General features: G+C 46.3%; 3 protein-coding genes across 5 annotated transcripts in view; 2 read left to right on the top strand and 1 right to left on the bottom strand.

Annotated features, from left to right (window-relative positions):
• Positions 1 to 6,914, bottom strand: part of LOC119432523 (uncharacterized) — a 23,527-nt gene extending 16,613 nt beyond the window's left edge. The window contains exons 1-6 of the mRNA XM_037699689.2: positions 6,493 to 6,914; positions 6,266 to 6,377; positions 4,522 to 4,663; positions 3,528 to 3,588; positions 2,644 to 2,756; positions 1 to 280 (exon numbers count right to left, since the gene is read on the bottom strand). The exon at positions 1 to 280 is cut by the window's left edge and continues 837 nt beyond it. Coding sequence (XP_037555617.1) covers positions 1 to 280; positions 2,644 to 2,756; positions 3,528 to 3,588; positions 4,522 to 4,663; positions 6,266 to 6,359 — 690 coding nt within the window. The 5' untranslated portion in view covers positions 6,360 to 6,377; positions 6,493 to 6,914. The remainder of the gene's footprint in view (positions 281 to 2,643; positions 2,757 to 3,527; positions 3,589 to 4,521; positions 4,664 to 6,265; positions 6,378 to 6,492) is intronic.
• Positions 6,892 to 15,204, top strand: LOC119432384 (alpha-ketoglutarate-dependent dioxygenase alkB homolog 7, mitochondrial-like). The gene is made up of 4 exons (XM_037699550.2): positions 6,892 to 7,218; positions 7,724 to 7,897; positions 10,386 to 10,510; positions 15,045 to 15,204. Exons 1-4 carry the CDS (start codon positions 6,898 to 6,900, stop codon positions 15,163 to 15,165), a joined length of 741 nt encoding a protein of 246 aa, XP_037555478.1. The 5' UTR covers positions 6,892 to 6,897; the 3' UTR covers positions 15,166 to 15,204.
• A 21,313-nt stretch (positions 15,205 to 36,517) lies between these two features.
• LOC119434112 (ATPase inhibitor, mitochondrial) lies at positions 36,518 to 54,694 on the top strand. Of its 3 annotated transcripts, none has more exons than XM_037701430.2 (4): positions 36,518 to 36,632; positions 38,267 to 38,321; positions 39,090 to 39,179; positions 54,079 to 54,694. In XM_037701430.2, exons 1-4 carry the CDS (start codon positions 36,571 to 36,573, stop codon positions 54,466 to 54,468), a joined length of 597 nt encoding a protein of 198 aa, XP_037557358.1. In that variant the 5' UTR covers positions 36,518 to 36,570; the 3' UTR covers positions 54,469 to 54,694. The 3 variants fall into 3 exon arrangements, with proteins under 3 accessions (XP_037557358.1, XP_037557359.1, XP_037557360.1); XM_037701431.2 differs by lacking the exon at positions 54,079 to 54,694 and adding an exon at positions 43,334 to 43,636; XM_037701432.2 differs by lacking the exons at positions 36,518 to 36,632; positions 38,267 to 38,321; positions 39,090 to 39,179 and adding an exon at positions 49,137 to 49,282.
• Positions 54,695 to 71,788: the final 17,094 nt, after the last annotated feature.

Raw genomic sequence — 71,788 nt, 5'->3', positions numbered from 1 at the left:
AGATGCAGCAGCAGTAGCTCCAGAATATAGTGGCCCAAGAGAGACTGGCCGAAAAGAGACAGATCCAGCAGGCTCAGCTCCTGAAAGAGCTTGCCCAGAAGAGAGGTGCCTCGGTCCTGCCACAGGAAGTGGAGACTGTGTCGCCTGCATACCAAGCAGCATGTGGCGAGCATCCCTGCTAATCTCCCTCGATGCAATGTCTTCACTGTGATGCGCCAGGCTTGAGAAGGTGGTGCTTGTTGGGGACAGCACAGACTGCACTGACTTGTCGGCCACGGTGCTGCGGAGCAAAAAAGTACAACTGAGCTTCCAAGCTACTTTTGTCTCATGGTCACACATGCACTAATTTCTCAGCAGCTACACGCTACAGATTTCTAAAATAATTATCACTACGTGGCAAAACAAACTGGAAATGCACAACTGTATAATGTTTGGCAGATGACAGAGATGCTGTTCAGCAATTCTATCATCTGCTGCTGTCGTCCTGTTGTCTACACTACTTAGCAGAGGAATTAGATGAACCACTTTTTCATTGTGTAAAACTGTGTAAGACCATTCAGCACTAATGCACTGCAAGCTTTGGGGATACATCTAGACATTCCTTAACTTATGACCAAGCTATACAGCAATGTTTGAGTTATTTTCAACGTATAGGGCTCTTCGAAGAGGAATTAAAGAGAAAAATAATTTGAGCTATATTGTATTGTTAAACTACCTTTCTAAAAAAAGAAAGCACTTTTACCATGCAAAGAGACCTGGTAAGCTAAAGAAAGACAGAAACAAAAGGCGGGTGACCCCATCATCTTGAAGTTACCGCACCAGCTTGAAGTGAGGCAATTGATTTCGACAGCAGCTCATCGGGCCGAGTTACCGTATTTTCCGGTGTATCAGACGCATTTTTTCCCCCAGAAATTTTCGTCGGTGTGTCTTAAAGAACGGTGCGACTTATGCACTTTTTTTTCAAGAAAAACTGCCGTCAAAATCAGATTCGATGTTATGGCCACGCGAAGCGCGCTGGTTGACTTGACTGCTACGAGTTCTGTGCGCGCTATTGAGGTGCTGGGTTCTTCTTGTGATCGAGTTTCCGAGCGCCGTGCAAGAAGGACGGAGCAGCAACTTAAGTGGCGGCAGGCCGACCACGAATCAACCGACCCCGAAGTTGTCGCATCTGCAGATTGCTGTCAAGATACGGCGTGCGCCACTGTGCAAACGATGCAGTTGCTACCAAAGTACAAGCCGCCCCCCCCCTACCTTTCGCGCTGCCTTCCCACTTTCCTCCCTTGTGCGCGATTGGGCTCACCCTCACACGCTTTTACTCGTTCATACAGCATACGGCGAGCAGGGACGATGTTATCGCCCTTGGACTTTATACGGAACATCGCGGCTGCCACAACGGCAGAAATGCGCCTGGAGTGGAAATATATGGCACCCATACGGTTGCGCGTGACCCGCGTTCACGGAGTGAAATGTCACTGTAATTTTTTTTTTATCGCGAACCGAACAAACAGCTGCATCTTATACACCAGTGCGACTTACAGAACCAGAAAATACGATAAATTTTGTATTGGTAGAGGAGAACTACATTGTGTTCCAATAGCACCAATGACTGAATTCATTAGTTTCAAGAATGTTTACAAAGTCTACAAGAAAATAACTTGAAATATGTTACGTCACACAGATGTACCGGCGCTAAGGTTTCCATGCGGAATTGAAACAATACAATAAATTACCATTATTTTTTTCTTCTAATAATCAACCTATGACCGCAGAATTATGTAAATGAAGTTTTGAAATAGTATCTTCTCAACCTAACTGATTCAATGTTTCTCTTCAGTGCCCCTTTAGACTGGTGGTATTGCAGGACTGTTCAGTTTCAGAGGAACATATTGTGAGGGAGTATTACAGCATAAAATGATGTTATGGGGTTCAATGTCCCGAAACAACTCAAACAAGAGACACCGTAGTAAGGGACTCCAGGCCAATTTCGACATCTTGGTGCTCTTTTATCTGCACACAAAAAATGTCACATGAATGTTTTCTCTTTGTGCACTTATCAGGGCCGCCGCAGGTGGGAATTGAACCAGCAACCATTGTGCTCGGCAGCAGAATGCAATAGCTACTGAGTCAGTGCTACAGGCACAGCTTACTAAAAGATTCAACAGTAGTAGCAACACCTTTGGTCTCTCAGAGGAATCAGATTATTTAGAAAGTGGACCTTCATTTCTCTAGACTACTTTCACCTGTTCTACATGGCTACTCCATTGCTAAACCACCTAGCATGAGTCACAACACTCTTATACATTCGATCTGAACAAGCCCTTCGCCTTTTTCGCATTTAAGTTCAGTAGCTAGCCCACAAGAAATACAGAGCAACGGCTGAATCACATTTCAGTTTCAATTTCATTTTACTTTCCCTTGGGGGCTCTCCAGGTGAGAAAATCTATTCGTACTTGCTACTGGACTAGATGGTACATACTTTATGCAATGAAAAAGACGCAATAACAAGTAAGGAAACGACATGACGGGAAAAAACATCACTCGCAACTAACACAAATTCTTCGCCTGTTTCTTGGAATAGGCATGCATTTTGACAATTCAAAGTCTATTGCTATCTGGTCTGTTATCTGTGTGCAAATGGCTTACCTCACAAGATTATCCTGACTTAGGACGTTCTTCAAGATTCTGACCATGTGGTGCTCCCTGTTATGAAAGCCTTGGCCAAAGACGCAGTAGCGGACTTGGTCCAGCTGTGCTTGCTGTACAATGCAGAAGAGAGGAGGTATATAAAGCGGGGGAGCTGCGGATATCAATCAACCAACCAATCAATCAATCAACTGATTGGAGAGAGCCTCACACTTATCTCACAGCATCTTACACACCTTTCCGTTGAGGCGTGGGAAGACTTCCTCTCTGGACCATTCTGAGTGCAATACAAATCGCATGTGCTGCCACTGTTTCTAGTGATTTCAAATAGGTGCTCAGGTGGGCTCACAAAACTGCTGAAGGCATTGTGGCGATTCCCAGAGACCTCTTACAGGAAAGGCCTAGACTGCCATATTTTAGAACTCTTTTTGCCAACTGCATGGCATACGGTAAAGGTGAAGTGTTCAGTCTAAAGGTAAGACATGCTGTGTCATGTTTAAAAAAATAGATACTACAGCATATGAGGTGTAGGATTTGTTCTCCAGTTCTCTCTCCGTCCCAATGTTCACACATAATACCATATATAGCATTAGGAAAAAAAGAAAAAGTAATTGAATTATAGTCAGTGTTTCTGTGCAAAAGAAAAGTACTCGATCAGTTAACCACTATCAGAAAAAGTAACTGATTGCAAGTAATTAATTACATGAAATTCATTACATTCAAGTCTGGTTATGGCAAACTTATAAGGGCAGATTTTCTTGTGCCGAATGAGCACCATTGCCACGGTATTTGAGCAGAAAGTTTATGGACAAAAGGAGTGGCCACGTATTATCAGGTGAAATAGCGCAAACTCTTTCCACATTACTGCACCGATGTCAACTCACCAGGGCTTCCAGGCGAGCTTCACATTTCAGTTTTCTCTGGACCTCCTTTTCAAGCACATCCCTGGGAAAAATAAATCTGAATATCACTGCCATGCCAAGACTGTATGCACACATACATCTGAAGCACAGTAATGACTTGCGATGCTGTAAGCATTAATAACCCCATTCTGCAATAAACTATTTCACTGGGAGCAAAGAGTTTCAGCTACAATGAACTGTGCCTAGTTTAAGATGCACCAAGTGCAGCATGGCTTCAAACACAAAAAAGGAGACTCATCATGTCATGAAAACCTATCGTGGTGGTCTTGGTACCAGATATTACTGATGCATACACACAAATCATGACTGTGCTACCAATAGATTAGTCATCCAGCATTCAACAGGACAAGAGGAGAGAGCATGTCCCCCTGTGAACAATTTGAAGGGCCGCATCTTTGAAGCCACATTTTCATGTAGGCGATCGCTGATCTATATTCCCATTTGCCCAATGCAACTGATTGTGCGTGAGCAAAATGTTGCATAAAACCTGCATGTGACACTCAACAAAATGACAAGCACGCTTCTTAGAACAGGGCTGGTCATGTTTTGTTCTTGGTTTACTCTCCTGCATAATCCATCAAGCTTGTTAGGGGTGCTAAAAAATTCCATTTGCTCCAGGCATCACAGCAAATTTTATTAGGTTGTGGGATATGTGGTGCACATGGGAGATAACAGCAATCCTTGATGGCTGTTTGTTTTTTTACCATTATTAATTACACTCACTAATGCAAGTACACTGCTGCATAGGATGTCGGTCAGATAGCCAGCACGTTTTAGCCTGTCAACTTGCGCTTCATGAAAAGCGTTGTTCCACAAAGCGTTCGAACAAGTGCTTAGAGCAGCTTCTAAACATGCTTTTTTGTGATGCTTCGTGTCCTGTGTTGCACTGTACAATTTCTGCTGTATAACGAAATATGTACCAAACAATTCAAATGAACATGCTGTTTCATTGTACCTTGTGTAATGCAGCTTTGCTTGCAACTCCGAGTTCATCAGAACCAGAGACTCATTGTCTTCCGTGAGTCTGCTGCAACACTTTTCTGCTGCTTCCCATCGCTGCCGGCACACTTCCTGGTTTCTCACAAAATCTAACATTGCTACAGAAAGGGGGGAAAAAAATTAAGCAGTGATGCGAAAGAAGACCTGTATTAGCCGACATAAGATGACCCTGTTATGTTTGACAAACATCAGATAAGTGCTTGACAATGAGATCCTGTCATACATACACCGGATGTGCAACTGAAATTATTATAAAATGATGCGCTAAATCAATGTTTGCCGCACTGAGTGTTTCTGGACAGTTTACAAGTTTCCCCACTGCTCCGTTGATGCATTTTAGCAGAACTTATTTTTGGGCTAGTTGGTCCTTACTTAAAGCAATCACCGTAACAAGACACACAAGCAGGGTTACAGGACAAACTGTTACACATGTGTTCATATTTTTAACACTGCAGTTATTGCTTTAAGATCTTTAAGATGCATTTTACATCCACTACTTGTCGCACTTCACATTCAACCTGCTTCTTTGTTATGTACAGTACGGTCTACTCATAAAGGGAACACCAATTTAGTATTCAATCTTGTATAACTTTGTGAAGTCCTCACATTATTAAATAACTACTGACAAACATTTTTGAAGTAGTAGAGAATCTGCCCTATGTTTCTCACAAGTAAAGGATGATCACTTAGCAAGTATAAACATTTAGAAACACGTATATAAGATATTTTAGTTTGATACTGCAGTTAGCCTCAAAATTCTGGATATGGATCGACATTACTGTGACATCTGGACATTAGAGCAAAGTGTGCTGATGATGGACAGCAATAAAAAATATAGGTATGATGGCATTGCTAAAAGAAAGAGAGAGAGAGAGAGAGAGAGAAAAGAAGAGGGTAATCAAGCTCTACTGCTATACGAGTTTGTGCTAGCTGCACTTCCCAGAAATAATGGTGATCAAGTTATAATTTTCCTTGACGTGGATTGCTGTTTGGGCTTTCTGGCATTAAGGATGCATATGAAATCCTGAAATCTGATTATTTTTTTTTTTTTAGGCTAGCTGTCAGCAGCTTGTGGCAGAAAGTGCAAATCTGGCAAAATTTGTCTAAATGCAGAGCAAAGGTGTTCAGACAGAAGCTGTGGGGACGTGTATAAATGGATAACATGCAACCTTTGAGGCCATGAAACAATTGCGAAGCTGACGAATAAACAGCACTTCGCTGTTACTTTGAAGTCTCACCAGGTCTCCTAAGGAGCTTTCAACACTACAGCTATGAGACAATAATCTTAGAGTTAGAAATTGTGGACATTGCTCGCAGTGATAATAACCCGGCCATACAAGGCACTTACAAAAAAAAAAAAAAAAAAAAAAAAAAAAAAAAAAAAAAAAAGATACAGTCAATTCTACAAATTGACAGTACTCTATAGGCTTGGGCGGCGTATGCTAGTAGCCAGTTTACTCATGTGATGCGTTTTGAAGGCTCATAAGCAAGGAAACAAAACCTGAAGAAACGTTATCATCGCCTGTACCTTCATATACAAGCATATCTAGGCAAGTATTTCGCTTAATTAGCCAATCTAAACAATAAAATAGGAGCTTTTGCCCATGGTATACATACCCACAAGGGGGACTGGCCACACAATACAGAAATTAAATCAAACAAACGTGCACGGTTAGCATAACAAGGCACAGGATACTCACTGCTCAATACTTCGTCGTCATCGCCAGTGAACTTGCGACAGAAATCGTCGAACTGCGCGGTCACGGACAACTTTGGCATGTCCTTGTGATTCATTGTGGTTTCGAAATTCTGCTAAGGGGCAAAAAATGCGAAGGCATCAGTTGTTTCGGCGACCCGGGACATCAAGTGACATGCGGCAAGCACCATGGAAGTTTCGTTTTAGCGCCGAACGCGGAGAGCAACTTACCTAAATTTAATTAAGTTAATCCGAAATTCGGTTGGCCAATACAGCGTATGCAGTACCTCAATCGCAACTTTCACTGGCTTGAGCGTACTGAAGAGTTTGCAGCATGTCCATTCAAATGCCTCCTTTCCGTACCAGGAGAGTCTGCAGACCGTTGGACAAGCACATGTGAAGGCGACGCTGGCGACAAATTATGGACACTGCACCTACTCTACGGTATTTTTTATTTCTCTATGGTACGGTTACCAACATTGCCTACTACGACCTACACTCATGTCAAACACCTCCCGTACGGCAAAAATTTAAATTATTTATCCCCACGTTCAAACAAGCACGTGCGTAGTCTTCAAAACAACGATAACGAAACCGAAAGTAGTGGGTGGGTGCGTGAGAAGACTGCGATTCAAAATGGCCGCCTTCACGGTGACCCGTGTTGCGTTGCCGGCGTCGAAAATACGCTCAAATTATTTAACAGCAGCGTTAAAACTAGCACGGCGACTGTGTTCCGTTCAGGCGGACGTCAGCGATGCGTCGAAACAGCGGGCAGCGCTGACGGAAGAATACGTAAAGGCTCACTTTGAAGGTTCTGACACCGACACACTCGTCGAGGTGACCCAAAGCATGGCAGTCTACGATGATTTTGTGACGCCCGAAGAAGAGACCACGCTGATCGCCGAAATTGAACCGCAGTACAAGAGGCTGCGGTACGAAAGCAGCCACTGGGACGATGTTAGTAGACGAAAAGTCGCAGCTTTCCTCCGGCTTACTTCTTTTCCAGCGGAGCGTAATGACGACGTTCAGTGCGACTCGACGTCCAGTTTGCTCGTCGGATCGTTTTTAGCTAGCAGTGTGAATTAAGGCAAAAACGTGTTTAAATTACTGGCAGTTTACTCTGGAAAGGTGCTGGGATAGTAGGAGCTGCCTCGAAAGTGTTGGCAGGATGATTGGCTGTTCGTTCTCCAAGAAATGGGTGGTGTTTGGGCCAGGATGTTCGCCCACTGTACCATTGTAATGGCTTACTGCAGAACGTCTTGTACAAAAAAGACTATTCAGAACTAGGCGTTACGTAACTAGCGCTGTAGTTTTGGCAATGACAGATTTCGTACGCCCTTGTTTTCGTATGCCCAGCAGAGTAACACGCTTCAGAGCTAAGCGTTGCGCAAATACAAACGTTTGCCGTGACATCTGATATTTGGTGTTGTTCGTTTATTATGCCCCTCTTTATTATTTGCAGGCAATTCACGGTTACCGGGAGATCGAGCGGAACACATGGTCCCCTCCATGTGAAGCCATATTGGGGCGAATTAGGGCGCTTGCGTTCACTCCCGAAGTGAACCAGATTCAGCACGTACACTGTCTCGATCTTCTCGAAGACGGCCACATCAAACCACACGTGGACAGTGTTCGGGTGAGGGCGTTTTGTGGTTGTTTACATTTGTCAGCACAGTTTACTAGGCTTCTAAGCAAGTAAAATATTGGGGGGTATATATGACATATTACTTTTTCTGGCTATTAACAGGCCCAATTCTAGTCTCCTATACTGTTTAACGTGTGTGTGGACTACTCTTCTAGCCTCTTTTAGCTGTTGTCTACTTGTTTCCTCTTGAAGCACTTGGTGTCAGGCGACACGCAAGTTTCATGAGGTTTTAGAAAGTGCACTTTTTCACTACTAATCACAGTGGCCCACAATGTTGTGAAGTGAATTTGCCCTTGATGGCAAGGTAAAAAATGACTAGATGGTTTAGTGTTTGAATCTTGAATTTTCTCAGCGTGTACACTGTACCTATATTACATTTCATACCAGTGGCGCACCGACGGGGGGGGGGATTCGGGGGTTGTAACCCCCCCCCGAGGCCGACTTAACCCCCCCTTTTGTTTAACCCCTTTTCTTTCCTTGCGCATTTGAGTAGCCTACTGCAACTAAGATGTAAGACGCGCAATCGTCTGCACACTCGCAAAAAGCGCATTTTTTTTTTGACAATTTCCCGTGAAGAAATTGAAATTAGTGCTGTTTAGATGGCATTGGCAAACTGTCAACCCCCCCGCCCCTGGAAGAGATCCTGGGTGCGCTACTGTTTCATACTTAGCAGGCAATGCTGTGGAGGCTAAGCTTAAGCAAGTAGTATGGTCATAGGAATCTAACTCTGCACGTTTCATAGAGCAGTTGTTTTCAATCATTGATGCCTTGTATAGAACAACTACTTCATAAATCAGACATGTCTTGTTGACATAAGGTTACATCAAACCACATATTTTTTGTGCACCTTTGTGCTTCCAATATGCGATGGTTCAGTATGCCAGGTTAAAAGCGCAAGCGGTGTACTGTGGCCACTGTGTGCCATTCCGCTCATGTGATAGCAAACACGTTTAGTTCCAAGACGGCTACCTCATAACTATTGCATCGTATTTTGCGACATGAAAGTGCGAAATGTAATGTTATGTACGTCAAAATACATTGCACATACTAATGTATTTCTTTCATGAGTGATGCACTATTTTTCGATTGGGAATGGAGAAGTGAGAGATGTCTCTGGGGTCTTAGATGCATTAGCTATGTATGGAATGAAGCATGGTTATGAAGGTACAACTGTCATGGTCGTGGTTATAGAAATCATTTAGTTGGGAGGACCTGTCGAAAACTTAATTCTTGTATTGGTGCATTCTCCTAAAAAGAGGAGCTACATTGAGATCCCAGACTCGTGCGAAGAGATGAGGAAATGAGAAGTGAGGGATGGTTTTGTGATGTCCGTGAACAGGAGGAACTGCCGCAGATTACTGTAATCAGTAATACTTCATTTTGAGGCCTTGTTGTTTAATGTTTTTGGCCAAATATGGAAAAATAAGTCACTGATACATGGGGAGAGACTCGGCTATGAAATGAAATGAAATGTGATGTTCCTTGTGTGGCTGTCAGCTGGACCGCATATTTGCAGATTGCACAGTTGGCAAAAGTTCATAGATCTGTGGGTATGCAAACAACAGCAAAAAAATACATGAGTAATGTGCAGTTTTCCGTGTGAAGCATAATGCAGTTTTACCTTCGTGTAACGAATATAGGAAAAAGGAAGGTTTTTTTCATATTGGATGCAACTTTCTTATAACGAAAATCAACGGTATTGAGGTCTAGAACTGCAGGCCTAACCTGAAGAAGGATGAGCCAAAAAGTCACCACACTGCACGTGATCAGACATTTTTCATATTTGGTCTCGGCTTCCTCTTAGACCGTGTCTCAGAAAAAGAACAATTCCAAGCTGAGGCCTTGTCAAAGTTTTAGATATAGTGAACCACCATGGTGCAGATGCCCAATTCTTTACTACTTCGTGTATAGAGCCATCTTGTTTTTTGATTTTCACAGCTAAGGCAAAGACTGGTGTGCTCATGTGGTAGAGGAGTACCTAAACTTTGTATTACCACTTTACAGCATATTGAAGTAGATGAAAGTTCTTGGTTGAGAAGGAGTTTTGCAGCGCACCCATCTTACAGATTTTCACAATGGGTTCAAAGAAATGCCATGCTGCCAATAAGGAATTGAGTGACTAGGAGCTATGTCTGTTGCACTGAAGTTTAATGCTGTTGTATCTGTGAACTGAAATAAAGTCACCACCTTGGATTCTGCATTGCGTTACTTGAGTGAGTGACTTTACTAATGTCAGTCGTTAAATCTACTGTGACGTCTTGTGTTACGTGACAACCAATAGTTGCACCCTTGGTTTTCACATCACTGCACATCGCCTGTCACACGGAGTGTCACATCTACTTCCTGCTGTTTGCAGCTTGCTGTTACGTGAAAGACCTGTATGTCTCTTTAGTGAGACATTCTGAGTATTGGGGTAAATAATTTTTGCTTGGTGTTCCATAAAAAAGAAAGTGTAATTATGAATTCTTTTTATTTTCAGTTCTGCGGTGACACAATTGCTGGGCTGTCCCTTCTATCATCGAGCATCATGAAGCTGGTGCACGAGAAAAATCCAGACAAGTGGGTTAAAATACTTCTGAGGAGACGATCACTGTACATAATGAGGTATGTGAAGAGTTATTTTGTTGATCCTTAATACAGTTGAATCTCGATATAATGAACATGGATATAACAAATTATCGGATGTAACGAAGGAAATCTATAAAAATTCTCAACAGTGTTAGCATATAATGAATATATTGTTATGAGGATAGCATATAGTATATACATGTATATGCAAGGTAATAAAAAAATAAGCAGCTTCGACAAATACAAAGCCCTAGTGTGCCTAGGGCTCTTTGGCCACTGCGTCGCTGTCGTCGTAGTCCACCTGATGGTACCAGCCCTTCTGTCCCGCAACATTCCGGCCCTGCGGTGACAGTGCCGGCCATTAGCTCATCAGGATTTAACACAGATAACTTTGAGAAATGGTTTAGGTTTCACGATGTGTATGATAGTGGACAGTGGTCGTGTAAACTGCTCTGGATCGATGACTGGTTCGATTTCGTATATAACATCAGTGACTTTGCGTAATGTGCTGTAGGGACCATTGTAGCTAGATAAAAACTTTTCAAACGGACCGTCATACAGCAGCATAAGGCAACCTGGAAAGTCGCTGGCATCCCTGTGGCAGCAATTATACAGGGCTTTTTTGGGAAGACTGGGACACCATTAGCTGCTTACGAGTGATATGACCATATGCTTATAACAAATCTTGAATATAACAAAGGTATCCTGATGGTATACATTCTTCGGATGATCCGTTGTTCATCTGCACTAATCTGGTGAATGTTCAAACATAGGTCTGTCTAGAGTAAGGAACGTTGTAAGATGCAACAAGGCCTTTAATGATGCCAGGGATAGCTGATTTTAATTTTGTATACTTGAATGAAGTGCACACAAGTAAACATTGTGCATGCACTAACACATAGTATACTTGAGCTAGACATATAGTCTGCAAAAAAATAAAAAGCCGTTGCTAACATTGTGTTTGATTAAACACTGTATAAAGTATGTAGCTGTTAGCACCACAAGATCTAGGAATAGAGACGTTGAATTTCACCAGAAAATGTTTAATAGGTTGTGATCAAGATTCTGTTTTAGCAAAAATGTTGGTAGTTAAATTATGTAATTGCAATAAAATTCTGTATTTATGGTTGAGCTGCTGGCCACTTACTAATTACAGTTCACATAGGTCTGGTTTTCTTTCATCAATTTTGATCACTTATGAATTTGCATTCAAAGAATATGCAATAACTATATCATTTTATCATACGTGTTATTGATATCTGCACTGTCCATGTGGCTCTTAGAGACAGACTGGTCTCAGAGACAGCAAATAATAATAATAATAATAATAATAATAATAATAATTGATTCAGGAACACTCGTTAAATGACAGTTCGATTGCATAGCTAGCTTATTCACTGTTGCATTTATTGATTCATCAACAGGCAGTAAGGCCTGTATTCAAATCTTTTGTGACGTATAATTTGTAGTGGCTAAGGCATCTTTTTCTTTGAGCGCTGCAGGCCTTAACGAACAAGCATGTTGTAGTGTGCCCAATTATAGTTTATTGATTGACCTGCGGAATTAAGTGAATGAGTCAAAAAAATTTTTCAACTGTCTGACCGATTTTAATGAAATTTGAAAATAACATTGCTTAAAAGCTCAAAGAACTGTGTTTCTAATGAGGACATACATTCGGCATCCAGTTTTTCTCGTGATCTGGGGCCACATTTTGACAACAGTGCTCATGGTGCTTTTAACAGCGAGTGCACGCCACCGTCACGTGGAAGCGATCATTTTCCTCTTTCATACAGTACAGATAGCAAGTAAACTTCATGAGAAGCTTCTTTACGTATTAGTCGCCAAATCGGAAACAATACAAATCTAAAAATGTGTCTTATGGTGAAAGTTGTCATTTTAGTCCCACATCCCTCCTTAAAGCATGAATACTGAAAACAGAACCTGCTAGAAGAAGTTGTTGGGGCTTTAAAACGTACACTGAGAAGGAAAGATCTGAGATATAGAAAAAGAGCTTTGGCTTCTTTCATTTAGGGTAATGCCTGCACTATGCATAGGAACAATTGTTATGAACTGGTGAACTATGAGCTTCATATATAGCTGCATGTTTCATATATAGCTGCACGCTTCATATATAGCTGCATGTTTTGGCAGGAAATGTTTGTTGTGCTCTTCATGCCCGAGCATTTGACAGAAAGCTTATGATGTTGGGCAAGCTGTGTGGCTTTCCTTAGATTGGCTATCTGCTTAGTGTGTACTGAGTATCTACTGAGTGTCTTCTGTAACTTCAGTCACATCCACATTTGTGGATGTGACTGAAAAAGAATTGACAGACTGGTAAAATACTGGCGAAAAGAATTCACATCCACATTTGTGGATGTGAATTCTTTTTGCCAGTTCTGTCCAGTAGTGGCAAAAAAACAAAACAAAAAACATGCAAGTGAGCTGCGGGTGAATTGATCCCTCTGCATACCCAATGTTACTTCCGTTCACTTGGGACAGCAGAGTATTATCGCTTATGATCACATATGACCACTTTACTAAAGGCAGTACCATGTTTGTATGGGCTGTTTGACGTCCCGCATTCCATCAGAAATGGTGAAGCAGTAGTTTTTTGTTTCTCCTTGAGGCATGAAGCCAAATCAACTCATACAAATGGTTTGAGTCAATGATTCAAATCTTTTTATGAAAAAAATGGGATGTTATTGACTGTACACTGAATCAAAATTTGATTTCTTTGTAATTGCCAAGACTCACTAGAAAACGTTATATGTTCCTAGTATCTTTGCTTTTTTTTTCCAAGAGAGTCTGCTGTGCCTTGGCATAAAATTATGTAATAAATTATGGTATATTATGAACATTTATTGTAAGCACATTGTAATTCGTAACTGAAGTGGGTATGTTGCGATCAAGCTGTTTTAAGAGCGCACTGTCTGTGAGTTAAAAGAGTCCGTGAGCTGGGACATAGACTTCTGTGGGCCATGTCCTATATGCGCGAGAGTCGAGTTAGGGCATGACACATGTAAATGCAAGTACATTTTTGGGAATTCCCGCATTGGAATCATAAGGTCACGTCTTTTCATCAGCAGAAGGCATATGTATGAGCAAAACTATGTTCTGCACATTTATGCTGCTGCATTCTCATAGGGTTGGGCCTGAACTTATTAACTTATTAAAGGGCAGCATGCTCTGGCAGATCTAACAAAGTATAGAGCAGCTCAATGGCAGTGGTGCAAGTGATCTAATGCTCTTGTCAGGACACTAAATTAAATCGTCATTGTGTCTTTATTTCTACAACATACCTAACACTGTGGGGCACAGTCAAATAGCCAGTACACGGCTCGACGGGGAACTGTGCACGGCACACTTGACAGTTGAAATACAACTTTAGGCGAACACAGTGTAGTTAACTTGCATGAAAAGTAACAAGGTGCCTTAAGCATACAACCTATAAGTCGACACACATAAATACCCGTAACTCTGGAGAGCATACAATTGTTATGCATAAACAGTTTTTAAGTGCCCATAATACTGCTCAAACATAACAAAAACGTACATGTAAGAAAAGTGTGTTGGCAACTCCTCTTCAAGTTTCTTCATGGTCCAGAATTGTGTAAGTTACACAGAACAGAGATGTGTAATTAGGCTGGCAGTGGTGAGAGAAGCATACGTATAATGGAGTGTAGCCGTCTCTCATGCTGCGTGCCAGCCACTCCGTTCATCTTGCCAGTATGCCTCACTATGGGCAGGAGACAGTGCTGCGTTGTGTGCACATGTACTGCGCTGCATCTTGCTTGAAAAGTGATGCTTAGGTGGATTGATTGCTGGCAGTTATTTGCGTGGCTAGGGGCCCACATTCTGATTGCTATGCCTGCGGAGAAAACCGTGCGAAGTACGGCCTGATTGACTAAAGCAGTGCAAGCAGATGTGCTTTTCCAGTTGCAACAAGAAGTGTCATCGGCTCATTACTGCCAATGGCACCAGTGCATCTTATCATGTCCGAAAACTGACTGTGCTTGTGGACCTCACCAACTGTTTCTTATGAGCTAATTAATGCCTGACAATTGCAGTGGGCTGTCCGATATTATGAACAAAACATAAATGAAGAACATACTGGTCTCGAGTGCCCACATTTCTTTAATTTTATAAGCTTTCGCAGCTCAGTGTGGCACAGGAGAGCGATCTCGCTTCCATCGTGCAGGAGCTGCAGCTGTAAATGCGATTATATAATTACTTTGCTTTCTTTCAAGCAATAGTCGTCAGTAAAATTCAGTCTGTTAAGTTATTTTGTTTGATTATGAAGTGTTTTGTGGCCGTGATGAGTGAGATAGCCTCTATCGGCAGAAGGAAGCCGGTGTGGACAAACAATGATAGGTAACCATGGTAGTGTCCCATCTGTATGCCTGCACTTTTTGCTATAACTGAATGAGCCCAGCCGGTTCCTTTGCATCAGCCAATCAGACCTCGCTCATTGGGAATTGTCTGTGTAGGGTAGAAATCAGAAGATGGCTTCATGCCTGTCTGTGTATATAGCTAGTTTTTTTTTTCTTTTTTTTGTTCTTTGCACTGACAGAGGAACAGCAAGGTATGACTACACCCATGAGATACTGGCCAACCAGCATTCAGTCTTCAGGTCCACTCCTGTGCACAAGTCAAGAAGGATATCTGTCATGTGTCGCAATGAGCCCAGCTGACAGTGATGCAAAAGTGTAGTTTCTAATAAATCTGTATTTTACTTGAACACTTTAGAGCACTGTGATACAGTATTCTTCTTCTTTGTGATGTGGTCAGATTGATGTCCTCATAGACAACTTTGGCCTCTGCGCATGTGCAACTGGCTATGTGCTTCTGTGACAAGGGGTTATGTAGAAGCTTTAAATGTATTCTGATATGTGTCATGCTTCTCTGTGCATACACCTTTTTCCAACACACCGACAAGCATCACATATTTCTTTCCTCATGTGACACACACAGACTCGTGTCGTCTGCTACTACTGCTGCATCGCCAACTCAAACAAACTTTGTGTCATTTAGATTACAACTTTGCGGTGGACCTGTAAATTTTCTTAAAATTTAGTCGTGGACTTGTGTTCAAATGAGTGTTGAGACTCACCGGTGTTTTCTGGCTCCACCCATAGATATTCCTGCTGCTATTTTGTGCAGACGGTGGGAATTTGTTGCTGAGTGAGATTGCCAAACGTCCCAAATTTTGCGCGAGTGTTTCAGATCTTATGAAGAAGTCTCGAGTCATTGCTCTATCATTTTGGGACGAAATATTTGTCTTACACTCAGGCCTATGAAACTTAGAGCTGTCTTTCCCCTCACAAGCGTGGATGTCCCACAAGTGTATATTGAATGGCAAATGTCTCGGTATTACTAGATATTGCCGAAAATGACTCCACTTTGCAGGGGATGTTCTTTCTGTCTGCCCTTAAACTATTCCAGGGAAAACTTATTGTGAAGAGCCTGCCAACAGAAGACAAAATCAAATGTGTGTGCCACCTGTACGTTTGGCATAGCTTAAAGGTTGTCTCGGTTGTGATAAACTTCATGATTACGTTTATAAAAGTAGTTTCGGAATGCAGTATTGCAAGCAGGAACTATAGCAAATATGTTTATCCTCTGCCCACTCCCCCACCTTCATTGTGACTTTCCATGAAGGAGAGTTGTCAATGTGACAGCACCATAAACACATGCGCATGCTCTCCGACTGTCGCAAACAACTGGTTGCAGAGAGGCACGTGTTTCTGCTGACTTGTGCTCTCGCGATCTAAACAAACCGTCTGTCATGACACATTCGACAGATGTCAACTGTCATCTCTGTCTTCATTGTATGGTTGCAAGACCACGCAAAACAGACTTTGCTTCTTCAAGTTTTGTCATTATGGTGGTGAACACAGAGCTTGTGTCAATGTACTTCTGAAGGGCAAGGAACTTGAGGTGTCTGACTAAAGAAGAAAGTTAAGGTAGTTGGTGCTGTTGCTACGACATAGTTTCTATCATGAAAAAAAGTTTTCGCTGAAAAAAAGAGAGAGGACAGGACAGAGTGCTTATGCTGTCCTGTCTTGTTAAGGTAGTAGAGGTAAATATATTTTATTTCCTTACGTTGAGGCTTCGATTTATTTGCTGGAGTAGCTGTGTTTGCCACTGTTTTCCTACAAAATGATTTTCCGTGACAGCAACGTCCCAGCACAAGATTTAGTCTGCAAACAGCAATGCAACTTCGAGTAGTAGAAATAAAATGCACGACCAGAAACTTTATAGGTTCTTGAAGAGCACATGTGGCTCACCAAACTCCGCAAAAAAAAAACGCTATTGCAAAAAACAAAAAAATTAAGAGCACAAATCTTCGCAAAAGCACGAACTTATTCACGTAGAAAGCTAACCTGCAGTATACACATGCTTACGACACAAGAAGCACTGTGACTGAAAGAAGTGAAGTGTGCTCTCGTATAATTTAATTTGCACGTGACATACATAATGTGTTATGATATACATTTATGATGGAATAACAGCCTCGGGTTGTAATGCTCTTCTCTCAGCTCACGACTATATTTTCAAATATTAAGGAATAAAAAAAAACACACTAACAATAAAATATAGACATAACGGTGCGTCGTTCATATTTCCGAAGTTTCTGCACTTCCAAATTTTATCATCCAATCCAGCGTTCACATAGCGATAACGTCTCAGTATTTGTAACTAAATTCAGACGTGAAAGAAAGACACAAGCAACCTCATCACCTGCTCTCACATAGCAGGACGCCGAACTTCAAGTTTCGGACAATGTGCGAGGTGAAGTGCTTGGGCAGAAGGTGCTCCTAATGGAAATACTTGCCAACACTGGGCGCGATATGCACAACCCTTTTTCTGACCTCATCTGACATGTGGGGACTCGCCACAGCGGGGCACTGCATACCGTCGAGCGCAGCAGGTTGTGCGGACGGTGTTCGTTGACTAGAGTATTTCTGAGGCAGAGGTGAGTTAGGCCTAGAACGCTGCTACCCATCCATCGCCTGTAAAGTGAGTGGAAGCTCTGGCAAGAGCAGACCGTGGAATCCAGGAACATCGTCACGCTTGTGTCACCGATGTGCATCCGTTCATTGCCGACGACCGGCAAGACATCGTTCAGATTTCTATTGAACGGGTAGCAACCTAAAGGCGCGAAGCGGCGGGAACAAATCTAACGCGGATAGTTTGATGGGGGACATGAGGCCGCAATCGGCTAGGCCCAGCAGCTGGAGCCGTCGCGGCTGCGGCAGGCCAGGTTTGGGAACAGGCGATCCGGGACGAAACTGACGCAGTGACACGTGCGCCGTGGTCGGTGGCAGGTCAGACGTGGTGACGTAGTTCGCACTTGGATGGCTTGCGAGTAAGACGAGTGCGATGAGCACCACCTGAACGCAAATGGGGAAGTGAAGCAGAGCGTTCGCCGAAGTGCTGTATATAAATGTTTTCAGACATGTCTTTAATTTAGAATATTGCTACACGCGTGTTGTATTTGGTGGTTTGAACGAGGCGCGCGGTGCTATCACTCGAGCAAAGAGGAGGAAGAACGAACCGGGCTCGCGCTCTGAATTCAACCGGTCAGCGCTGCAACCACTGCTGTAAATAAAACCTGTACATAGTTTCTCGTAAAAAAAAAAAAAAAAAAAAAAAAAATGTGGGGTTTTACGTGCCAAAACCACCATCTGATTATGAGGCACGCCGTAGTGGGGGACTTCGGATTAATTTGGACCACCTGGGGTTTTTTAACGTACACCTAAATCTAAGTACACGGGTGTTTTTGGCATTTCGCCCCCATCGAAATGCGGCCGCTTTGGCCGGTATTTGATCCCGCGACGTCGTGCTCAGCAGCGCAACACCATAACAACTGAGCAACCACGGCGGGTCGTTTCTCGTTTAATTGACTCGTCCTTTGCGTAACCTTGTGGTGGAGCTAGGTGACAGGAGTCACGGCACGAAGCACTCGGTATGGGCCTGTGTAGCGAGACAGAAGTTTTTTTGACAGGCCGACCTGACGCGACGGAGACCACAGGAGCATCAAAGAACCAGGCGCGAAGTGCACGTCTGGGCGTTGCCGGTCGTGCTCGTTAAAAAGAAAGATGACTCGTGGCGTTTCTGCGTTGATTACCGCCACATAAACCGAATCACTAAAAAGGACGTTTACCGGGCCTCTACCACGAATCGACGACGCTCTTGATTGTATTCACGGTGCCAATTACTTTTCGTCCATAGACCTTCGATCTGGTTATTGGCAGATTTCCGTAGACGAGCAAGAACAAGCAAAGACCGCTTTCGTCACTCCAGATGGCCTCTACCAATTCAAGATTATGCCGTTCGGTCAATGCAATGCCCTCGCCACGTTCGAACGGATGATGGACTCTCTGCTTCAAGGTTTCAAATGGTCAACTTGCCTTTGTTACCTCGACGACGTCCTTGTGTTTTCTCCTACGTTTGAGACGCACCTTGAGCACGTCGCAGCTATTCTTGACATCTTCCGCAAGACTGGGCTCCAATTAAACTAATCGACGTGCCTCTTCGAACGCCGACATATTACAGTGCTAGGCCATCTGGTCGATGCTTCCGGCGTACAACCCGACCCGGAGAACGTTCGCGCAGTAACGCCTTTCCTGTACCTCAGTCTGTCAAAGACGTCCGGAGTTTTGTGGGGCTCTTTTCTTATTTCAGACGGTTCGTGAAAGATTTCGCAGCAATCGCTCGACCGCTCACTGAACTTCTGAAGAAAGACGTGCCTTTTACGTGGGGTTCCCCTCAGGCTGCCGCGTTTTCACGCCTTATCACGATTCACACCAATCCACTTGCCTTGGCCCACTTTGACCTGTCCGCACCTACTGAGGTCCGAACCGACGCCAGTGGTTATGGGATCGGAGCCGTCTTAGCGCAACGCCAACATGTTATAGCCTACGCTATCTGGCTCCTGACAATTAAGTGCAGAGCGCAACTATTCGATTATCGAGCGCGAATGTCTTGCTCTCGTCTGGACTGTTTCAAAGTTCCGCCCATATTTATATGGCAAGCCCTTCTCGTTAATCACAGACCATCCTGCGCTCTGTTGGCTTTCGTCGCTCAAGGATCCTACTGGCCGGCTCGGTCGTTGGGCTCTCTGACTACAAGAATATACCTATACAGTGACTTACTAGTCGAGACGCCAACACCAGGGGGCAGACTGCCTCTGGTCTGCCGCGGTCGGTCGCAGACCAGACCCGACCACTAAGTCTGATAGTGATACCGACGCCTGCGTTCTCTCTGTTTTTCAACTGCCCCATGTCGCCGACGAGCAGCGCCGTGACACGCGTCCTTGCCTATCATCATTGACCGCCTGGAATTGTCACTTGTCAACAGTTCCCTTCGCTTATTCATACTTCCAAGATGGCGTACTCAACCGCCACAACGTTCACTCCGACGGCCCAGCATTACTCCTTGTGATCCCGAAACACCTTCGCTCGGCTGTTCTCCACGAACTTCACGACTGCCGGCCACCTCGGTCTGTCACGTACACTCTAAACATTTTACACTTTTATGGGTGTGCAAAGGGTGTACGGTTGTCCCATGGCTAACACCCTCACCTTTAAGTGGTAAGATCAAATTGTTGGTGGGAACCAATGATGACATCTTGTTTACCGACCTTGCAAGTAACTATGATGACAGCTGTGACAGGTGAAATAAAAAGTGCATTAAATAAAGCTTCAAGTACATCGCAGTCAAATTCTCCTAGCTGTAAGATATTTCTGTGCGCCCAAGTCCGTCAGAATGATTACATAATTTTCAACTACGTCTTTTGTCATCGTACGTCAAGTTAGAGCTCCGTTGTCGTCCTTTATAAGTTCTTAATGCCCTAACGGTAGGGGTGTTACCCGTAGGACATGAAAACACCCTTAAGGCCTCAGTGTAAAGTTGGTTATGGTGCACTCTAAAAAAAGTTTACACCCTTTGGGTCGTATATCGTCCGCAAACAATAATCGTCATCTACCTTGCTTGCGTATCCTTTCTTGAAAACTCGGCGCTCGCTACTTTCCTACCGTGAATGCTGTGTCACGTTGATAACGCGCAATCCTTTCGTGACTAGTCCGGGCTCGCAGCGTTAAAGAAAGGAAATGCGGACAAAACGGATGACTGTTATTGTTTGGGGACAAGATACCACCCAAAGGGTGTAAACTTTTTTTAGAGTGTGTACCTACGACCGGATCCGCCGACGCTTCTTTTGGCCAGGGCTTGCTCGCTCCGTTCTAAGATACGTAGCAGCGCGTGATAAATTCCAGCGATGAAAGACACCATCGACGCTCCCTGCCGGGTACCTTCAGCCACTCGACATTTCCGAGGAGCCATTCTTTCGGGTTGGTTCGTACTTGGTTCTTTTCCTCTATCTACCTCGGAACAGGTGGATCGCTGTGGCCACGGATTACGCCACGCGCTACGCCATCACCCGAGCGCTTCCTAGAAGCTGCGCCAGAGATGTCGCCGATTTTCTTTTACGCGACGTGATTTTATTGCATGGAACTCCACGACAACTTCTCACAGACCGTGGCCGGACATTCCTATCAAAAGTTATCGCAGACATCATGCAGTCCTGTGCAACGAGGCACAAGCTATCCACGTCATACCATCCGCAAACAAGTGGCCTCACGGAGCGTCTAGAATCGCACTCTCACAGACATGCTCGCGAAGTATGTCTCTTCAGACCACACTGACTGGGACCTCGCTCTACAGTTTGTCACGTTTGCGTATAATTCCTCGCGCCACGACACAGCCGGATATTCCACATTTTCCCTTCTGTTCGGCCGAGAACCATCACTGTCCCTCGACACAACCGTCGCTGTTCACACGGCACCGACCAGTGAATATGCACTTGACGCCATCGCCCGCGTTGCCCACGCAAGGGAAATTGCCTGTGACCGCCTTCTGAACTCCCAAGAGAGTCAAAGGCGTTTCTACGACCGACGACGCCGATACGTGCACTCCCCGCCTAGTTCTAAGGTGCTTCTGTGGTCTCCGTCGCGTCAAGTCGGCCTGTTAGAAAAAAAGGCGAAAGCTTGCTCTAGGCCACGCAAAGCTCAAGACACAGCGAAGCTGGCTGATTGATTGCGTCTCTAGGTTGTAGCTAGGCTGAACTTGGCTATGTCGAGGTTTAAACTTGGTTGTAGTTAGGCCTATACTCATGTAGCTATGTTGAACTTGGTGGTATTCAGGTTCGGCCTTGGCTGCGCCTGAGTTCCAATGTCGACACCGCGTTGCACCGCATTGCAATGCTGACAACGCGTTCCAGTAGACCCGCTCCGTGAATGCGTCTATCTCTCTCTCTCGGACTTATGGCCGTCACTGCGCGTTGCATAGCGCAGCTTGCAACACCGACACCGCGTTCCAATGCCGACATCGCGTTCCACCGCATTGCAATGCCGACAACGCATTCCAGCAGACCCGCTCCGTGAATGCGTCGCTATATCGCTCTCATTTTTATATCTCTCGCAAAACCTCTAGCGCGCGAAACCTCTTCTTGACCTCGCAGAGCATTGGCATGAGCGCGTGCGAACGCGCCAGCTGTGGACGAAGACGAATTATGGCTCGAACGCAATCATACGGTTCGCATAAATGCATAGTTTTTTCTTCATTGCTGATGATGATAGTTTCTTGATACGAACCACAAATTACGGCTGGATTAAACTGCTTCGATTTTAAAACTGCTGTCTCACTACACAGGCCCACACCGAGTGCTTCGTGCCGTGACACCCGTCACCTACGAAATCGCCCTTGACGCCCCATCTCCTTCCCAGTCCAGTGATATCATGCACGTTACACGGACTGAAGTACCACCCTCCCAGTGATGACATTTAGACGCTCCGAGACGTCGCTTCTGCCGCCGGGGGATTAGGCTATACGCGTGTTGTATTCGGTGGTTTGAACGAGGCGTGCGGGCGCCATCACTCGAGCAAAGAGGAGGAAGAACGAACTGGGGCTCGCGCTGTGAATCCAACCGGTCAGCGCTGCAACCGCTGCTGTAAATATAACCTGTACATAGTCTCTCGTTTAATTGACTCGTCCTTCGCGTAACAATATGATGGGCACCTGGCGCTAGGCATACGCGACGCTTTGCTTGGACATTATCCGAGGAGGTTATATCCCCTCCTTGGGCATAACCTTTTTGTACGTTTACAAAACCTGCCCGGTCGTCCTGCAATGCATTGAACCCAGTGGTTGGCTGCGGCGACTCGACATTCCCGCTCAATTTATAGCTGATGTTGCTGGAACGTGGACAACTTTTGCTGGGGGCGCTGCTACCGTCTCTCGGCTAAAGTCAACGGAACTTGGATTCCACTGAACACGCCGCGCTACCTAGCGCCGCCGCCGCAATGTACGCGCTTGGCGCGCGTAGGAATGGTGGCGCGCTCTGTCAAGATGGTCTGAGTGTTATGACGTTGCTTCGATTCCGCCCAGCAGTTGAGAAAGTTTTGACTATTTTTGTGTCATTGAAGAGCTTCACGTACCGAGTGGTATGCAAATCATATTGTCATACAAACCGACGTAATCTGCTAAGTTGAAATCAAATTACGGCTCAGCGCCGCCTCTGTAGGCCTATAGCAGCGTCGAACTCCAACAGCTCATCTAAAGAAAAAAAAAATTGAGTCACTTTAGCATACGCCAAAGAGGGTGAAGGCGAAAGCCTGCGCGCTCAAGAGACATTCATTAAATGACTTGACATTCTCATACTTTTCATTACTAGTTTTTTATTCGACCAAAGGTCGCGGATTTGATAGCCTTAATTGCCTCAGTCGACCTTCAACGTCCTTGAGTGAAAACCGTGTCGTCGAAGCGAAATCGTACACGATGACGACTCGGTGCATTAATTCACTTACTACACCGACCTGGCCTATATACAAATGCTCGCGCAACAAATTTGGTGGTGCGCGGGTCACCCTGGTCACCGTGTTAATTAAGATGGAGTTAATTAATCCACTCGAACTCACGACCTTCGGTGGGAGTCCAACCCTCGAGCTTGTGTGGGAGTCGAACCCATCACCTTTGGCGTTCAGGCGAAGGTAATTAAGGTACAGTTAATTAATATAGAGTTAATGAAGGAACTAGAACCCACGGTCGTTGGTGAAAGTCGAACTCATGACCTTTGGGGCTAATTATGGCGAGTTTAATTAAGGCACATTTAATTAAGGTAGCGTCAATTTATGCACACGAACCCGCGACCTTTGGTCGAAAAAAAAAAACAAGTTATAAGAAGTAACAATGCGTTCGAATGAGAATGTCAAGTAATTTAAGATAATTTAAGAATGTATCTTGAGCGCGCAGGCTTTCGCCCTCACCCTCTTTTTTTTTTTGTTGCTGTCAGGGCGGGGTGCAAGTAACAAGCGCAAATACGGATTGAAGCGCGAGGTCTGCATAGGCTGAATGGGCGCTCTCATACTGCTATGCGTATAGTCAGTTACCGGCATCAGGGGGGGGGGGGGCACCACAATAATCCATGGTATAGACCCTTTCATCCGCATGGTTCATGAGCCCAGAAAACTTCCGGTCTCGCATTTTTGACAGTCAACTTAGCAAAAAAAAAAAAGGGGTCTGTGTCATTTCATTTTGTGAAGGTGGATGACCAGCGAAGCTGTATACTATTTAGTGTTAAATTGTATTGATTTAAGTAAAGACACATACCGCATGAATAGCCATTTTCTACCGTCTTTATTATTTTGTCACTAAGGTGACAAAAGCTTTGTGGCCGCTGTGGTAGACGGCCATAGGTTCGGTAATGACGCTGGAAAGGTTCTTCGCGAACGTCAAGTCTATGCAGGACCGATGACGTGTGGTAGGCCCACCGATGTTTGTATAGCACTGAATGCCGCACCTTTCCAACTGAAACGCCAAGAACCACTTTCCGTCTATCCGAGACAGGTCTACGTTGAAATCACTTAACAATCACGATGGTAGTGGAGTCGGTAGGGGTGATCCAACCAAAGGCGTCAATCATAAAGCTCTCCAGGTCTCCCTTGGACGCCCCGGGAAGAACGCAGACTGTTGCGACAACGATTCGTCCTGAATCTGCACGGCCACACACGTCGGCACACTTCGCGGCAATGACCTCGTCTGCAGTCGATAACACATATGGAATAATGACCCCGCAGCCGGTCTTAGCGTATATGGAAACGCCGCCCGCTGGGGAGTCGACACGTCTGTTGCGCACAACGCCTGTGTAGCACATGCAACGTCTATCCAAATGTCAGAGAGACACAAGAGGGGCATGTGCATGTCTAAGCACGGCTTCGTGCGTGATTTCAGCGAAGTGTAGTCGCAGGAAACGCACGTTCAACGAGGCCAGTGTGAGCTATTGGCTATTTTCACTTTTATTGCGATATCAGTTGTATGACACTCCAAGCGGATTTCTGCCGTCGTCGTCGCTGTCGCCGTGAGGTCTCGTATAAAGTCCAAGGGCGATAAAATCGTCCCCGCGCGCTGTATGCTGTATGTGAGCGTGAAAGCACGCGAGGGACGCGCGCTTTCACGAGGAGCGAACGCACTGCGGAGAGCAAACGCAACGTCTTCCGTTGCGCGAAAGGCCGTGGGGGGATGAGAGGGAGGGAGGGGGGGGCGACGTTGTGATGCGGCACCAAATTCGTATCTTGCGACCGGGCGCAAGGGGAACTGGAATCTTGCAGGCGAAAGGAGGAAAGCGGGAAGGCAGCGCGGGAGGGAGGGCTTCTGCTCTGCGAGCAACTGCGTACTTGTATTTAGCGCGGCGGTAGGCGATCGCGCGCACCGTATCTTGAAAGCGAACTGCAACACGGCTCCTACCATGCATGCGCGGTGTGCTTTCGCCGCTCAGTTTCCGTTGAAGCGATAGACCGCACGAACGTTCGCTCGCTGCTGCTGGCGCGCTTGCTCAAGCCAGCGTTTTGACAGCGGTTGCGTGCTGTCATCGAGTGTGATCTATTCATGTTTGCTTGTGCACGCTGATACCATGCTTGTTATATCAGTTAGTAAGAGAATGTGCCCAAGTTTGTACAACCGATAAATCTGCTATCCTTACTTCATATAGTTCTCTACTAATTTGCAATCGCAATTGATGATTCGCCTTCCGGGTGGAACTGCGATGTTTTAAATGCGAAGCATTTCTTGGCGAACATATTTTCACTCTGACAGTATCTATCTATCTATCTATCTATCTATCTATCTATCTATCTATCTATCTATCTATCTATCCTATTATCTATCTATCTATCTATCTATCTATCTATCTATCTATCTATCTATCTATCTATCTATCTATCTATCTATCTATCTATCTATCTATCTATCTGCCTACGTCTTGGTGCTTTCATGGTCGTTTCGCTAACTTGGTATGTACCAAAATTGGCATGATATGGCAAGAGTGTATGACGAACATAAATGATGGGTCATGACATGAATGTCATGACATGCGTGTCATGTAGGTCATGAGACAGCCGCCTAGGTCTTGGTGCTCTCATGGTCGTTTCGTTAACTTGGTAGGTACCAAAATTGACATAGTATGACAAGAGTGTATGACAAAATAAATAATAGGTCATGACATGCGTGTCATGTAGGTCATGAAACAGCCACCAAAAATGATAATGACCCAGCGAAAAAAGATTAACTCTCAAAAATCACTGAAATGGGTTCGGACGTGGGTACTAAGTGAAGGAAACATTAAAGGATCATGGTAGAAGTCATAGTCATAACCATCACTCAGAAAAATGACAATGACTCAGCGAAGAAAGATTAACACTCAAAAAACAGTGGTATGGGTTCGGATGTGGTACTAAGTGAAAGAAAAGGCTAAAGGTTTATGGTCGAAGTCATAGTCATGAGCATGAATAAGGCTTTCGCCTTGAGGTCTCTTGGGCGTAACTAAAAGGACTCCTGAGGACTCATGACACGAATGTCATGACATGCGTGTCATGTAGGTCATGAAACAGCCGCCTGTGCCTTGGTGCTCCCATGGTCGTTTCGTTAACTTGGTAGCTGCTTCGCATAACATCGATTCCCACAGGGCGTGGGATCTGTCGGCTTTTTTTGCACAACGAAGCCAACTGTGCAAAACGACGACGACGAACGCGCGAGCACGTGCGCGTTCGCGCGGTTGCGCCGAAGGGCGCCAACGAGCCAGCTGTGGGAGAAGACAACGCTCGAGCCATTGCTGATGATGATAGTCTTTGGTCTACGCACGCAGCGATCCACTGGAAACTAGCGTATAACAGCTCCGCTGTAAAAAAAGTTGTCGCAGTTTCACGCGAAAGGCGAAGCATCAATTGCGATAGCAAATTAGTAGAGAGCTATACGGAGTAAGGATAGTAGTTTTATCAGCTGTATGAACGTGGACATGTAGCAGCACCAGCAACGCGCAGAAAAACGCCGTCGGCGTTTTTATATAAATACGCATTTGGTGCCGCAGCTAAACGTCGCCTCCCCTCCCTCCCTCCCGTCCCCCCACAGCCTTTCGCGCGACGGGAAAAGTCGCGTTTGCTCTCTATATATGGAAAGGAGGAAAGAGACGCTTAATTCTGCAGCCCTTCAGGGAGCACGGCGCAGAACGCGCATTTGCTCTCCGACGTGCGTTCGCTCCCCGTGAAAGCGCGCGTCCCTCGCGACCTTTCACTCGCACATACAGCGTCCGGAGCGCAGCGATGATTTCATCGCCGTTCTCGTCATACGGAACCTCACGGCGACAACGACGGTGACGCCGACTGCAGAAATCCGCTTTCGAGTGTCCATATAATTGCTATCGCAATAAAATAGAAGTATTTTGTACCATATAGCATAATATAGGCCCATGTTATTGATGTTTTAAGGTATGAAGGACGTACCCCATGCGTCGAGCTCATATATGCAGGTTTCTTGTACTGAGCAGTAACAGTCACTTGGATATTGCCTGTGTACACCTGTTCCCTTCGGCAGTGCTGCAAGTTACTTGTGAGATAGAGTATAACCGAGTCATGAATCTGTGAAAGCGACTGTAGTACAACCAACCCTCAGTGTGCGATACATGCATGCGCAACAAGCGGGACAGCAGGACAACGGTAGCGCCGACGGCGCCTCAAGCTTCCTTATAATTATATTGTTACGAGCGTTATATTCTTATAAACTTCCTTATAATTTATAAAGTGGTAGGCCTTTAAGATCATGGGCCGGTATCACGAGACGAAGAAAAGAGAACCTAGCTGTTACAGCGTTGGAGGTAACCTTCTACGGAGCCGACAAATAAGGACTTTAATGTAGACCTCTTTCGTTTCAACCATAGCAGCTGCACAAGGTCCTTCTGCAACACTTCCAAAAGTGCTCATCTAAGCTACGATCATTTATGTTTAGTAAGAAGCAGTTAGACCATGTTTCGTAAGAAGCACGACATCTTGTTTCAAAGTCTTGAATACACAAACAAACCTGGGTTTAATTTTTATTATGGGAACAGAAGTGCTGCTAACAGTCCTTTGAAGGAGTGGGGATAATAAAACATGGCGCAGAACGCGCGTTTGTTCTCCGCCGTGCGTTCGCTCCCCGTGAAAGCGCGCGTCCCTCGCGCCCTTTCACTCGCACATACAGCGTCCGGCGCGCGGCGACGATTTCATCGCCGTTGACGTCATACGGAAACTCACGGCGACGGCGACGCCGATTGTTGGCGCACTATGATAGTCTCCTCCAGGAGCAACTCAGCACAACAGGTCTTGTGAAAGTCTTTGGTTACGTTGACGATTTTCTGGTGATTCTTTCTGTCCACCCTAATGAAGCCACAGCCCTGTCGACCAAGTTTTTGCAACATTCAGGAGCATCTACCAAGGGTTGACGTTCACAAGGGAATTGCCTGAAAAAGGCCATATCCGCTTCCTTGACCTTGCACTACACCTCCAGGAGGGGCACACGTGTTGGATGTTTGCTCCGTGTCACCCCCCCACCCCCCCCCCCAAAAAAAAAAAAAAAAAAAAAAAAAAAACGCATATCCACGGGGTGAATGATGATGAGTGGGCGAAGCTCCGGAGGGAATCATCGGTAAACCGTGAATCTTCCGTGTAATTCGCCCAGTCTCGCCGCACTAAATCGAACGATTGACTTCCACCAATGACACGCGCCATATGTGACGTCATTACTATTTTATAACAGCGCCCTTCATTATAATTGCACCATCTCCCGCTTAAGGGGACGCTAGCACAAACGCGTTAGAAACGTGCAGTACTCTCTAGTAAGGGGGAGAGGCCACAGCGTCTTACGCAGCCGTTTACACATGCCGGAACGTGCACCGCGTTTGCCGACGCCATCACATGACTGCTGAGAGAGTATAACCCCCGTATTCATAAACGCTCCTCGACTTGAACTTGACTGGCCACCGCCTTCAACGCGTTTCGAACGCGCTGCCCAAGGCGGTGGCAAGTCAAGTTCAAGTCGAGGAGCGTTTATGAATACGGGGGTAAGGCGGAGAGGCCACAGCGTCTTACACCAGCTTCTTACACGGGCCGTAACGCGCTAGCACAAACGCGTTAGAAACGCGCAGTCTTTCGTTAATGTTGGGTATTTATTGTCATCGTGGTGCGTGTGTCCATGTGCGCTTCGTGGCGTAGTGGTTAGCGCCGCGCGTTCGGAAGCGAGGGGTCCCTGGTTCGATTCCGCGCTACGGACGCAACCTTCGGAATTTTTTTTCTCATAAAAGTAGACGTGGACATGCAGTAGACGTGGACGTGAAGTAGACGTGAAGTAGACGTGGACATAAAAGTAGAGTCATAAAAGTAGACTATAAACCACGTCATGTCCACGTCTATAAAAGCAGACGTGGACATGACGTGGACGTGGACTACTACGACTACTACTACTACATACTACAGAGGAGGGACAGACCCACACCCTAAGGAGCTTCGCCCCTAAAAAAAAAAAAAAAGGCATTCTCCCCTACACATCCAATCTATACATGGTGTGTCCCATCGCATCAACAAATCCGTAGGCCGGGCTGGTGTAAATGTGGTGTTTACCGCGCCTAACAAGTTGGGAAGGTTGTGTAAGAAAGTCAATGAGAGCCGGAGAACACCTGGACAGTGCAATAAGTCGCCAAGCCTGTAGATTGCAATACCAATGTAGTGTATTCCATTCCTATCTCTTGCCGCTGCACTTACATTGGGCAAAAACGGGACGTTGTCTTAATGAACGTTTGCGTGAGCGTGCGTACTGTGTCAAGATTAAGACTGGTAGTAATCTGGCTGTTCATTGCGCAAAGTGTGGCTGCTCACCCCTCCTAGATGACACACGTGTGTTGAGAAGGTACAGTGATAAGATGGCCAGGGAAATCTTTGAGGCCTTTTCAATGTGTCAGCTAGGAGCCACTTGTGTAAGTACCCCTTCTATAACTCTTTGCGATAAGGAACTTAAGCTCCTCAGGAGGTAATCACTTTGGCCTTTGTCCACGATGTGTATAGTTACATTTGTATAGTTTTATGTTTTTGACGCATGCGCAGAAAGAGTATACAGACGATGACTCGGCTCCCCTTTCTTCTTCTTTTTCTTTTTTCTTTTTTTTTCTATCTTTCTGCCCGTTGCGAATAGTACATATTTGCGCAGGCTTCAGTAAAGATGTTGTTGGCAGTCGGCGCTCGTACCGTGTTCTCCCTTGTCCGTGTTTTTTTTTGGCGCTCTTTTAAAATCAAGTATAAAATAAGCGCGTTCATGACGTTCTGAGGTCTACAAACGGCATAATGCTTGCGCACTTTATGTGTGCCTAGTGCGTGCCTGATTGCACACGTCACGTGGTCACAGAGACGCGCTCGTGCCACTGCTCGCACGTGTTCATCGTCGTCTGCTTTCACAGCTGGCAGGCTTTTGCCTTCACGTTTTTTTTTTTTTTTGAGGGGGGGGGGGGGGGGAGGCTTGTGCGCGGCGGCATCACGACGATTTGAGAACTACGAGACCCTATTTCGCTTCAAGCCTGAACCTGGATCGGCTGTTTCTCGGCGCGGCCGCTAGATAGCGAGCGATTACTGTTTACTGTGTAGTCGCGAACCAATGTCCTATGTATACACTATTAACGATCACTAGTTTATCCTCTGTCCCAGAGTACAAATACCTTGAAGTCGTGATCAACATTGAATATATCAATGAATGAACCGTTTAGTTTCAAAACAGGATGGACTCATAGGCCTAATTGGGGAAGGGTGGAGAAGAAAACAAAACCGTCAAATCATTTTGATAGTGCCAGTCTCTCCTGCAAATTGGTAGACGGCCAGGAGACGATAAAGAAAGGCAATGAAGGAACTTGGCTACTTGTAGAGAACATTGGGCAAATCTACGAGTGGCATCGATTTATTAGCTTACAAAACATTTATAAGGCCTCTGCTAGAATCATCATCAGCCTATATACTTATGTCTACTGCAGGACGAAGGCCTCTCCCTGCGATCTCCAATTACCCCTGTCTTGCGCTAGCTGATTCCGACTTGCGCCTGCAAATTTCCTAACTTCGTCACCCCACATAGTCTTCTGCCGTCCTCGACTGCGTTTGCCTTCTCTTGGTATCTATTCTGTAACTATAATGGTCCACCGGTTATCCATCCTACGCATTACATGGCCTGCCCAGCTCCATTTCTTCCGCTTAATGTCAACAAGAATATTGGCTATCCCTGTTTGTTCTCTGTTCCACACCGCTCTCTTCCTGTCTCCTAACGTTGGATCTAACATTTTTCGTTCCATCGCTATTTGTGCAGTTCTCAACTTGTCCTCGAGCTTCTTTGTTAACCTCCAAGTTTCTGCCCCATATGTTAGCACCGGTAGAATGCAATGATTGTACACTTTTCTTTTCAACGACAGTGGTAATCTCCCAGTCAGGATTTGGTAATGCCTGCCGTATGCACTCCAACCTAATTTTATTCTTCTGTAAATTTCGTTCTCATGATTAGGGTCCCCTGTGAGTAATTGACCTAGATAAACGTACTCCTTTACAGACTCTAGAGGCTGACTGGCGATCCTGAATTCTTGTTCCCTTGCAAGGCTATTCAACAATATGTTTGTCTGCTGCATATTAATCATCAACCCCACTGTTACACTTTCTGGGTTAATGTCCTCAATCATTTGCTGTAATTCGTCCCCATTGTTGCTGAATAGGACAATGTCATCTGCAAACGGAAGGTTGCTGAGATATTCGCCGTTGATCCTCACCCCTAAGCCTTCCCAGTCTAAGAGCTTGAATACTTCTTCTAACCATGCAGTGAATACCATTGGAGAGATTGTGTCACCTTGCCTGACCCCTTTCTTGATAGGTAACTTTTTACTTTTCGTGTGGAAAACCAAGGTAGCTGTGGAATTCTTGTAGATATTTGCCAAGATATTCACGTATGCCTCCTGTACTCCTTGATTACGTAATGCCTCTGTGACTGCTGGTATCTCTACTGAATCAAATGCCTTTTCATAATCTATGAAAGCCATCTGCTAGAATACGTAGAATATGATTTCATGGAATATGAAATCGGCTAGAATACTCTGCCCCTATCTGGGATCCGTACACCGTATAAAATATCAGTATGATCGAAGGTGCGCAAATAAAATGTGTTAGATTCATTTTTTATTCCTATTGGCGTCAAACATCAGTAAGTACCCTTCTATAGGCCCCGAACTTTGAAGCATTAGAATCAAGGCGGTATCGAGACAAAATGAAAATATTGTACCTAGTTCATCGTGACCAAATATGACAAAACTTTGTATATGGAACACTAAAACCGGCGTCCATCGCGTTCTCCTCATTATAGGAGACTAAATGAATACTTGTGTCGAACCAACTGATTCAGAAATTCAGTTTCTTCCGATCCATTCACGAATGGAACGCTTTGCAAGAAAGTGTGGGAGATATTCCGATGTTATCTTTGTTCATGCATGCGCTCACAAAACTGTGATTATAAATATTTTTGCCCCAAGTGTGAACCTTGTTGATATTTTGTTTGATTATAGATAGGCAGAGGCATGCTTGCATCTTTACTTTTTACGGCTGCGTGCCCACTTGCGCGACTTACTGGCTCACTTTTAATAGTTTTTATTTTGTTCTTTGTGACATTTTATTCTGATATTGTGGGTTTTTTTTGGTTTACTTTATGTCGTTGCCTGCAACGTCAGAATGCTACTACAGTGCATATATCAAATTGTCCTTGCAGATGCTTTGTCTTTCTTCATGAAATGATTACCTTCTGTAAGACTCACTCGTTCCCAAGGCCTGTAAGTCAAGGGGGCATGTTAGTGATAAATAAATAAATAAATAAATAAATAAATAAATAAATAAATAAATAAATAAATAAATAAATAAATAAATAAACATGGTGGCCAGAAAGAAATTGAAGTAGTCTCGAGGCAGCCATTGGGTTTCCTGCAAAATTTACTAGAGAAAACTCTAGCGTTACGTTCGTTGAGCTATCATGGGATTATCGGAATGACGGTTAGTATTTTCTTTTAATTAATAGGCTGTCACGTGCCAAAACCACAATTTGATTATGAGGCACGCCGTAAGGGGGGGGGGGGACTCCGGATTAATTTTGATCACCTGGGTTTCTATAACGTGCACCCGAATCTAGGAAACATGCGCATTTGCATATCGCCCCACTGAAATGCGGCAGCCGCCGCCAAGATTCGATACCAAGACCTCGTGCTTAGCGGGGCGACGCCAATACAGCCGCTGAGCGACCACGACCGATGGTGGCTTTAGCGCACACGTATTTGTCCGATAATCGTGCTTGTGGCTTATTAAAACGTTCTCGTAACGTTATATTTATTGCGATTTGTCTTTCTAAGTTATCCCAAGCACTCGTAGTTTTTTAAACACAGCGATAAAAGTGTAGTCTCTGCGCACATGCGTAATCGTTACGAATTGTTGCACTCATAGTCGCAGTATGTTGTTTGAAACTGATCAATTTGTGAAGTCACAAAGCCGTTTGAAGTCAAAAGGACGAAGTTCAGGCGAATCCATGTATACTAATCATAATTCCTATTCAGAATACTATTATGGACATTGTCGAATTCCGCAATTTCGTGAAATTAGCCATCTTGTGTGCCCTGATTGGCCCAGAGTGCTGGTACGACCTTTCTGATTGGCTCAGAACGCCGCCATTACAGAATTCTACGATATGGCGTAATTCCACAGTGTTAAGAATGGTATCCCCGTTCTCGCTGAACAACCATGGTTGCAGCTATCGTAGACAATAGTGCTGGGGTTTCCTTTAGTTAATTATTGTAGAAAACCCTGTGGCGGCAGCGGTGGCTGCATATGAGGTGTTCTTTCTAGGCTTGCCAGCCTAGAAAAGCCTACATTCTAGATGAGCCTTTCTAGGCTTATCAGCCTAGATTCTGTTCTGACTTTAGACTGATAAGTCTAAAGTAAGAAGAGAATCTAAAGAGCAGTGACAAAACATCACAGATCCTTGTTCTTGAAGTAAGACGAAGCTTAGTAAAAACCGATGTACACGATTAATGTTTTTGCTACAACGACGAAGAGCAATAACAAGGTCGGATTCCGATCGACGCGGGCCGCCGCCATATTGTCACGCTTGTTATGCAAGCCACGTCGCAAAGTCCGCAATGCTAAATCGGAAGCTAGATTGCGTGCGTAACCAACAAGGCTTCCCGTTGCGTCATGCACGTTCAGACTTCGTGCCCGCGGTTTTATAGTGTACGCGATGGAATTTGCGTACGTTGCCAAGAAATTGCGTACCATTGTGTCGCCTGTAAAGAAATAAAAAAATTCGCAGTTTCGCCCGAAAGGCGAAGCATCGATTGCAATAGCAAATTAGTAGAGAGCTATACGAAGCAAGGATAGTAGTTTAATGGGCCGTGTAAAGTTGTAAACGTTCGCTTACTAACTAAATATATACAAGCACGGTGTCACGCGTGCACAGGTAAACATGCACACATCTCGCTCAAGTGCAGACGTGTACTTATCCTAATCCCTTCCTTTTAGGTAAGATCTACCCCGATACTTATACTGATGCTTCTTGGCGCGAGTGTGACGCGAAAGCCACCTTAGAACACATGCTATGGTAGAGCGCCCGATCACGCTTTATCAACAGGAACGACGAAGCCAGGTGGGATGCGGCCGCGGCAGCCAGCTTCTGGCTGACCAACTCTGGACTGTCCAGCAGGCCCGCGATGCAGCCGAGAGGCTCGGCCTGTCGGTCCATTACGTAGGAGAGGCCCGCTTCGTGTGGAGTCACGATCTGCAGGACTTCAATAATGTTTATTCCATCTATCCATCCATCCACCATCCATCCACCCATCCATCTCGCTCGATGACCGCGGAGACTAGCTGTGAAAACGCCGGAGTGAGAAAGCGCGCCAGCAGCAGCGGGCAAATTGACCTTCGCGCTGTCTCTCGTCTCGCTTCAACGCGAACTTAACATCGAAAGCACAGCGCATACGAAGCTACCGGCACTCGGCGCAAGAACTTTGTCCCCATCGCAGATCGCTTTGAAGATGAGGCCCGTGCGGGCGCGCACTTCGCCCACATCGCAGATCGCTTTCAAGATACGTCGCCCGCGCGGCCCCGCTATGAGCAGCAGCCCACGGAGCAGGACGCACCCCCTCTCTCCGTCACCTCGCCCCCGTGCCTTGCGCGCGAAAGAACACTTCGCGCTTCCGGCCTGCCTTCCTCCCTTGCGTGCGTGACATTGAGCCGCGATTAACGGCTTACCCTCGTACGCTTTCACTCGCACACACAGCGTACGGCGCGCGGCGACGATTTTATCGCCATTGTACTTTAAGCGGAACCTCACGGCGACGGCGATGGCAGAAATCCGCTTGAAGTGTCCATGTAATTGCTATCGCAATAAAAGCTTTCCTGCAAAGCTACAGACTGCTGAGCTGCACATTCCTTCCTTCCACTTATCATCGGTTTTCATTGTATTTTTAGTTATCCTGTTTCCCGACTACCACCCAATTCATGGCCTATCCCATACAGAGTGTTTAAGCCGTTTATTTAGAACATCATTATCATTAGTGCCATCAGAAAGAATGTTTTGGGCAGCCGTGCTGCCGAAGGCGGCATGCACGGACGCTCGTGGACCTTTATGACGCTCACAAAAATACCAAATATGGCCGAAAACGACCCGGAGCTCTCCCCACTGTGTGTCTTATTCTAGCTGTTGCTCAACCAACCAATATTTGCTGCCATTGCTACAGTGAACACACATTTTATTGCGAGAGGAATTATATGGACACTCCAAGCGCATTTCTGCCGTCGCCGTGATGTTCGTGTAAAGTCCAGCACGATAACAGTCGGCGTGCGCCGTAGGCTATATGTGCGAGTGAAAGCTTGCGAGGGTCAGCCGACGATCGCGGCTCGATCTCGCGCACGCGAGGGGGAGGGCGTTCTACTCTAGCGGCGGCTGCTTACGGCGCGGCCGCGCGGGCGCCGTATCTTGAAAGCGACCTGCGACGTGAACAATGTGCGCGCCAGCGCGGCCCTCATCTTCAAAGCGATCTGCGAGTGCCGGCAGGTTCGTATCCGCTAAGCTTTTGACGTTTACTTCGCGTTGAAGCGAGAGGCATTTCGAAGGTCAATTCGCTCACTGCTGCTGCCGCCCTTCCTCACTCCAGCGTTTTGACATCGTGTTTCCGCGGTCATCGAGCGAGATGTGTTCATGTTTACCTGTGCGCGCGTGACACCGTGCTGGTTAATTTAATTATTAAGCGAATGTTTACAAGTTTATACGGCCGATAAGACAAATATTGTATTTCGTGTAGTTGTCTCCTAATTTGCTATCGCAATCAATGCTTCGCCATTCGGGCCAAACTGCGATATTTTTTTCTTCATGTTGCGCACTGTGCAGTCGTACAGTTCCCCAGGTGAAAAAAAATTCTTCGCTATTGGCGGGCTCTGTAGGTCTTCACACCTTCCTCATTTCATTTACGATTTCAACTTTACCCTGATATGTACTTTTTCTCTCAAGCTTCATCTACCCTTATTCGTTTAACCGCCAGATTCTTGCCCAATGCCGGTAATGGGCATATGCCATGATAAAGGGAGCAAGCAAGCAAGAAAGCAAGCAAGCAAACCTTCCTCACGTGAACATGGTTGCGTTGATACTTGGCAAGACGAAGAAGACGGCGACGAAGGTGTTAAAGCATGGCTCTGCAGCAGGGCTTCAGGGCGGCGAAAAATTTCCAGCGCCTGGCTTGCTGCATAAGGTGAGCATGCGGTTCGATGTAGCGCTCATGTCATTGCATACGCCGGAATCGCTTACAGGCTTGATGCATCCGTGCTGTCCTTGTAAGGCGGTCATAAAATGGCCAGTTTTGGTTCACGGACGCAATGCAAACTGGATGACTGCAATGGAAACTCGTTCTCGCATTTGCCGTAGCGTGAGGCCAACTCGCTCACGAAATTTGTAGCGTGCTTATGAAGCACCGGTAACATATACACCACAGCGTTTCTCAAAATACCTTCTGGGGGCCACTTGACGGAACATTTAGCCGGAGTTGCCTTGATTCTAGTGCATAGGACGTACTCGTATTCCCGAAGAACATCCTCAAATCGAAAGAACGACAACATGCTTGAGCTGATGCAAAAGTAGAGGCCGAAACCAGAGGGAGGGTCCGTTAATCTAACGTGTATGCTTCAGTAATAGTGCTATGCTATACGTGCTTGCGCGCTAGGCATACCGTACGTTTTGTCACACTGCCGAAATGAACCCGACGCCCACCGGTACTCGTCCGCCCCTGTATCCCAGCACTGGGTCATTCTCCTTTTTAAAAGCTGATGCATTATCGTATATACGGTAAAAGCTAGAGTCTTGTGAGTTGACTCCATTTGTTTCCCCAGCGATCACCGAGCACCTGCCTGCCTGTGGTGCGAAAAGCGCTGGAAGCCATGCACTATCGCGTTTCAATCGCGGAGCAGTGTAACTACCTATGTACAGAGGTGTTCAAAAGTTCCCAGGCCGCGCGATGCCATGGGATTACATAGGATGACGGCCTGGGAACTTTTGAACACCCCTGTACCTACTTGCGGCATGCTGTAAGCTTGCATCGAACGCCTATAGTAGAAATCATGCCGTCGACGCCACACGATCGTCGTCACCGTCGTCTTGCTGCTCTCGTCAGTGACGTAGCCTGGAGGTGGCCAACGCCTCCTAGATGGCAGGCCTGTACACTCTGCTCTATGACGTCATGCTACTCGGACCGAAATTTCCACGGTTAAGCCCGGTGGGACCAAAGCGGGGACGTCAAAATCGTCGCGGCTTAATCGGGAGCGTCGCCGTTAGGTTCTATGGCAGTCGGGCGAGGTAGCATGACGTCACGGATCGTACTGCACCGGCTTTGTGCTATCTATGAGGCGTAGAGGTGGCACAAAATTCTGGCTACGCCACTGGCTGTCGTCACACACACGCTGGCGTCAGACACATAATTATAGCTGTTGGTCTCGCACGAACACGTTGAAAACACTTGGCGTAATCCCAAATGATGTTGGGTAGCCCACTATACCAGCAAAATGTTTCGCATATCATTGATTCCCACAGGGCGTGCACAGATCTGTCGCATTTTTTTTTTACATTCCTCAGTAGTTTTAAGTCTTAAACTGAGCCACGCAAACCATGTAAAAAGAGTTGTTTTTCGGTTTTCGCAGCGTTTGTCAATCGGTTTGTAGCTTTTCGATTAATCGCACGCATGCCGTTTAGTACTTATACGCATAAGCAGTGCTTTCTGCCGGTATAGTTATCTCTCATTACGACGGGCGATTTATTTATCTCTTAAACATTTCAAACTTATATTCTTATTCTAAACAGTCGTTTTTTTTCGCCCAATTTCTCTGATTTCTTCAGCCCTCTGCGGCCGAAGTCGTCATCTTCTGGTGACTGGAGCGGTGGCATAGGCAAGGTAAGTGACGCAGGCCTTCATGTTACAAACCTTCCAGCTGAGAACTCACTCACTCACTCACTCACTCACTCACTCACTCACTCACTCACTCACTCACTCACTCACTCACTCACTCACTCACTCACTCACTCACTCACTCACTCACTCACTCACTCACTCACTCACTCACTCACTCACTCACTCACTCACTCACTCACTCACTCACTCACTCACTCACTCACTCACTCACTCACTCACTCACTCACTCACTCACTCACTCACTCACTCACTCACTCACTCACTCACTCACTCACTCACTCACTCACTCACTCACTCACTCACTCACTCACTCACTCACTCACTCACTCACTCACTCACAGCGGCGCTAGTTTGTTCATGCTGGAACACGTCTGGAAATAGCACAATGTTTATTGAAAGACGCCACACTGAACGACTCCGGATTAAATTTGACCTTGTGGGTGGCCTTCAACGTTCGTCCAAACCACTCTACATGAGCGTTTTTTGCATTCCACCCTCATCGGAATGCGGCCGCCGCGGCCTGCCATGGAGTCAAACCCGCGATCTCTTACACTCGGCAGCACAACACCATAGCCAACTGAGCCACCATGGCGGGTTCAGCTACCTAAATGCAGTTAACAAGCCGAAGTTAAACAAAGAGGCATCATTCTCTCCTGTTCGCTTCTTTGTAGTTACGTATGGCACGGTTAGTCAAAGTGATGGTTTCGGCGATGACAATGACTAACGTTTCTGCGTCCAACCGACGCGCAGGGCGGAGGCGCTGGCGGAAGCATCCGTGAGGCCGGCGGCGGCTTCGCCAAGATGGAGCTGGCTCGCGAGGAACAGTACTTCCGTCAGCTGGTGAGTGGTCCACAGTGCGAAGTGGTGTCGCAACCATTGGGTTCGTAGCCCTCACCTCAAGTAAGCGGTGTGACGGTTACAATCTGTGCAAGATAGCCGGGTCGTTCTTAACTTCCCGAGACACCTTGTATACATTATATTGCTTGCTGACTGAAATCCTTCTCCATGTTGACACGGAAGCGATTGCGTAGAATAGTCATCCCGGATATGGCGCATGCAGTGGTCTAATGGTATTCTTGCTGTCAGCAGCGGTCAGGTTTCGAGAAAATGGACACTTCATTGATCTGGGCAATTGTGTCGTCTTAGACGAAGAAAAATGAACCGCGAAGTGCGTTTCGAATGCCGCGAGATGACACGAAAATCCAGAACGCAGCATCAACGTGGCAACCTATAACACACGATGTTCCATCTTTATTTGTGTATATAGGCAAAGAAAAAGAATATTTTTATTGCGATACTCCAAGCGCATTCCAGCCGTCGCCGTCGCCGTGATGTTCCGTATAAAGTCTAACCACGATAACATCATCGCCGCGCGCCGTGCGCTGTATGTGCGAGTGAAAGCTTGCGAGAGTCAGCCGACGATCGCGGCTCAATCTCGCGCGCGCGAGCGAGGAAGGCGGGGCGGAAGCCAACCGTCTTCCTTCGCGTGCTATGCACGGGGGGAAGGCGAGGAGAGGGGGGCGTTCTACTCCGGGGGCTGCTGCTTAAGCCGCGGCCATGCGGGCGCCGTATCTTGAAAGCGATCTGAGACGTGGACAAATGAGGCCCGCGCGGGCCTCATCTTCAAATCGATCTGCGATGTGGACAAAGTATGTCACGCCAAGTGCCGGTAGCTTCGTATGAGCTGTGCTTTCGACGTTTAGTTCGCGTTGAAGCGAGAGGCAGCACGAAGGTCAATTCGCTCGCTGCTGCTGCCGCGCTTCCTCACTCCAGTATTTTGACAGCGAGTTTCCGCGGTCATCAAGCGAAATGTGTTCATGTTTAACTGTGCGCGCGTGACACCTTGCTTGTTAATTTAGTTAGTAAGCGAATGTTTACAAGTGTATACGGCCGATAAAAACTAACATCCTTACTTCGTATAGCTTTCTAGTAATTTGCTATCGCAATCGATGCTTCGCTTTTCGGGCGAAACTGCGACTTTTTTTTACCATAACGAACAAGAGGAGGCATGTAGTCACTTCGTTCGCGTACATGGAGCCTTTGACATTTAATTGTGACATATAAACAAAACAGGATTTTTCCTCTTCGTAAAGAAAGTCGCACTTTCGAGCCAAAGGTCGATAGTGATACCAAATTAGTGGACAGCTATACAAAGTAACGATAGTCCTTTTATGGGCCATACAAACTTACTCAATGAACAAGCATCGTGCCACGCGCCCACAAGAAACATGAATACATCTCACTCGATGACCGCGGAAAGTCGCTGTCAAAACGCTGGAGTGAGGAAGCGTGGTGGCAAGCAAATTGACCTTGGTGCTGCGTCTCGCATCATCGCGAACTAAGCCGCGAAAACACAGCGCACGGCGGACTGTGTCCCTTACGCATATGGCTTTCAAGATACAGTGGCCCGCCCGCCCGGTCCGCAAGGCTCCGGGGGGGGGGGGGGGGGAGGTGCGGCCCCGGTGGCCGCGCGCCCGGGCCGCTGTATCTTGAAAGCCATCTGCGACTGAGACACAGTACGTCGTGTGCGGTGTCTCGATGCGCGCGACGGAAGACGGGGCACTACCCGCTTTCCTCCCTTGCGTGCGCAAGATTGAGCTGCGATCGCCGGCTCAAACTCGCACGCTTTCACTCGCACTTACAGCGTACGGCGCGCGGCGACGATTTTATCGCCGTTGGACTTTATGCGGAACCTCACGGCGACGGCGACGGTCCATGTAATTGTTATCGCAATAATACGAGTAGATATTATGGACCTGCTCGAAGAACGATGATGTACCTGAGCTTTCTTTGGTTCTCAGTAGGTTAAACGAGTAATAAATGACTGAATATGAATGGTTGGTTTCGCTCAACGATTGACAATGGTGCCAGGTCAGTGGGGCGTATAAAGTAGGCGCGTTTAATAGCAGGCGTGTAGTACTAGTTAGAGATGTGACACGAAAGACGCAGAACACTTCCCGTCAAATATGTGCTCCATGTTTTATTTTTTTTATTTGATAATACCTCACAGGCCCCGTAAGAGGCATAGGGTGAGGGGGGGCATACAGTGCAATTCAATACATTTTATATGAAGATTTTCACAGAGTACAAATTACAGTGCAGTAGATTATTAACACATAACTACGTGCAAACTATTCGTGCAGGAGTAATATAATACGAATTACAGTCACAATACACAATATAACACAGTCACCATACAATTGCGTCATTATACATTTTGTAGTCAAAAACAAAAAAAAGTGTGCGACAGTGGTATGAAAAGACAGACGCCATCAGTTTGAAAAGTACCCTTGCAATAGCGAAGGGTACTTAGCTATTGCTAAGTACCCTTAGCTATTGCTATTTATACAGGTATGCTATTTATACAGGCGATGTCGCAAAGTTTCTTAAAAAAAGTGCTAAAAGGAACTATGAAACACCCGTGTACTTCGATTTAGGTGCATGTTAAAGAATCCCAGGTGGCCCAAATCATTCCGGAGTCTCCCACTACGACGCGCCTCAGAAGCAGATCGTGGTTTGGGCCCCGTAAAACCCCATAATATAATTGCTTAATTATAGCGTTGCGATCGTTTCGCTACGATGACAATGGTATTAATACGTTAGCATTATGAGTGTCAAAGTAAAAAAAAAAGTTTGTGTGTTCGAAGCCAGTCACGTGGTAGAGGTGTATATATAGTCAGACACCGCTCTCGTAGAATAAGCTTCTGAAATCATCGCAATTCGGACAGCAGGCAAGATGAATGTTGGCGTGCGGGTAGGCACACGAGCATGAAAGCACGCGCATGCGCAATGCCATGTCTGGACAGAAGGCGCTTGCTTCGTTAAAGGGCGCAAGAATGCAGCTTAGCACGCGCTCGCAGATCCCGTCTTATTTTGTCCGCACCTGTACATGGTTTCGCTTTTTTTGCCGGTGACCGTTTTTCTCACCGGATTATCGCTGTTATTCGGTTACATAGTATAGGCGCAAGACGCGCCTATGCTATAACCGAAGATTCTTGAATGTTGTCGCTGAATTTATAGCAAAATGACATTGCCGAATCGACGGCGCGCGCTTTACGAATAGCGTTGTGAATTCTCGAACGTACGCGATCAGCAGCGATCCCTCTGGTATGTACGGTGATACATGCACAAATAGCGGACGTAGTTCACCCGCGAGTTTAGATTCCACGACCGATGACAGTGATAACCGCTATCGTGACGATTTGAGCGTTGCTTGTCTTTTTTGAACACACGTTCGCCCAATAAAGAGTCATGGCAGGGTTACATTCTTCACTGTCGCTGCACCGTCACAATATTAAGTTACACTGGTGAATGATGATTCTGCAATAGTAAAAGTCCGCATCTTATCATGAAAGAAGGTTCGGTAAGGCGAAAAAAAGTCGTAGGACGGGTAGCGATGCCTCCCTGAAATTGTAGCGCCAGCTCGCCGTGACCTAATGGCTTTTGACACGATGTCTGCTCGGGTCTATAGTTAACCGTTTATTGACACAGACGAACTACGTTGCATTCTGAAAGAATCAGGAGTCACCCTGGCGAGCTTCGATCGAAAACCAGTTCTGTGCCGAAGTAGCGCAGGAACGACAAAATACTTTGACTTTTGTGACGTCACGCTGACGTACCGGCGTTGAAGTATCGGCGCCAAATTCTAAAGGGAGAAGTTAGGCTGTTGTTTTGTACACTAATAATCAAAAGTTTCCCGCCAAACGAATGAATACGTAGTTTTGAAGAAATAATGTGCAAGTACAAACTGGCCCAGTGTTTCCGGCCGCGGTGGCCGCAGTTCGATGTGGGCGAAATGCAAAAACGCCCGTGTCCCGTGAATTGGGGGCGCGTTAAAGATCCCCTGGTGGTCAAAATTTAATCCGGAGTCCCTCACTGCGGCGTACCTCGTAATCAAATCGCGGTTTTGGCACGTAAAAACCCGGAATTAATTCATTCATAAACTTTGCACCGATGTGTTCTGTATTATTTCTGCTTCTCTTACTGTGACGCAGCAAAAAGACCAGATCAAGATGCTTCACGACCACATCGTAAATGAGATCAAGGAGCGCGAGGTGCTTATTAAGGAGCTGAAGAGTCAGATCGATAGGAACAAGAAGATCATAAACGACATGAAGGACCACCTTTGACCTTCTCCGCGGCTCCGAAAGCACCTCCGCTGGGTCAACCTGAAGTCCCCTGATCACACTTAAATGTTGTTTTTCAACTTGTTCCTTTTTTTGGCTGCTGATCCACGGAGGTAATAAGAGTCGAACGAAGTTCGAAACGCTTTCGTATGCCGTTGTGGTGAAGTAAAATTTTCGCAGTGCCTGCAGCCGCGTTCTCGTGAAGATCTTTTTGTTTTGTTTTTTGTTACAACGGATAGGAGCCCTCAAGCAATGTGCAATGTGCAATATGTAACTATGTTCAAGAGCTCCTAGTGGCTAAACACGTGTGCCTATGACATAAACGTGCCCAATGAGATTAAATGTGCGACGGGAAACCTACTTGTTACATACTGACAAGCAGGATTCGAATCCACATATCACGAGTAATGGTTGCTTGACTTGTAATGCTCAAACACGGTTCCACAAAAAGGAAAATTAGAACCACACGTTCACCTTTATTTCTGGCCACTGAGAGTGCATTTGTATTAAAAAAATAAAATAAAAAAATGTTGCAGTGCCTTAGCTCGGCTATGCCAGGATATACGTAGCGTTAGCAAAGGTTCAGCTGATTATTCTTAGCTTTCCTGGTTGTCTAGATTGTCAAGGATTAGCTTGATTGTCATGCTTACTGCTGCTCCAATGACACACACAAACGCCAGTCAGAAGCGCAGCGGCTCCAGCGCAGTGTCAGACGGCGACTGCACAGCGAGCGCGCGCCGGCGCCAGTGCGTCTACCACGGCTACGACGTCACTCCTCTGGAATGCGCAGACCGGCGGCGGTGAGTCGCGCGCGGCGGCGGCGGAGTGCGCGAGAGGTGCCGGCTCCGGTGGCTCCGGTGCGCAAGCCGTGTGACATCACTGATCCTTGCGCATGCGCAGCACGGCTCTTGATGTGCCGCGCGAAACGGGCTTGGCTAGGCCAGTGTAGCTAACGCTACAAAATTTGAATTAGAATTGAAACGAATCCACATATCACGAGTAATGATGGCTTAACCTTGTAATGCTCAAACACCGTTCCACAAAGAGGAAAATTAGAACCACACACATTCACCTTTATTTATGGCCACTGAGAGTGAACTTGTACAAAAAGAAAATGAAATAAAAATCTGAATTGGAACGTTAATTCTTATAGTGATTATTCATTAACTGGTTTGTTGAGCAATTCTTAATTGAAAACTTGCTCCAAAGTTCACAAACGCTACCATAGGCTATGCGTAACGTTTCTCGTTCTTAAATAAGAATTTAGAGATGTCAAACTCAGCGTAGCATGTATTTATATGATACGCTGGGGATTGCAGAATTCAAAGCTAGTTACACTCTCCTTCTCGCATTGGTCACGGCCACAGCGTGGTTTATTCTATATGAATGATGTTAATCGGAGCTCAGGAATATCCCTGATTATGGCTTTCCGGTATTATGCAAGCTGTTGCAACTGAAATATTATGTTGTAATGCCAAAACTGTCACGAATGTAGAATGGTTTGGCATTGTTCGGATGGTTGACATAGCGCGACAACCCAGCTCTATGCGTGACTGCCAATTGTAGTTGCCAATTGCTTGCTCACCAACCTGCTTTTTCCCCACTTTTGCATTGAAGTCGCCCATGACTACAGTATACTGAGTTTTCACCTTTCTCATTGCTAATTCAACATCTTCATAAAACTGTTCTATTTCGTCATCATCGTGACTAGATGTTGGGGCGTAGGCTTGTACTACCTTCATTTTGTACCTCCTATTGAGCTTTATTAGGACGACTGCTACCCTCTCAATAATGCTGTAGAATTCATCAATGTTGCCCGCTATGTTGTTATGGACTAGAAATCCTACCCCGGATTGTCTCTTATCTGGAAGACCTCTGTAGCAGATTACGTGGCCGTTAGTCAGCACTGTGTAAGCCTCACCAGTTCTTCTAACCTCACTAAGGCCAATAACATACCAGGCAATGCCTGATAATTATTCAAATAGTGCGAACTTTCCCAAACCCCGTGCTATACCACCGAATTTACCCCGATGCATACTCCCCACTCTGCAAAGCCTGCGAGGCCCGCGCTGACCTCGATCACATCATCTGGGCATGCCCGAAAGCTACACCCACCAACACTCACCGCACTAACACTACGCACATCATAAGTACGGCCGAGCAGTGGGAGACTTTGCTGCTCAGTTTGAACCCAGAAGAGCAGCTCTGGGCCGTCCGGATGGCCGAAGACGCCGCCAGAAAACAAGGGCTGGCCGCCGTCTGAGGAAGGGGAGGCCTGGGGGTTAGTCTCCCAACCCCCGCCGCCCCCAGACCCCATCATGGACAAAATAAAGTTTTATCTCTCTCTCTCTCAAATAGTTCTGATAAGCTAGCCTCGCTCGAGAGGGTGCGCATGTTGAGCGTTGCCAGGTTCAGTTTCCATTGGCGGCCTGTCCGGACCCAGTGATTCTTAGCACCCTCTGCTGCGTAGCAGGTCTGACCGCCGCCTTGGTCAGGTGCTCCGCAGCCACTGGGGACTGAGGGCCATGGGTTAATTGTCGGAGTCATAAGGGAGGTAGTGGCCGAATACTGCACCAGGGAGGCCAATTTCTGTTCTGGTGAGGGAGTGAGTTTGATGAAGCTTAGTGGGCCTTCCTAGTTTGGTTGCACCTGCTATTGCGTCAACACCTACGTATATATTGTCACGCGCGAAGGATACCGTTTATCATCCTTACGGATGAAGGGGACCATTTATTTTAGGTCGCGAAGGTGAGCGCAAGAGCGGCCAGCTGGTTGAAGAAGTCGGCGTCGTCCTCTTCCTCTTCTCCAATTCGGGACCGCAAGCACGTTCAGCGGTCATCGTTTTTCTCAGTCACGCGTAGGTGCAACAATATGTTTTATTTCTGCCTGCGTAATGCCTGTTTCGCATGCTGCGATTTCGCACTGCGACTTCGCATTTCCGTCTTGAATGCGCCGATCGCAGTGGCTGCGATTTTCGCACGTGCGAGAGCCCCTTGTGGAAGACAAGAATTATTTCTGGCGTAGTCTTGTTAAGTCTGCTTCGCTGTAAACGTAGTAAAAACAAAGCAGAAACAGTTTTCATGAAACGTTTTTTTTTGTGTTTGAACTCCGTCATTCTATCAAAGCAAAAAATATGCAATGCCTTCGCAGATGTGCGCCAATCTGAGCAACTGATACAACGAAGACAGCAAAGCTGTATATGCGAGTAGGGGAATCCGGCCCATTTCTTGGCCAAATCCCCCATAGTGGGTAGGAGCCACAGGCGAGATAGGCAACAACAACACCTGCGCAAGCGCAGAGGTCATAACCATTTACGAAGACGGAGGGCTCGAGCGGCGCAGGGATGTCTCGAGTAGGGGCTACCAATAGGGGTCATTGAACCTACCAGTGATCCTACCAGTAGGGGTCATTCCTTTAACATATAGTACCCAAACGCCCTCTGCAAAACAAACTGGCCCACCACTGATCTGTACTTCCGAAATTAGACCAAGACGTCCCCTCACTGTAGGATAAGTTAGGAATGTAAGCTGAAGGTTAAATGCCTAACTTACATGAAGCCACGGCCTGGAGACAACTCCAGACCAACACCTATCCTCACCTCACGCTCCTCCACGCGATGTACCCACCCTTTATGAACCCCTCTGTACTTTCTGTACAGAGCGAGCTACCCTCTACCATACCACATGCCAAGAAATCCTCAATAACTCCCCAAACCGAAACGCAACACACGAGCAGTGGCAGATGGTGCTGACCGGCTCGGCACTGGCGATCAGCTTTCGCTGATCCACCAGTGCCGAGCTGGTCAGCCCCATCGGCCTCATCAAAATAAAGTTTTGCCTATCTCTCTCTCTCTTCTGACGCGCGAATAGAATGTAACTGGTGCATTTGGTTACGTCATTGCTACACTAGTGCCCATACAACGGCCCTCTGCAGCACGCACAAAACGTTTTACCTACCCCACTGTGGCTGCGTCCCTGATACAGCTTACCTGATTTTTCAAATTTAAAGTTTCCAGCTGCCTTTACTCCAAGTGGGTTTTAAACATCCTTCGTTGTCTCTGACAGCCCTAGAGAGATCGTAATGAATTATTATTCTAATGGTGTCAAATTTTACAGCATCATGGACAAAACTCACACGATCCGGTCGTATACTGCGGGCGCAGGCGTCGTCTTATACACGTCATGCACGGCAAGGCGTCAGGTGTGCACGTCATGTTTTACATAACGCCTCTCACCGCAGTTTCTCATAAGTCTTCAATTTCTTAATTAAACTTCCTTTCTTAATTAAACTTCAGGCCCAACAATAACAGCCGAAACATCGAAACAAGCACGGTCGTTACCACTATACGAAGACGGGGCAGGTGAGTGACAGACACACCCACTGAGCACGCGTACAGCATTCCATTGCAAGTTTTTATATAATTTTCTCTTTACCAACGGTAACTTCGGTTATCAAGAACAATGCGTGCCAGGTTCAGTCCAACTTTGGGCCCGTTCTTAATCAAAACTGAAGTCCTTGAATGAAATCGGTATTCGGTAATGTAACAGCGACAACACAAACATGCAATAAGTGGCACAAAAGAGAGAACAGGAGAAGGATACAGTTGAAAGATAAACGCTAACAGCGAACCTGAGTTGACATTGTAGTAGTAATAGCTGGTTGTTAATTTAAAATGAATATTACTGCCGACCGCACTGTAACTGTCTCGCCACATCTGCTGACACCTGAGCGGCGGTCAGCAATGTGTGTGGGCTTGGTGGGCAGTAGGCGCAGGGTCTGGGACAGAGGATAGTGTAAAAAGAATGAAACTTTATATATTGTACAGTGGGGCAAAAATAAATAAACAAATGAAAGCGACTATGAAAAAGCCTTAGTTCTCTTGACAATGTGTTGACCACTCGCCTGCTCCATCCTTTGCTATGTTCCCTTCAAGGATGTTGCCTCGCCAACTATCCTGGATCCATAACTTAGCGCACATCGGGCAACCGCCGCCGTCACCTGTAAGTGTGAAAATGGGCATCTTTCAAAGAGTTTGCTTAACGAGAGTGTAGGCCTATATAATACAGTTTGGGTCAACAGACAGGCTATGCGTCCTCGTCACCCATAAACACTGTCAGGTGTGGCTGCGACTGCGGCGTCATGAAGTCCCGCTTCAGAACACACACACACATACCGCCTCCTTCTTCCTTCAGCCTCCTCCCTTAATACCTGCCAGGGAGGCTATAAACACTTCCTGCAACGAAATGGGAGGCAGTATACATCTTCGCGCCAGACAGCGCGGCACGTTCTTTCGCCAGGCCCGGACCCGTCATTGCGCGGAAGGAGGCGACATACGTTTGTTAAGGCGAGTACAACGGACGCCGAAACGAACCGGCGTTTCGTGGCTTGCGCGTGTATGTGTGTTTGCGTGCGGCCGCAATTGGCGCTCGCGTGCGTACTGTATCTACGCGCGACACCTGGCGGCGAAAGGCGCGGGACTTGGCAAGAAAGAGACCGCGCGATTAACTTCGGCCTGACTCGAAGACGACCGCGAGGGAAAGACGTGCAGAGAGTGAGGGCCAATGAGGCAAAAGGTAAGAAAGAAACAAAGCCGCCGGCTCTTGGCTATTACGTTAACAGCCTGCGCTGGAGCTCGAGGTCGAGGAAAGATTTGGGAATTCGCGATCGGCCGGGCAAGTCTGGTTACGGTGCGTTTTGACTGTGTCCACACCTGGTTAGTGCCCGAGACAGGCATGGTCTACACGGCCTTCGCTTTCGCCCTGCTGGTGCTCGCGATGAGCTTGGCGGCGCTTGTTGAACGCACGGAGGCGGTACCCGGTACGTAATGCGCAGGACTGCAGTGGCCGCATTTAGTGCATGTGACGCTGAAATTCGAGAACTGTTTGACTAACAATCACTTTCATAAACGCATTTTATTTTTTCCACGCTGTAACGTCCGTTCATTGCAGTCAGTCAGCCTTAGTCCTTCAACTTAATTTTTCCTGCTTCCAGATTGTATAGCAGCTCTGCTCTGCCGCGGAAACCGCGGTATATAATTTTTCTGCCAACTCCACGATACACATGAGAGAGAGAGAGAGATAGATAGAGAGAAAAGACATAAGGAAAGGCAGGGAGGTTAACCAGGCTGAGCCCGGTAGGCTACCCTGCACTGGGGAAGGGGGAGAAGGGATTGAAAGAGGAGAAGGAAGAGAGAAGTTCACACCTTGCACATTTACACAGTCAAGCGTTCATCGCTGAGCTTCGTCACAGGCGCTCATACAGGTTTGTGCACTTCAAAAAACGCAGCAGTGCCTTTGTAGCCCTGTACACAGCAGACGCACGAGGCCACGGGCCCAAGATCTTCTCCTCCGTAAAAGGCCTGTCGTCTAGGTGCCCCAAAGCAGTCCGAAGGGCAATCCTCTCTTCTTCGTATCTGGGGCAGTCACATAAGAGATGTCTGGTGGTTTCCTCAACACCACATGTGCTGCAGTTGGCACTGTCTGCCATTCCAATTAGGACAATACGCATGAAGTTTCTCGTTTATCTATAGGTGAAACTGTGTGGAATACGCTGAACAAAAAATCAAGAGTTCCATGGGCTTGCAGAAGTTACAGCACCACTCATTGTTTGAGGGAAGAACTGTTGCCAGGTTGTGCAGAGCGTGGTGTAGAGTGTCTCTTAAGCAACTTTTCATGACATGGATCACCGTGAACTGTTTCATTGAAGCAGTGGCTAGTTCGCACGGCAGGCGGCGCAGTTGCTGCCTACTTTCACCGAGCACTGAAACAAGGATTTCACCGAAGACTGAAGCAAGAATGTCCTCTTTTTCCGCTGTTGTTCACGCTTTATGTTATGGGCATAGAAGGACTACTGGAAAGCACTGAATTAGGTTTTGATCTATCTTACATCCGCCATGGGCAAAAACTGCGACAGAAGGTCTATGGGGCTGATGTATGCGGACGACATAGTGCTACTAGCAGACAATACAAGGTATTTACAGAGACTTGCGAATTCAAGTGGCATTACGGCGACGAATTTAGGCCTTAAGTTTAGCATGGAGAAATCGGGGATTATGATATTTTTTATCGTTTTTTTCTTGCTCATATGTAGATGTTGAGTGTGAATTCACAAATCTTACTTGTTTACGGTGTGAAAGTGTGACATCTTATTTTTATGTTACTTAATCTTATGCCACAAGAAAGCTGCGATGTTGCTCAAACAGGGTAAAGATACTGTCAAGCCTTCACGGCTTTTTGTCTGTGGCCCCAGCATATGTATGTGTTCGTTTTGTATTTATGCTGAAGTAAATGAATTGAATTTAATTTAATGAAGAAACTAGCAATGACGTGGTATCAACTCAAGAGCAAGTCTTACCCTCAGTCAAACAATATAAATACCCGGACAAACCGTAAACGAAGGAAAGACCTGCTCAAGTATCCACCAAGATAAACTAAAAAATGAAAGGGAAGCGGTATGCAGCAACAATGAAACATAGATCACTTTGGGGTTACATTAAATACGAGATGTTGTGCGGAATTCAAAAAATGTAATTGTGTCAGCGTTAATGTTCGCAAATGTAATTTTGAGATTTAAATCAGAAATAATGTCAGGGTTGGAGATTCAGTGGTCAGTGGGCTGACTGGCTTTGGGGGCCCACGGTAAAACCACAAATAAGGCAGTGCATGGTGACACGGGTGACATGGGCTTTTTCTGAAGTCAGAGAAGCGCAGAGCGAAACTAATTATGAAGAAGGAGTAAGGAACATAGATGAAAAGAAATGGCCGGCTAAAGTACAGACTATCTGTATTTCAAAATCAAGGACACGGATTGAAGGTATATGTCGAGAAATTTGGTAACAACTTGGAATCATAGAATGAAAGTTAGAGAAACATAGACGGTAAATTTGATGCGTAGGATGGGAACAAAACGACCACGGAGATTTACAAAAGCGCCAAGAAAGAAATCAGGATGGCAAATGTGTATGATAATACAAAGGGAGTTCCTTTGCGATTTGAGGGACCGAGTTGGCTGCTTGAGGACAAAAACAGCCGGGAGCAAATATGCACCACAGGATGAAGCTTGTACGTGGGCTGCTAAAAAATATTAAAAAAAATCCAGGAGACGACTCGGCACATCGTAATGGAATGCCAAGATATTCACCCAGTGAAACTCGTACTAAGTGTCCACCTCCCAAAGGCGTTCGGATGCGAACAATATGGAAGGATTAACTGGTCAGCAGACGACATACGCAAGCGACGATTAGAGTATTGATGAAAAAAGAAGCAGGGAAGAGATTGATAGGACCGGACTCATTTCAAGCGTAGATATGGGTACAGTGTAGCGATGAAGGTAAAAAATATGAAAGTCCAAGATCGAGATCAGCTAGGCAAAAGGCTAGATTGCGTTAAATGTAGTAGAACCTTCATAAATCAAGTAGGTGACTGTTTGTCTCCGCCTCGTTTCAAAGGGAATGCCAATAAACATATTCATCATCACGCAGAGGAGAAACAACCACGAAACTAAGCAGTCAATGTTTCGCTAATGTCTTGGGCAGCGCAGAGAAAGGAGTGTTGAATGTCAAGTAAGAGACGCAGAACGAACATACTGTTTAAACACGATGGAGAGAAAGTTGCAGTTGCAGCTGAGGAGCTCAATCGAGCAGCAAAGGATGAAACCAAGAGAGAAGTTTCAAAACAGTTTGAAGGGCAGTGCGCTGTTCGAAACCAGATCAGGATGCGTGAGAAGGTGGTGTTATAGGAACAAGTTTGCCGATGGAGGCTAATAGTGCGTATAAATATATAGCATGCGTAAACAGCGCAAGGACCGTAGGGCATGTTTTCTTAGGATGCATCGCAGTATTCATCCAGAGGAAAATGAGGACGTATAGTTACTTTGCCGGAGGCCTCCAGTTCCTGCATTCCACACCGCATTACTGCGGTTACGCATTTCGATGGCGAGGAGAACAAAGATGGTGGACACGATTGGAAGAACTCATGACAGTCACCAGGAGACTACCCATGCTTGTCATAGGTCGTGCGCTGAGTCGCTGTTACGCGTTATTTGTATATATGTGAAGTTGTATGTGAACCTTTACGTCAAGGTCTTGGCATGTTTGTACAGTGTATGTAGTGTTTCGTTCACTGTAAGGGATTGCGAATGCTTTTGATAGTATCTATTTTGAAAAATATGTTGTTTTCTTGTTTAGTACATTTTGTGGTTAGCTACGATTTTGGGATAGCGGGCTCTTCGTTAGCCACGTTTGACATACTTCTGCAGTAATAAACAAGGACCAATCAATTAGAAAGAAATGGTGGCGTGAGATGATGAAGCCACTTCACGCGGTGACGAAAAGAGCACTCGAATTGACTAACGGAGTAAAAACGACATCGGAGTAACATTCGCGCAAGGCTTGTGGTGCCATAGTTAATTTCTCGAAGATAAAAAAATGATACTGGTCTTGTAAGAATAAAATTGCAAATTTTACGTGGAAATCGTCGATGTCGCGACAGCAGAAATGTGCTGGAGAACAACCCCAAGGACCCTCAAGGTGTCTCGAAATTTTAATCATCAGCTAGAGCTGTGGGGATTGTACATGCAGGGAAGAGCAATTGCTCGGAATAAGTATGCCGGATGTTTTGTCTCCGCACGTCAGCTTTCGGGGTGCCCACCTCGGCACTGGAACCTTATTGTCACACGGTGGGATTTAGGCATACTTGCAAAGTCGAAATCAGGACCCTACGGATGAAAACACAGTGTTACAAAAATTCTATGAAACTTGGGTAAGGTACCTCGCAGAGAGCTATTGAATAACTGTACTCCTTTAAAAAAAATTATACTGGAAGCGCACACGAGTGTTTTCATGCATACATATATCTGTAGCATCCAGCATCCTCATCATATTTTATCTCTACTGGAGGACGAAAGCCTTTTTCAGCGATCACCAGTTACCCCTTTCTTGCGCCAGCTGATCCAATCTTATGCCTGTAAACTTCCTAATTTCATCATGCCTCCTAAGACGCCTTGTACAATACATTGCACATTGCCTGCAACTTTTTTTCGAAGTTCACTCGGACGTGATTACGCATATTATTCATTCTCGGCATTAACTTCGGTGGATGTTTAACTGTAAAGAAGTGGTTCACTCATATTCTCGTCATCCGCTTTCGAGAAATCTGACACTAAATTGGTCTAGACATCTGTGTCGTCCCAGACGGCCGAAAGTAACCTTGAGATGTGTTTCGAAATCACTGAGACTGCGTGAAAATACAGGACCCGGCAGCAACATGGCAATGTACTCCACGTAGTTCCATCTCTGCCTTTAGGCAATGACATGCAGTTTTTACCATAGCTAACATGAGGAGGCGATCGAGATAGTGATTTTTTTTTCACGTACATGGAGACGCACATTTTGACATCTAACCATGGTAATTAAATAAAAAGAATATTTTTCATGCTCATAACATAACAGTGGACAATAAAAAAAATCCTTTAAGAGTGATTATGCCCCATAGCTGTATTCGGATCTGAGGAGGATGTAGTTGTCATGCCCTCCTCGACTTCTCTTCCCTTCTTTTGGCACCCATCTTGTATTTGCACGTGAAGCGCGAATGCATTCTCTCTTCTCACTTCTGCAGGAACCATCACGGACAGAAGGTGCAGCGTCGCCGGCGAGACCTACAGGACGGCGAGGGCTGGCTGTGCCGAGACCACGTGCGACCGGCGCAGCATCAGGGGCGGCTGCGGAGGCGGGATCGTGCGAGGTTGTTTCTGCAGACCGGGACTGTACCGCAACCGACAGAGAGTCTGCGTGCTGCCCGCCGAGTGTCACTGAACGGCCGCGCACGAAAGACGCGTCGATCGGCGGAGAAAGGGATGGAAATGAAATCGACAGCACGCGCAGCCGGTTCGCTACCCTGAACGAAGGCCGGAACGAAAGGATGGCGAGACGGACTATGAACAAGCCCTGCGCGCGCAGACGCATATACTTGCCCGATCGAAGTAAACCTCGTAACAGCGAGAGATGAGCGCTGAGTCCATTTTTATGATGCTCAAGAAAAATAGATACTACGTGCATGAATCAAACGACGTGAGTTGTTTCATTCTGTAAACACGCATATCAGGTTTGGAAAAAAGGACAAAGTGGAACTAAGTGCCAACAGCATAACAAATAAGATGACACTATATCGATATATATAGATGCGGTGGCGAAAAAAAGATTACAGTGGCTCCGTTGATATAGCATAAATAATAAACACGACGTACTTGGAAACACGTTCTTTTTTTTTTTGTTTACTGTCAAACGTTTCTGCTGGTGGGACAGCCTTCGTCAGTGTGACATGTAACAAGACGTTGATCGCGGAATCGAATCTCGGCCACGGCGGCCGCATTTCGGTGGGGGCGAAATGCGAAAGCACCCGTGTACTTTAAGTTTAGGCGCACGTTAAAGAACCCCAGGTGCTCGAAATTTTCCGGAGTGCCCCACTACGGCGTGCCTCATGATCAGATCGTGGTTCTGGCACGTAAAACCCCATAATTCAATTGAATTCAACAAGTCGTTGGCAGCCTTTTTAAACATATCTAAAATGTTGCTGCTCACGCGGAATATTATTCGGCAGTAAATTGATACGGTTATACGTTGAAGATACACAAACTGCAAACATGCATATTGTGCCAGGTGACGATGCGCACGACGTGCCCATTTAATCGCTATACGACCCTCAATGTGTGTGGACACAACTCTGATTTGAGTTAGGCACGATATGAGTAACAGCATTGTAACGACATTATGCGCACAGTGCAGCACATGGCAAGAAAGACGAGTGAACAAAGCTATAGGACGAGGAACAATATGTGTATATATGGCTTCGTGATGGAAAACCCTCTCTTGCTTCGCCTTCTTGCCTGCCTAAAAGTTAAGGGCACGTTGCGTCACTTCCTCCTGCTTAGTGGACGGGTGCATCTAGTTTTAGCACCACGTTTTAAAGCGGGCACAGCAGTCCCCCCACGCCCCCCCCCCCCCCCCCCCCCCTTCTTTTTTTTTTTGTGCACAATAGGTGCATTTTCTGAAGATGTGAGATTCAGATGGCATTAACCAGACGTATACAGCGACGCTGCATAATCACAGACGCGTAGAGACTCAGCAAAGTGTAAACGTTATACAATTTTCGGAACCGTGGCCTCGCGCACGTGGCGACTTCGGCGGCGATTCGGAACGGTGCACTTTATTTCCCACTGAAATTTACTTACATTCGGTTTTAGGGGCTATGGTGTTGGGCTGCTAAGCAGCACGAGGTCGCGGGATCGAATCCCGTCTGCGGTGGCCGCATTTCGATGGCGGCGAAACGCGAGAACACCCGCGTACTCAGATTTAGGTGCACGCTAAAGAACCACAGATGGTCAAATTTATTCCGGAGTCCCCCACTATACGGCGTGCCTCATAATCAGATCGTAGGTTTGGCCAGTAAAACCCCATATATAGTTTACACTCGGATTTGGGGGAATCCGAGCGCTCGATCGCTCGATGAATCGGACAAGTTCCGTAGGTCGGCCAGCACGTAAGCCGTGATGCAGGCACATCCCTTGCCTAGTTTACGCGTTACGACATAAAAGTCACGCAGCCTTCGACTATACGACGCAGGAGAAGATATCGCGGAGTATTGCGGACGTTCGGTAAGTTTAACACTTTGCGGTTCACCGCCCTCGAGCGTTATCGAAGGTATATGTTTCTGCGCTAATGGCCCCGCGGTCGAAGAGCGTCTGTTGGAGAGGCCGCTTGCCAAAGCGGGGCTTGTGCAACGCGATAGACGCGATTCGGGTTGCGAAGCTTTGTTTTGGATCTGGGAGGATGTGGGCTCTTGACTATCCGCCGGCGTATCTTATTGTCTTCGACTGGCAATCGGCGGGGCAGGCGAGGGGGTCGTGTGTATACCCTTTTCTCTGGGAGCGGCGGGTTTATCTGCTTCACATAAGTGACGTCTCTAGACGACCCATGCATCTGTCTGCGAGCCCTTGACGCCATTCCAGCGCAAACACGAAAGATGGCTGAATCAGTCTGAACGAAAACAAACGGCGGTGGATTGCTTGCCGATGACTGCTTACGGAGACTGACTTCCGAAGCCAATATCTCACCTAGGTCAAAGCGGCAGGCGTGGGTTGTCCAGCGGAAGGTATGTATGTAGTAAATCGAGATGACGGATATATTTATCTCACGGAGGGAATGCAAAAAATTAAATGAGATTCTGGTGTTTTACGTGCTAAAACCACGATTTGATTATGAGGCACTCCCTAGTGGGGGACTCCCAGAGCTTAGTCTCCCTTTAATGGAGGGGGGCCCTCATAGGATAGGGCGGCGACCAGTATAGCGCGCGCATACTCACACACTGGACCACCATATATATATATATATATATATATATATATATAAGGTGGTTCTGACTTTGTCAGAGTGATTACTCTGATGACGTCAGGACCACTAGGCGAGACGTTGGTAACGTTATCTTCGTGTGTGCCGTAATAGTGTCTTCCTATACGTGGCAAAATGTGATTATACGTGACAGTCGGTTACGTCACAACTCTCAAGGGCCACAGAAGTTGTGTTTGGGACGTTCAATCTTTATTTACTCATTGCTTGAGGCTTATTGCTTTCTTCACCTGCTTGAAGCAAACTTCAAGCAGGTGTAATAAGCCAAGTTCATCTAGAATTACACAATTTTTATGGGTGTTAAATAAATATAAAATTCTGAGTGTATTTCGGGCATTTAATTAATGTGCCGATTCAACCAAGCACTTGATAGAAATTTGCATTTTGGAAACCTTTTTTTGAACATAACTCGAGGAGTTATTAAAGAGATGTCATCTCGGATCAAATAAGTATAGCTGCAACACAGAACATTAGTTGCCTTGCTTTATTGACAGGCTCAGGCACCACAACAATGTAATTTATGGTTTCACACCTACTTACCTACAAAAGTGGACTAAATGGTTTGGTCTTTGGTATAACACAGCACTCACAACGCGCAACTTAACGAATGGAAAGTAGCTGGTAACCTAAAGAAACAAAGGTGAAAATTCACTAAATAACGAGCAGGTAGCTTCACGCTCAAATGGCTCATGAAACAGTATGCTGTGCCAAGAATCTTAGTCGGTCTTAGTGGTGACCGTCATGTGGAAATGCATGTAGCAGTACAACCATACCTGTTTTCCCGTCTTTGCTCATGCCACATCAACCGATTAATCTCGATTAAATCATTAATTGAAAAATTGGAGAGTAAGAACTGCCCCGCACAAAGCACTACTGGTAATAAAATCACCTCCAGCGCTTGGCGAATGGATGCCGCAGTGCTATTGACCTCCTGAGGTAGGGGGGGGGGGGGGGAGCCCTTCCTTAAAAAATGGAGGGGGAGGGCGGGCCCCCCGTGAGCCTCACTTGACTTTAAGCACTGGGCTAATTCTGACCACCTGGGATTCTTTGTTGTGCACCAAAATGCACGGTACAGGATGATTTTGCATTTCACCCCTATCGAAATGCGGCCGCCGTGGCCGGGATAGTGGCTAAAGCTGGACGCTTTAGTCACTAGGCCACCACGGCGGGTGAATGTAAAACTATCTTGCAGCTTATCATTCGTACTGTCTTTTTGATTTTCTTTCTCTCGCTTTCCGCTTTATCCATTCCATCCTTTTTATGGATGCTAAAGATAAGACATTTGCGTACACGCTTCCGGCTACTCTTTATAACGTAAAAAATGCAAATTTATCCTGTTATTTACTATTATTCACGTAAGCATACGTAAGTAATACACATGCACACACACAAATACAACGGCAATGGAGATAACACGTAAACACGTTTTCAGCGCTTAAAAAAAAAAGAAGAGTTGTCCGGATGTTGTCTACGGTGGCACACCATCTAATTCAGAAATAATGGTAGAGCGCTGCTCTGAGTTGGTTGCACAAATAAGGCAGTCCGACGAGGGCTCACGTCCTCCCACACTGGTAATGCTGATGGGAAGTCTAAGCGCACGTGCGTTCACCTGGCAACATGAGATGAGGCAAGGCACGTCGAAAGAACAGCCAGGAAGCTGGCGAAAAGGATGCCGTATAAAGAGTGACCGGCGCTCAACATCGCATCGACAGGTATTGCTGGCAGGACGAGATAGAATAAAGTCTGCATCCATGATGCTGCAAGAGGACTGATTCATTCATAGGTTTGCAAACACTGATTGCGAGAAGGCTTATCGACTGTCTGGGACTGTTTGGAAGAGAGCCCTGTTGAAGAGACGACTTCCAAGAAGTTCTGTATCGCGCGAGCTCACTATTCGAGCAAAGAACGTGCTTGTTCGCATGTCGTTTCGCAACTGATTTCGTGTTGCCCGATCATTATCGCAGTGCGTGTACAAGGATCTCGAGGGGGCTTGCGGGGAAAGCTGCCCTTCGAGTTGTCCGTGTCCTTGCTTCTGCTGTGTCGAGTGTTTTCGAGCTGTCCCGGAAAAAGCGTCGCGCCGTGCAATTGCAGCTGCATTACACATCTCATCACAGGGGATGAATAACAATAAACAGAGATAGCGACGTGAACACGCATCATCCAGTCGTTTGTCACAGTGGACGACGTCACGACCGCATACTGTGTTTAGATTGCTACTATCGGCAAAGTTGTCTGAATTAAAGGCACATTCGGGACGCATACTTCAACACGTGTCGACGCTTTATGTTATAAAACATAAACGGTATATGTTATAAATGTTATATATTTATGTTATATAACATAAACATATAACATTGAACGTTCTTGCTTATTTGAATTTTTTTTCTATCATCAAGTCACAGGACACCACCTGTTATGGACATGTCCTGGGCTATCCTCACTGCGAGGAATCTGCGTTGCTGAGCTATAGAGCTTAGTCATCACATTAACCGACTGGGTCCTTCGAAGAGGGACCCCTGAACACCGCAAAGCTATATAGGACGGCTTGATGAACTACCTAATAAGGAGCGAAACAACTAACCTAATCTAGGCACCGCACCGGAAATACCACTGGGGTTGCCTTTTAATATGTGTACATTTTTTATTTAATAAACGTCTTTCTCTCTGGCTCTATAATCAAGTTTGTGTTATTTGCCGCTGTATTTACCTCGCCCTGCCCTTTGCAGTGTATAAAACTGCACCTTGAGGGGATAATAAATAAATAAATAAATAAATAAATAAATAAATAAATAAATAAATAAATAAATAAATAAATAAATAAATAAATAAATAAATAAATAAATAAATAAATAAATAAGTAAAGCTTTGCGCCGTCATTTATACAAAACTGCTTTCTACTAATTAAGGCGAAAATACGCTGGCTAAGCACTCTGCCTTTTAAATAAAGAGCTTTCCCTCTCTAACCGATCGGTCTAAAATGTGGAGAAAAAATTAGCCAGGCATTAAAAGCGATTGCAAGGTTTCGCTTTACACCGAACATCCTCGGACGGCGTTCTAACAATACGCAGGGCCGACACGCTGGCGGGACGCAGCGCGCAGGGCAACTTCAGCTGCGTAGCATAAACATCGCTCTGGCAACTAACAGGCGTCTAACAACGCTGGCATCATGAGCAGTGCCGCCAGAGGTGTTGCAGGTGCCGCATGGTGCACTATAGATAACGGAAACACCGAAAACAAACCGTCCACCTTTGTAGCCTTAATTTTACTGCCTGTTCAGCTCAGACCATTGTATACAAACAACTGTGGAGCAGGAACGCTTCTGTTTGTTTGTGCCCGCACCACTCACGCTCGGCCGCCGCTCATGCTGGTAACGTAAGGTTCCGCTTCAGCGTAGTTTGAGCAGAACGTGACGCTGTGTCCACTTGGCTTCGTCGTTTTTGCAGCCAAACGCTGTCTGCCATCCGCGAGCCGCGCATCAAAACACGCCTTGAACGTTAAAAAGTACTTTAAAAGAAACTACAGGGACCGTGCAACGATGGAACAAAATATAGCGTAGGTGAAAATTTAAGAGATAGGAAGAAGTCATTGTGGAGTGGTGAGCGTAGAGCTGATAACCGGTTGTCAGTTAGGGTACAACAGAAAGGGTGCCAACGGAAAGGTAAACCAATCGTTGGCGGTATATATTTCAAGTACGACGAGATTAGAAATTAACAGGCTTTGGCTATAGACTTGGCTGCGTCACAAAGGCGTAATTGGAGATGTTTGGGAAGAGGGCTTTCGTCCTATAGTAGGCATGAAATGCGACGATAAGGTTTACACAGCGTAAAAGACAACAACAACAACAACAACAACAACAACAACAACAACAACAACAACAACAACAACAACAACAACAACAACAACAACAACAACAACAACAACAACAACAACAACAACAACAACAACAACAACAACAACAACAACAACAACAACAACAACAACAACAACAACAACAACAGCGAGTCTCGCGGGGCATAGATACAAGCTTGCGTCGTCTTGCCTAAACACCGAAACCTGCGTAACTTTCTCGAAAGACATTTAACTCAAGTAAGGAACACACGGCGCGCAAATTTGACATGCACTCGCAACAGCTCGTTTCGCAATCACGCGCGCCAACCGAAACACTCTTTGTGACAGCGAAATCCACCTGTTGTCTTAACTTCCTAATGTCGTCGTTTTAACGAGCCACCCGTGATTGTACTTTATTTGCGTCCCCAGTCACCGCGTAGCTCGTCGTCAGCAAACGTTCCGACATGTACCGTGATAAGTTTTCGTGCGTGCATTTGTCCACACAACTGCATGATCTCCCTTTGAGCCGGCAATACATGCGTGCTTTTATGTCGTGATTTGTTCGTTTTATTGCGCAACACAGAGGGGCGCTCATTGGCATTACAGCATATATAGGGATAATATAAAGCTATGTTGCTGGAGCTTGCATGCAACGTGCGCGCACACGCACGCACGCATTAAACGAGGACACATAAACAAACAATTAAAAGAAAACATTTCTCGAACCACGGATCAAGACAAACGTGAAGGCATAATACGCCTGGAGAACACTGGCAACGAGAGAAGACGCTACGACCATAACAATACCAACGACGCGCTAAAGGCGCGTAACAAGCCGATCATTGTATGAAATTATATTTTATTTATTTATTTATTTATTTACACATACTGCAGCACAATATAGGGCTATAGCAGGAGTGGGAAAATTATACATTACTATACATTACACAATAAAAACATACAAATACACAAAAAAAAGAAAAAAAAAAGAAGCGCTTTGCATGTTAGCGAGGTGCTTACCTGTGGTATATAGCTAAAAATCGTTTAGTGTTAAGGAACGAATGTTACTGGGTAGAGAATTCCATAGCTCTATTGTACGCGAAAAAAAAAAAACTGTATTTGAATGTGTTAGTACGAGCAAAGATAGGTGTTGTGTTCAAGGCGTGGGAGCTACGGGTACAACTTGCGTTTGTAAATGTGAGCTAGTTGTGAGCTAAGACCAGAGGTGGAGTTATTGTGTATAAAAGCTTTAAGCCTTCGATGCAACTACGTGAAAGTAATGGCTCGATGTTCAGAGATTGATGAGCCTGTGTTGGTGAGAATCTGCGGCTGTAATTTTGGCAAATGAAACGGATAGATTTTCGTTGAACATACTTGAGCAAAATTATTTCACAGTGTTTGTAGGGAAACCAGACAACAGATGCATATTCTAGAACAGGGCGAATTAACGTTTTATATAATAACACTTTAGTATCGCGAGGGGCCTTAGCCAAAGTGCGGCGCAAATAACCTAATTATTTTTAGGGCTTTCCCGTTTATATATTCGATGTGTGTAGACCAAGAAAGATGTTCTGTTAGAATGTCTCCTAAGTATTTATATTGAGACCCTCTTTTAAGTGAGATACCGTCGCGAGAATACTCGAACGAGGGAGGGCTCTGTCTATTGGAAAATGACATCACGACTGTTTTACTACAGTTGATGTTCATTTGCCACGGTTTTGCACCAAGTGCAGAAATACATAAGGGATTGTGCAAGACGGTGATGGTCATCAATGGAGTTAATAGATTCGTATAATACACAGTCATCTGCATACAGTCTGATTTTAGTTTAGGTGCTACGAGGCAAATCATTAATACATATGATAAATAATAGAGGGCCTAATACGAATCGCTGGGGAACGCCTGACATGACGTCACCAGGAGTTGATTCCGCTGAGTTGAAAACAAAAACAAATTGAGAGCGACAGTGCAGAAAACTGGCTATCCCAGAAACAAGACAGGGATTATTGAATATGACGTTTAGTTTTACCAGTAGTTTAGAATGAATGACAGTCAAAAGCTTTAGAGAAGTCAATAAAGATGGCATCCACTTGTTTACCTATGTTTAGGTTAGAAGCGACATCATGAACAAAATCGACTAATTGTGTTACGGTGCTATACCCACGACGGAAACCATGCTGAGCATATGTTAGAACGTCATTAGAGTCAAGGAATTCGATTATGTGTTTGTGGATAATGTGGTCTAACATCTTGTATGACAGGGATGTGAGAGATATCGGCCTGTAGTTAGAGAGATGTAGTTTATCACCTGATTTATACAAAGGCAGGACTTTGGCTGTTTTCCATTTAGTTGGTACTTCACCAGAGTAGAAGGAATTTCGGAAGATTACGTTAAGGTACTGAGCTGTCCATAGGGAGTATCTTAGAAAAAAGAATTCGGGATACCATCTAAACCGGTACACTTTTTATTGTATCTCAGAGCAGACGACAAGGCTCGCACTTTTCTATTCATTTTGGGAATAAACGCGCAGCGCTAGTGTCGACACTATATACACTTGAACTATCCGACCTAAGCTCGGAGGCCAGTACTGGAATTTCAATAGAAAGAGCGGTTTTGCCGCCACCGAGCTGGCGATGAAACCGCACCGCAATGGAGCTAGTTGAGCAAGTGCAGCCAAATCCAAGATAACGACGGGAAAGGGCCGGGAATCCCTATTGGTTTTTGGGTTAGTTGGTTCATACTTGTCATGGTGTAGTATAGGACGCAAAACAATATGAAGTATAGAACAGGACAGGAAAGGGCGTCAGAAACGGGCAATCGAATTCAAAAATGTTTTTCGTCCGTGAGTTCTTTTTTTTTTTGCCATTGGCCAACCGCTTTCGCTAATAGAATGTCCAGCGTCAGGATTGGTTGAAATTATCGCTTACGAACAATTCTAGCATAAGGTGTTCTTTGTGAATACTGACCTTCATACTTTCACAGGATCAAGCGCAGGCGCGGTTATGAAGGCTTCCGAGTCTGAAAGAGACGCTCTTTGCTGTCCTCACTTCATATTGCTTCCCCCGCTATTGCACCGTAATAATAATTGACTGAATAATGGGCTCAGATTCACGGAGCAACACTGGGATTATCGGAGACGCAGCTTTGTGCATTTCGTTCTCGTCGAAATGAGGTCGCCGCCGCTGGGATTGGAACCCGTGACCTCGCACTCACCTGCAGAACGCCATAGCGACTTGGCTACCGCGATAACTGCAACTGGCGCAACATGGAAAGACGGAAGAGACGGACGGCACTTCCGTTTACATTTAGTGCCAGCACGGATGCATACGACTGTGAAGAGTAATAAATAGAGCGGATATGCACATCCTGAAGCCGCGGAATTAACCTTACTAAACTACACGAGATACAACATCGAGAAAAAAGAATGCTGGCTCTCCCGTAATCGAGAGTAGATGTAAGCATGAAATGGCTACCGGCAAAGCAGATGGGTGCCGCGACGCAGGTCTGATAGCTTAATGAGCCTAAATGAACCTGTCTTGAACTGAACCTCGTTGCAAGTCTCGTCTCGGCAGACAGAAGAGACAGAAGCGTCTCGTCAAGCAGCGTGGCGCCATCTGTCGAATATTATCGAACATCACCCGCGCCGCGGAACTCGCAGACAGCTGGCTTTGAGAAGAGGACAGGCAACCCTGTCTCAGCGCCAAAAGATGACAATCAAGTGTATAATGCACTGTGTCTGCTATTGGAAATGACAAATAAATGTTCAGCACACTAGAAGTTACAGCTTCAGTGAAATTGTGAGCAAACATTAGGAAGAAATTGGAAGCAATATTTTTTGTAACTTGTTTGGGCAGTAATTAGCGTATGTATGCGGTCCTGTACAAAGGGTTGGGGTCCAGAGACCGCATTTTTAAACTTTTGACTGGTTACCCGGATTATCTCGTTTCGTTCTCGCAACGATGCCCGGATGTTCTCGCTTGAGTTTGGCTCAATGTCACTTGAAGGTCGCTGACAGCGGGAGCTAAAAGCATTTCATGCTTAAGAAGAATTGTTAGGACACTGTGATTGCACAGGCTTTATTGTCGAAATGTGCTACGCCCACATAGCTACGGGTTATCTCTGAGGCGGAATTCTTGTGTGCGCTGAAATGTCCATTTACTGCATTGACGTACTCGTATATATCGATTGAATGAATTTTATTGAAAGAGCGATGTCTCTGTGACACGAAGTGCTCGGCATATGCTCCATGTCGGGAATGAATAGATTATTTTTCGTGGGATGGCTTTTCTTTGCCTAATACAAGAAATGAGCTTGAAAGGCCGAGGCTCATGCACTACTTTACGCAGTAGGGAATTCAATATTTAAGTGATATAAACAAGCGTAATACATGGACGCAATCTATATCGCCGATTTTCACTGGTGGACTCTTCCAGGCACTTCTGGACGTATGTCCCACCGGGTAACATTGTCCTTGCTGAATCTCTTAATACTCTTAATATTTAGTTCTGGCCTGGGTAGCCTTGCATAAGGCGTCCTCAGGGCAAGGCCCTGATTGTCTTCGCGTTGCGACGCATGTTGCCCTGCTAGAGCTATGGCCCACAGCTCCGCTGTGTTGTGTGAGTGGGAGAGAGAGGACAGGAACAGAGCCGTTATCTCACCCGAAAATAAGCTTGGAAATAAACGAAGAATAGAAACAGCTCGCAAATTGCTCTGTCTCGGCTGACGGGTGAATCGCTGAAAGTTGTAGCAAGGCTTAGCGCGGCGCGGAAGCTCCTCCTCGTATGCGGTGTTCTAACAATACGCGGGCACGATACCTTGGCGAGACGCAGCACACTTCCAGAATCATGTTCGCTTTAATGAGGCGACAGCCGTAGCTGTCTGTGTTGGCGGTGACCTTGCGGTGACCTTGTAGTGACCTTGGAGACACTGCGACGTGACTCAGCTGCGCGAGAGCACGTGCACTTTGCATCGGCGCCCTTGCACCAAAAGTCCGACCACCAGTGACCATTATGAAACGAGCGATAGAGACAAAGAAAGTAGCGGTTTAAAACCAACTTTACCTGACGTCGCGCTCGGCCGTAAGTTAAGTTTCGATGTTTACTTGCTGCCGGGAAAGCCGTTATAACAATGACACCCATTAATCAAGACTCATACGAACCTGCTTGCACAGATTTAATGAGGCGCGTTATGTGTGCATGCTTCGTTAGTGCAGCTTCGATGTTCGCGGCAAGATGGCCTGTCGAGTTTCACATTTAGGCTGTCGTCTACCTCTATGTCGGAAGACTCTTCAGCGTTTTCTACAGCTTCAGCTCCCGCTTTTTAATGCGAAGCATTCTTAGCCTCATTCTTAGAACTTTGCGGTAGGTAGATTCCTGCCTCGCCTCGCTTTAATCAGAAGAAAAAATTAGCGTAGCTTGCAATGGAGGCGCAATGCTAAAAAGACAGCGGAGCTTATGCGCACCTAGCTATAGTCCTGGCTTTTGGCTAAGCCAAGCACTTCCAAGTCATCCCCAGCATTTTTTCGGAATTTATTGATTATTTGTCGATTATCGATAAGCTATTGATTGGCTATCGATGACTGGCTAAGCTTAAGTAGCCCCAACCATGCTTAGCTAGACTTAGCCAGGCTCAGCTTCGCTAGTTCACAGGGGTATGTGCCATTGCGCTTGGACCCTTTCTGCACAGCCGCCAGGATCGGCCCACATTTTCTGTTAACGTGCCACGGACTTCCAGCCGGCAAAAACATTCACAGGCTCTCTTATGTTATCCCTAAGACGACTTGGAGGCCCAAGTACCGATGCATTAAAGTGGCTTGGTGAAATAACCCAGACAAGGTGGAAACGATACCGCTTACATACACGCATATACTACAACACCACAGACTATCCCGTAGAATATTCCCCTCCCGCACACGTGAAACTAAACCGTGCAGATGCAGACGGGGAACTAATACGTTCCCCAGCCTTGCTCTCCGCCACACTTTTTACCCTAGCCAATAAATACCCCCACAAATGTCCTTTATGTGGTGGAACCTCTACCATTCTACGTGGGAATGCTCCAAACCACCCGGCCTACCTAGAATACCGAACGCCTCCCCATCCCAGTGGGAAGCCGGTCTTTCCAGCACAGCCTTCGACGACCAGCGATACCTGATCGACCGGGCCAGCCGTATATCAGCAGAAAATGGGGCCCTGAACTGAGGGCTCCACGCTCTGGGACTTTGTTACAAAACACAAAATAAAGTTTTGTACTACTACTACTACTACTACTACTACAACATAGTGCGCGGGTAGCATATATGCTGCTGTGAACACCTCAGCCAAGTTTTGCTGTCGTACGCGGTGCGTGGAGCTCGCAAGTGGAGCGCGAAGTTACCTTTCTCTCAAAAGCTTTCTTTTCAACAGAAGCCGTGATCCTCACTCCCTTCTGGACGCTTTATTTCGTAATAAAGCGCATTCCCATACGCGGTTGCTATTGGTAGCTGCGGTGGGCTACGTAGCGTGGATACCGCGGCCGCCGCGGGATACCGCCACGATTACACTGACTAAGCGCACTGCAGTTCGCTGAGCACAATCGTGTTTGGCTTGTGTTTAGCAAATCCTAGGCACCAAAATCGGAAGTCGTGGCGTCTACGTGAACATTCAAAATCAACTTTTAACTGCGCGCCACGGTGACATTTAGAAGGCGGAGCGTTGTGGCCACGCCCCACTCCGCCGTAGCCTTCGCAGTGCAAGGCATTCAAGAAGGAACGGGAGCACAGCGGAGGCCGTGTTTGAGTGGCAATAACTCCGCTTCTGGTGAACGCATTGAAGTACTTTATAAGGCAAATTACTCGTATTTTTGAAATAGCTTATTTTCACTTCCAATGCCTTTCTCCACTTTATTAAAAAGTAGTTCAGGGCCCCTTTAAGGACGGAACACATGACGTACGCGTCCCGCTTAATTCGCTTAGTCTACTTTGCTTAGTCATCCCTCTTAATTCGATTACACATCCACTTGATTCGCCCCATGTAGTCCAAATTATACCGGAGTCCTACACTACGGCGCGCCTCATAATCAGATGGTGGTTTTGGCACGTAAAACTCCATAATTTTTTTTCACTTAATTATCTTACTCATCCCCATTAAGTCGCTTAGCCTCCTTCGCTTAGTCATCCTCTTCAATCGCTTAGTTATTAATCTTAGCTCTAGTCCCTTTAACTCGCCTGAGTCATTCATTTAATTCGCTTAGTCATCCATCTTTACCACCCATCTTGCTTGCTTACGTGGGTATGAGCCACTGATGATGATAGTTTTTGTACCTTTCGCGTCGTCGACGGGTTTTAGCTTGAGGACTTTGAAGGTCAACTGAACGATGAGACATATAAAGCTTCCGCCTTATTAATGTGTGACCGACGGTGGAATCGAACCTCTGCCGTCGAGCACAGCAGCCCGCTGCTCTAACCATTAGGCCACGACCACACGCAAACTTCAGTCGTTCCAATGCAAGCCAGCCAACTCTTTGAAACGCTAGGCGAGTGCGCCCCGTGCCACTTCCTCGTCTTCTTTCCTTAGGACAGGTCGCGGTCCTAGGCGCCGTATTTGAATGCACTATCTTTAAGACCGGCCCACTTTCCTCAACACATTTATTGCGATAGCAATTATATGGACACTCCAGGCAGCATTTTTGCCGTCGGCGTCGCCGCGATGTTCCGTATAAAGTCCAAGGGCGTCTTCCGTCGCGCGCAAGGCACCGCTTTCCTCCCTTGCGCGCGCGAGATTGAGTCGCGATCGTCGGCTCCCTTCGCACGCTTTCACTTGCAGATACAGCATGTGGCGCGCGGCGACGGTTGATATCGCCCTTGGACTCAATACGGAACCTCCCGGCGACGCCGACAGCGACGCCGACGGCAAAGATGCGCCTGGAGTGTATATCGTCTTCCCTCGTGCGCAATGCTCCGGGGGCAGAAGTAGAGGGGGGGGGGGGGCGGCGTTGTATTCCGGCAGCAACTGCGTATTGCGCGGCCGCGCGCGGTCGCGCGGGCTCTAGCTTAATTGAAAGCGATCTGCGTGGGGGGCAAAGTCGAGGTGCGCCGACGGCTCATATCTTTGTGCGTGCTGTGTTCTCGCCGTTAGTTTGCGTTGAAGCGATAGACAGCACGAAGGTCACTTCGTTTGCTGCAGCTAGCCGCGCTTTCTCACGCCCGCGTTTTGACAGCGAGTGTCCGCGGTCATCGAGTGTGATGTGTGCATGTTTGCCTGTGCGCGCTGACACAATGCTTGTTAATTTAGTTAGTGAGCGAATGTTTACAAGTTTATACGGCCGATAAACCTATTAATCTTACTATTTAATCATACTTCGTATAGCTGTCTACTAATTTGCTATCGCAATCGATGCATCGCCTCTTGGGCGAAACTGCTACGTTCCGTCGTAGCACGCTACGCAGAAATTGTGCAACGTTGTAGGAACTTCATGATAACCCTAGGTAATCATGCTTTAACATTTTTTTGGTCATCGTCGCTTTACATCCACACAGCCGCAGAAACGTACGATTCCATAATACGTAATCGCTGATGACGTTGCTATCTGTGTTTCTCTCGTTTACAATCGCCCACTGCCTTTGTATAAACCAACAACTGCCATGTCGCAAGCTCGCGTCGAACGGCCAGCGTAGAAATCAAGCCGGTGCTACCATAAGATCGTCTTCAATGTGGCCGTCGACGTGCTGCTTTCCTCTCAGACACGTACGCTCGTGACCCACACGCACAACTACTGAATTTACGCAACGTTGACCCACCTGGTGTCTCTTTGCGGAACCCTAAACAACGCTAGATAGCCAGGTACCTGCAAAATGCTTCAAATAATTTTTTTTTTCGTTTTGCTTGCTATTACGGATTCTTCAGCCTTTTCAGGTTTCCTGGTTCAACGGGTGCTACATGGGCTGGACAATGCGCGGGATTGAAAACAGTGAGAATGATTCATTTCTCTAAAGCTACAGTAGAAGGCTGCAGGTAACCGCAGCGGTGACAACGGGAGCCCTCAGCAGACAATGCTTTAAACCCGATACGTCGCACGCGGGGACGCAAGTGGTGATGTAACATAGCCCCGTTGGAGAGCCGTCTCTGCTTTCTCTGTGATGACGTCGCGGTGCCTACGAACCAAAGCGGCGCCTTTCTTCGCTCTGAAGTCGTTCCGGCGCCGATAGCGAAACGGCGCGTGCGATTTTTTTTCCTGAGCCATACACACAAAGACGACGCCGACGTTAATCTTACAAGCTTCCCTCGTACTGTCTGGTGCTGCACTCCAAGGCGCTCGCTATCTCGTGCAGTGTTTGCCGTGTTTGTGTGTGCGCGTGTGTGCTCGTCGAATGTAGCAGTGGAGGAAAAGAAAATGGAAGCCCGGCTCCCAAGCTGTCGGAGGTCCTGCCTTAAGACCTGCGGCACCTGCGCCCTAAAAGCGTCGGAGCAAGCGGCGTCTCGTCGTCTCTTCCGCAACGGACGCGACGCCTGATACTGGAATACCCGAGTGGGCTTTTTCCTTGCTCTAACGCGACTCCGGGGCCCAGAGGACATCGTGGAAACGCCGTTGGTCCATTCTGCGTTTGGGGTTAGTGCAGGCCATTCGGAACTGCCAGTGTTTACCTAACGTCGAGATACACGCTTCGTGAGGTCTCTGTCTTCTTTTTTTTCTTCCTTCTTTTATCGAGAAAACGACTTGCGAGACCAGAGGTTGTGGTGGGAGATAAAATGCTTTTAACGAGCACAGGTAGCGCTACCGATGGAGCTGATGTGGCACCTGATATCGTGCTGTTGGGGTCACTGGCGCGCTGACATTCGGTGAGGTGAAGGAACACCGTGTGTTCGGCCGAGATATTGCGTTGAAGTAAGGTCTGGTGTTACTAAGGTATCGATGAGGGAACTCTCGATACCGATGACGTACGTTGCAACGTGCGTCAGTTGGACTGTATGTAGAAACTACTTTGAGATCGCGAATTCCAATGGCAAAAAAAAAGGGAAAAAAAAAACGAGAAGAAGAAAACCGAAACGAACTCTGCAAGGTCAGGAGATGAGAGAATGATACTGTTATTCGTTACTTCCTGTACGCTCCGTCCTGGGTGCGGGCCCCTCATTTCGCACTTCGTCACTAAAATTCGCTGTAACGAGAGCTTTCTCTCGCAAAAACTCGCATATCATCTGTACGTACTTGTGCTGCGTTTGCATTTGGAGCCTCGGATATGAATAGGGACTCGGAAACGTTCTGGAGGAGTCCTGTCTTCCAATAGTTAGTCAAGATGTCCCGGTACTCGAACGAAACGTGCGTGCCGCTAAAAGGCGAACAAGTAGGAGGTTCTCAAATTTCTTTTGAAAAAAAAAAAAAAAAAGAAGCTTCGAGGTAGCTCACGTAACTGGTTGCACAAACGAGAGTTTATTCGGTGAAACGTAGATGCGTGCGCTTCCTCGCTCGGGTGAGAACCTTGTAATTGTTCGTTTATCTGAATTGTTTGTCATAGATAGTCATCAGAGATGAAGTCCACAACTGTTCTTTCACCGAGCCATTTAAGTATCACGCACGTTTGGGCCTACAGGAGCGGGAATAATCAGAACAGTGGCATTTATAAGCCTCCATAACAGCATGGCTAATCAGCAGCGCCTATGTTGGCACGATGATGCGACTCTATACGCTGCGCCAAAAATCCGTTCAGAGTGCGTTCTACGTGACTGGAGATTTTTGTGACGACTAAAGCCCTTTCTGTGGTTACGCAAGCTCCACATTCTGACCCCACTGGTTGCTCATGATGATCATTTCTGTCATATATACTACTTTATACAGGATTTCACACTCTGTAAATAATTATGCGTCAAAACCGTATTGCTCGACATATGAAAATCCTCCGAAACCACAACGACATCATTCTTCAAACACACGGATGTCGGAGCTTCGCGACAGGACATTCTGGCTAACGTAGAGCCATTTGTAACACTGGCCAACTTTTATGTAGCTAGCGGCCTGTCGCGTGCGATCACGTGGTAGTCTGCTTACCCCACCCTGCATTACGCTCCCCAATCAGCGACTTCCTGTCCTGCTTCTGTCGATAACATATCAATATTTATCGAGG

This window comes from Dermacentor silvarum, chromosome 11 (assembly GCF_013339745.2).
Source record: "Dermacentor silvarum isolate Dsil-2018 chromosome 11, BIME_Dsil_1.4, whole genome shotgun sequence".
Taxonomy (NCBI): Eukaryota; Metazoa; Arthropoda; class Arachnida; order Ixodida; family Ixodidae; genus Dermacentor; species Dermacentor silvarum.
The sequence above is the reverse complement of the archived record's forward strand: the minus strand, read 5'-3'. Positions and strand labels throughout refer to the sequence as shown.

Excerpts from the sequence above, each read along its gene's own strand:
- LOC119432384 (XM_037699550.2), top strand. The coding sequence starts at position 6,898 with ATGGCCGCCTTCACGGTGACCCGTGTTGCGTTGCCGGCGTCGAAAATA. Across the intron at positions 7,898-10,385 it reads CACACGTGGACAGTGTTCGG|TTCTGCGGTGACACAATTGC; the intron begins GTGAGGGCGTTT and ends TTTTATTTTCAG. Across the intron at positions 10,511-15,044 it reads CGATCACTGTACATAATGAG|AGGAACAGCAAGGTATGACT; the intron begins GTATGTGAAGAG and ends TTGCACTGACAG.
- LOC119434112 (XM_037701430.2), top strand. The coding sequence starts at position 36,571 with ATGGCTCTGCAGCAGGGCTTCAGGGCGGCGAAAAATTTCCAGCGCCTG. Across the intron at positions 36,633-38,266 it reads CGCCTGGCTTGCTGCATAAG|CCCTCTGCGGCCGAAGTCGT; the intron begins GTGAGCATGCGG and ends TGATTTCTTCAG. Across the intron at positions 39,180-54,078 it reads AACAGTACTTCCGTCAGCTG|GAACCATCACGGACAGAAGG; the intron begins GTGAGTGGTCCA and ends TCACTTCTGCAG.